Genomic DNA, 72089 nt, shown 5'->3' on the forward strand with positions numbered 1-72089 from the left:
CACGAATCCAGCCCTTCATAGGATAATAAAGGGAAAACACCAACACAAGGAGGGAAATGATGTCCTAAAAAAAAGAAGAAAGTAATCCTGCAATAAACCTAAAAGAAGATAGCCGCAAGAACAGAATCTCAACTCTAACAACAAAAATAACAGGAAGCAACAATTACTTTTCCTTAATATCTCAATATCAATGGACTAAATTCTCCAATAAAAAGACATATACTAACAGACTGGCTACATAAACAGGACCCAACATTTTGCTGCATACCGGAAACCTCTCAGGGACAAAGACAGACACTACCTCAGAGTAAAAGGCTGGAAAACAATTTTCCAAGAAAATGGTCCAAACAAACAAGCTGGAGTATCCATTCTAATATGGAATAAAATTGACTTCCAAGCCAAAGTTATCAAAAAAGACACAGAGGGGCACTTCATAGTCATCAAAGGTAAAATCTTCCAAGAGGAACTCTCAATTCTGAATATCTATGCTCCAAATGCAAGGATATCCACATTCATTAAAGAAACTATAGTAAAGCTCAAAGCACACATTGCAACTCACACAATAATAGTAGGAGACTTCAACACCCCATTCTAATCAATGGATAGATCCTGGAAACAGAAACTAAACAGAGATACATGGACACTAACAGAAGTCATGAAACAAATGGATTTAACAGATATCTACAGAACATTTTATCCTAAAACAAAAGGATATACCTTCTTCTTAGCACCTCATAGTACCTTCTACAAAACTGACCATATAATTGGTCACAAAACAGGCCTCAACAGATACAAAAGTATTGAAATTATACCATGCATCCTAACAGATCACCATGGACTAAGGCTGATCTTTAATAACAACATAAATTATAGAAAGCCAACATTCACGTGGAAACTGAACACTCTACTCAATGATACCTTGGTCAAGGAAGAAATAAAGAAAGAAACTAAAGACATTTTAGTATTTAATGGAAATGAAGCCACAACATACCCAAAATTATGGGACACAATGAAAGCAGTCCTAAATGGAAAACTCATAGCTCAGAGTGCCAGCAAAGAAAAACAAGAGAGAGTATACACTAGGAGCTTGACAGCATACCTAAAAGCTCTAGAACAAAAGGAAGCAAATTCACCCAAGAGGAGTAGACAGCAGGAAATAATCAAATTAAGGGCTGAAATCAACCAACTGTAAAGGAAAGGGCCTATACAAAGAATCAACCAAACCAGGAGCTAGTTTTTTTTTTTTTTTTTTTTGAGAAAATCAACAAGATAGACAAACCCTTAGCTAGACTAACTAGAGGGCACAGGGACAGTATCCTAATTAACAAAATCAGAAATTAAAAGGGAGAAGTAAGAACAGAACCTGAGGAAATCCAAAACATCAGATCTGTCTACAAACGGCTATACTCAACAAAATTGGAAAATGTAGATGAAACTGACAATTTCCTAGACAGATATCAGGTACCAAAGTTAAATCAGGATCAAATTAACAATCTAAAGATTCCCATTTCCCCTAAAGAAATAGAAGTGGTCATTAATAGTCTCAAAAAAAAACAAAAAAACAAAAAAACAAAAAAACTCAGGACCAGATGGGTTTAGTGCAGAGCTCTATCAGACTTCAAAGAAGACCTAATTCCAATTCTTTTTAAATGATTCCACAAAATAGAAACAGAAGGTATTCTACCCAATTCATTCTGTGATGCCACAAGTACTCTAATACCTAAACCACAATAAAGACCCAACAAAGAAAGAGAACTTCAGACCAATTTTCCTTATGAATACCAATGCAAAAATACTCGATAAAATTCTAGCAAACTGAATCCAAGAACAAATCAAAATGATCATCCATCAAGACCAAGTAAACTTCATCCCAGGGATGCAGGGATGGTTTAATATATGGAAATCCATCAATGCAATCCACTATATAAACAAACTTAAAGACAAAAACCACATTTTCATCGCGTTAAATGCTGAGAAAGCATTTGACAAAATCTAACACCCATCTTAATAAAAGTCTTGGAAAGATCAGGAATACAAGGCCCATACCTAAACATAATAAAATCAATATACAGCAAACCAGTAGCCAACATCAAACTAAATGGAAAGAAACTTGAAGCAATCCCACTAAAATCAGGGACTAGACAAGGCTGCCCACTTTCTCCCTACCTATTCAACATTGTACTTGAAGTCCTAGCCAGAGCAATTCGACAACAAAAGGAGATCAAGGGAATACAAATTGACAAGGAAGAAGCCAAAATATCAATTTTTGCAGATGATATGATAGTATATATAAGTGACCCTAAAAATTCCACCAGAGAACTAAACCTGATAAACAGGTTCAATACAATAGCTGAATATAGAATTAATTCAAAAAAATCAGTGGCCTTTCTTTTCACAAAGATAAACAGGCTGAGAAAGAAATTAGGAAACAACACACTTCACAATAGCCACAAATAATATAAAACACCTTGGTATGACTCTAAGGAACTGAAAGATCTCTATGATAAGAACGTCAAATCTCTGAAGAAAGAAACTGAAGAAGATCCTAGAAGATGGAAAGAGTGTCCAAGCTCATGGATTGACAGGATTAATATAGTAAAATGGCTATCTTGCCGAAAGCAATCTACAAATTCTTTGTAATCCCCATCAAAATTCTAATTCAATTCTTCACAGAGTTAGAAAGGGCAATTTGCAAATTCATCTAGAAAAACAAAAAGCCTAGGATAGCAAAAACCATTCTCAACAATAAAAGAACCTCTGGTGGAATCACCATGCCTGACCTCAAGCTGTACTACAGAGCAATTGTGATAAAAACGGCATGGTACTGGTACAGTGACAAGCAGGTAGATAAATGGAATAGAATTCCAAAACACAAAAATGAACCCTCACACATATGGTCACTTGATCTTTCACAAGGGAGCTAAAATCATCCAGTGGAAAAAAAGACAGCATTTTCAACAAATGGTGCTGGCTCAACTGGCAGTTATTATGTAGAATAATGCGAATTGATCTATTCTTATCTCCTTGTACAAAGCTCAAGTCTAAGTGGATCAAGGACCTCCATGTAAAACCAGAGAAAATGAAACTTATAGAGGAGAAAGTGGGGAAAAGCCTCGAAGAGATGGGTACAGGGGAAAAATTTCTGAACAGAACAGCAATGGCATGTACTATAAGATAGAGAATCAACAAATGGGACCTCATAAAATTGCAAGGCTTCTCTCAGGCAAAAGACACTGTCGATAAGACAAAAAGGCCACCAGCAGATTGGAAAGGATCTTTACCAATCCTAAATCTGATAGGGGACTAATATCCAATATATACAAGGAACTCAAGAAGCTGGAGTCCAGAAAATCAAATAACCCTATTAAAAATGGGGTACAGAGCTAAACAAAGAGTTATCAACTGAGGAATACCAAATGGCTGAGAAGCACCTGAAAAAATGTTCATCATCCTTAATTATCAGGGAAATGCAAATCAAAACAACCCTGAGATTCCTCCTCACACCAGTCAGAATGGCTAAGATCAAAAATTCAGGTGACAGCAGATGCTGGCGTGGATGTGGAGAAAGAGGAATACTCCTCCATTGCTGGTGGCATTGTAAGCTTGTACAACCACTCTGGAAATCAGTCTGCTGGTTCCTCAGAAAATTGGACATAGTACTACTGGAAAGTCCAGCAATTCCTCTCCTAGGCATATACTCAGAAGATATTCTAACTTGTACTTAGGACACATGTTCCACTGTGTTCATAGCAGCCAGAATCTGGAAAGAACCCAGAAAATGTGATACATTTATACAATGGAGTACTTCTCAGCTATTAAAAACAATGAATTCATAAAATTCTTAGGCAAATGGTGGATCTGGAGGATATCATCTTGAGTGAGGTAACCCAATCACAAAAGAATACATATGATATGCACTCACTGAGAAGTGGATATTAGCCCAGAAATTTAGAATACCCAAGATACAATTTGCAAAACACATGAAACTCAAGAGGAAGGAAGTCCAAAGTATGGATACTTCGTTCCTTCTTAGAATGGGGAACAAAATACCCATGGAAGTAATTATAGAGACAAAGTTTGGAGCTGAGACAGAAGGAAGAACCTTCCAGAGAATGCCCCAGCCAGGGATCCATCCCATAAACAACCACCAAACCCAGACACTATTGGATATGCCAACAAGATTTTGCTGACAGGACCCTGATATAGCTATCTCTTGTAAGGCTATGCCAGTGCCTGGCAAATACAGAAGTGAATGCTCACAGTCATTTATTGGATGGAACGCAGGGCCCCCAATGAAGAGCTAGAGAAAGTACCCAAAGGAGCTAAAGTAGTCTGCAACCCTATAGGAGGAACAACCATATGAACTAACCAGTACCCCCCTCCCACATAGCTTGTGTCTCTAGTTGCATATGTAGCAGAGGATGGCCTAGTAGGCCATCAATGGGAGGAGAGGCCCTTGGTTTTGTGAAGTGTATATGCCCCAGTACAGAGAAATGCCAGGGCCAGAATGAGGGAATGAATGGCTTGGGGAGCAGGGTAGGGGAAGGGTAAAGAGGACCTTCAGAGAGGAAACTAGGAGAGGGGATAGCATTTGAAATATAAATGAAGAAAATATCTAATAAAAAATAACATTAAAAAAAGAATATTATATAACTGTCATCCATGATCCATCCCTCACTTACCAATTCCTCTCAAATGGAATCCAAAGCCCCATAAATAATAGGTGTAATTCCTGAGAAAGAACTGTCTTTTTAAAAATTAGTGATTATATAGCAGACTCAAACAAATAGATTCATGAATTAAGAAAACATATGTAAGACCCAGAGAAGACAAACTGTTAAGGTAAACATCAAAAAATAGTGGGGAAATCTAGCAGGGAGACTGAAACATTGACAAAACAAACGAAAATAGTTGACATGAAGGAGCTGATGGATGAAATAAAACAATAGCGGACATTACCATTAAAAGACAAAAGCATGCAGAGGAATGGATGTCAGGTATGGAGGATAAAGGCAAGATAATATACACACACAAAAGGAATGTAATTACAGAGCATGAATAGAACTTTGAAGAAGTCTGGGCCTTCTTGAGGCCAAACCTGAGAATTCATATTATATAAGAAGGGGCAGACATAAAATCAAATGCAACAGATCATTTAACAATACTTTACCAGAAAACTTCTCAAAGTTAGAGAAAGTAGACATCCAAACATAAGATGTATGTGGAACCTCAAATAGACATGCTCAGAGAAGAAACTCACCATGACACATCATAGTCAAGATACCAAAACTACAAAGTAAAGGAAAAGTATCACAAGAAAAACATCAGTTCCCCAAAAAGAAAGATCAGAATTCTCATTAGCAACCATAAAATCTGGGGAGCCTGGAGCCAGATCTTTTAATTAGGAAAGAAAATAACTGAGTCAAGAATGTTATGCCCAGAAAAATTATCTTTCAAAATGGAGGAAGCTTCTTAAAATAAATAAAAAATTACTATCTTTATTTTTGTTTTTTTTAACCAAAAGTAGATTTTTATATATTCTGTTATAATTTCCTCTCCCTAACCCCTCCCAGTCATGCTACACCACCCTACCCTTTCAAATTCATACCTCTGCTTTCTGTCTCATATTAGAAAAGGAACTAATATAGCTCAACATAATTTGAACACAAAGAAATATCCACAAAGTGTTCACAGACATGTTTGGTTGCTTTGCATCATACTTGCTGTGTAGGCATCTTGGCAAGTGAAATATAAATATTATGTGGGCAATAAGATATTTGCTCTATCAGACATCAAAAATAATTTCTATATTACAACACAAAAGAAAGTCTCCTATTTGCGTAAAATAGATGGAATGACCAGTGGACTAAAACAGGAATCAAATAAATAAATGCTTGTCAGTACAACAATTAGATACAGCCTATTAGTTTTCTATTACCACTTAAACAAATGCTCACAAACTTAACGGTATAAGTGACACAACCATATCATTCTTATATTTCATTAGGTAGAAATCTCACATACATGCCTTTGGACCACAGTAAATATATTAGTAGGATTTGGCATGGAATCCTGGGAAAAAATCCTATTCCTGGGAATATCACAGACTCCAGAGGAGAATCTACTAGTGATGTATTGCTGAATGGATCTGTATTCAAATGGCCTTCTAAGGGTTTATGTTTATATCCACAGACTAGTGATGCTATCGGCCTTGGTCAGAGAAGCTTCTAGTTGCAGTAGGTGATGGTTAATGTACTTAGCTGTCTAAATACTGATAGTAAGTAGCCGGTGGGTGCTTAGCACTAAACTGTACCTTTATATCATCTTCTCCAAGGCCTGGGACATTGAAGAAGGGAGGTTAGAATGATTATAAGTGCTAGAAGCTGAGGTAGAATATTGAGATGCTATATTTTATGATGTTGCATTCTACATATGACATAAATGTTACAGTAATCAACATACAGTAATGGTGGCTACCTGTTTAAGACCTGCACACACATGAACACACACACACACACACACACACACACACATTCAATTACGAAAATGACTGGTTGGGAAGGAGTTTGGGTCAGGGATGAAAGGATAATTTGGGCAGTGAATGTGAGCACAACACATTGTCTACATGAATGATATTGTCAAAAATAATAAGGAAAACAGTCGTTTTTGAAAGGAGAGAAACTTATTTCATTGGTTTTCCCATGTCTATAGCCAACTAGTCTGATACTGACTATACAAGTGGGAAAATCTCTTCTTGCCCTGTCTTCTCTAAAGTCAGTGAGGTTGCATCTCTAACCATTCCACTGTAATCACATCTCCTTCTGAATGCACCATCTTTCTCTTGTACTTTCAAGGATGTTTTTATGGCAGTGTGCTTGTCTTGTTTACACAGCCTAATATTCCTAACTCAAGGCCACTGACTAATAACCTAACTTCCATCCCCAATATTACTTCCTGTTGCCATGTGCCCTGATACATTCCCATACATTGGGATCTGGGGTGTGGACTCTATTGGGATGTTATTATTCTATCTACCACAGATCACACAGGGGGGAGGAGAGGGGGAGGAGGGGGATGGGGGAAGAGGAGGGGAAGGAAGAGAGGGGAAGGGGAGGGGGAGGGGGGAGGGGAGAGGGGGAGGGAATCAAAAGGCATCAGAAACCCCAGAGTTTGTGAAGCTTTTTAAGTTTTTAAGATTTGGAGCAGTTATTAAGAACAAAAATCTCAACATGCCAGAGCAGAGACAGGTAGATATCTGTGATTTCAAGGTCACCCAGGACAACACAGTAAGACTCTGTCTCAAAAATCACACCAAAAAATGGGTAGATGATGTAAGAAAAAATTATACACATAATTTTTCACATGTATAAAAACAAGTTGCATGAGACATTGCAAAATCGACTTCTAAGAACATGAAAGGATCATTTGTAAGGAAGGGCTCTGTAAGCTCATGTTTCATTTTCTTTCTAATAAAAGTACCTCCAAGCAAAGACAAACCATATAGACTAGCTAGAATCATTTATTAGCTATGTGACCAAGGATTAAAAATAAATTCTAGCATCATTCCTTCCAAAAATTCCCAGTGCATTAACAAAAACCATATAAAATTAAATAATTTTATAACTTTTGGGGAAACAGAAAAATCTTTTAAGAATATACTTATCAGAGAAAAAGGTAGAAAAATAAAATAAAATATTTTTTATTAGAATTTCAGATTCCTCCCTTCACTCTTTTGCAGAAGTGTCTTGTGCTGGCTAGTTTTGTGTCAACTTGACACAGGCTGGAGTTATCACAGAGAAAGGAGCTGCAGTTGAGGAAGTGCCTCCATGAGATCCAGCTGTGGGGCATTTTCTCAATTACTAATCAAGTGGGGGGGGGGTCTCCTTTTGGGTAATGACATCCCTGGGCTGGTAGTCTTTGGTCTATAAGAGAGCAGGGTGAGCAAGCCAGGGGAAGCAAGTCAGTAAGGAACATCCCTCCATGGCCTCTGCATCAGCTCCTGCTTCCTACCCTGCTTGACTTCCAGTCCTGACTTCCTTTGGTGATCAACAGCAAAGTGGAAAGTGTAAGCTAAATAAACCCTTTCCTCCCAACTTGCTTCTTGGTCATGATGTTTTGTCCAGGAATAGGAACCCTGACTAAGACATGTCTCTATCTAGTCCACACTCTAGTCTGACCCTACTTTAGATGCTACAAGAGTGATACAAACTTGTGACATCCCCCTTCCACAGTAAATGACTTAAGGATTGCTCATCAACAACGACAATCCACTGTATAGGATATGGGCACTGTGTACTTTGCAGACAACACTGGCCAGTGTTCTGTGTTGTGGACGAAACTGAGATGCTCACTACCCATTTACTAAGTTTTCAGGACTGTTGGAAAGTGCCTGCTTCAAGTAGAACAAGACCCCCGACCAAAGAGTGTTGTCTAGTATAATTAGACCAGTATAATTTTGTTAAGCATCATGTTTTACTTCCTCAAGGGCTGGGATAAGTAAAAGTACCAAAAAATCAGAAGAAACACTGTGGGAGAAAAGATGCCCACTGTCATTTCTTTTTGCTATCAAGCTGCTCTGGCAGTAATTAAAGAGTTTTAATAATCAGTTTACGAGGGTTAGGGAGATGACTCAGTGAGCAAGAGTGTTTGCTGGGAAAGCAAGAAAACCAAATCCACCATTGCCCATGTAAAAGGCTTGCTATGGCCATTTATATTTCTAACTCCAGTGTTGGGGGCACAGAGATAGGTGGCTTTTGCGGATTTGCTGGTCAGCTTAGGACTAAAATAGCAAACTTCAAATTTAGTAAGACACTCTGTCCTCAGGAAAAAAAAAAGTGTGATAGAAGAACACAGCAATATACTCCTCTGGTCTCTACATGATTGCAATTGACCACATATAACTCACACACCACATAAATAAAAATAATGGAACAAAGACATGATGGTATAAAAACTATAAACAAGTGGGACACAGATAAAAAGAACTAAAGATTCTCACATTTAACAAATTCTATTTTTACTTAGCCCATGCATGTGGTTCTGGGTAATAATGTGTATCCAATCCCATTTCTTCATTGGTGGGACCTCTTCTGCTTAACTCACACTGTGGAATTCACCTTGTTCTCTCTGTGCTACTTTAAACCCCAAGACTGAAAAGGACAAGCAGTGATAAGTGTCCCTCCATACTCCTGCTACTGCCACAAATTCTGAGTGTCAAAGGCAGCCAGGGGCTTTGCTGGCTTTCCTGGATGGATGCTCCTTGAAAGAAACAGCATGTCAAGTGGTTCAATGCCTCCTGCTTTCAGCTACCTCTTCTGTCATCTTGAACAAGTGCTGCTGCCACCTGAGTTCCTGTGACAGAAACAAGGACAGGGCTATGCAGAATTTCCTGAACCATTGTCTTCACATCAATACTGCTCCTCCACTGGCTCTGAGAGATGGTAGGGCAACATCAGCCCACCTTCTCTCCCTCCCACCTCCTCCCTCTCTCTCCTGTTCAAATTGTACTGAGTTAGTTATTCTTTAATGACTGTAACATGGGAAAGAAGTGGGAGGTTAAGTCAGAAAACATGTACATCTGATGGATTTGACTGCATTTTCTTTTTCTCTGAAACTCTATAGGTTCAGAATACCGACAGGATAGCCAACTGTGTCTGTGTATCTGTAGCACTCAGACCTGCCAAGGTTTTTTTCGTATCAATCATTGCATTCCTGGTATAGCTATCTTAGTACTCCCCATTTTTTCATGGTATGTACATGTCCCAAGACACTATGACATTCATCTGATGCATATACTAACCATCTCCTGAACTCTGCTTTAGCTTCTAGAGACACAGTCATAAAAGAAATACAGTCCTTTCCCAGTGGGGACTTTGGATTAATATGTATAACAGAACGGTATAGAAAGATCTATCACAGTGCTAGGCTTATAGTGTCGGGGAGCACAGAGGTGGAGCCCATGAGGAATTGAGAAAGGTTTCCTAGAGCAGTAATCCCTCAGCTGGAAAATGAATGGAGATTGGGGGAAGTAGGGATAGTGCTGATGCTAAGGTCCTGTTCCCCAATTGGCTTTTGATCTATCAGCAAAGATGCCAGGGGTCAATTGCTGGGTGGAAGGAAAGAGGCAGGACTTCTGGATCCCCACAGGATGAAGTGAAGAGATGCAAGGCAGGAAAGAAATTTTCACCATGGTAAAGAGGGAGATCTCAGACAGAGCTGCCATAGGCAGGAGGTTAGAGTGTTGAGAGGGACTAAAGGTAACTGAGCACCTGAAGCTGAGGGCAAATTGAAAGGCGCTGAGCTAAGAGTACTGGGAAGGGCACACTAGCTGCAGGAGATTAGTAGTGCCCAGCAATTGAGCCAGGAAGGTAGGTTGAAAATATACTAATGTGTATATGTCTTTCATTTGTGTATCTGAGGAAAACTAGGCAGGGCTGGTAGCATAGTCCACCTAGAGCTTAAAGTGGGGTAGCAAAAACTACATACTACAGGGGAGTCATCCCAGAGTCTAGAAAATGTCAATAATACACCTTTGTATGATGAGTGTCTCAACCTCAGCACTACTGACATTTTAAACCAGGACATTCTCAGCTGAGAGGAGAAAAGATGTCCTGTGCATTCTTTTTTTTTTTTTTTTTTTTGCTCAACAACATCTATGGCTCTATCCTCTGACAATACCAGCTGTGATTAGCAGAAATCACAAATGTCTCCAGAAGTTGCCATTTTCTTACTAGGAACAAAACTACCCCCAGTTGAGACCACCTGCACTAAGCATAATCAGAAAGACTGGGAGCAGGTTGTTACAGTGAAAGTCTAAATTAGAAGCAGGCAGCTTCTGGGGTTAGAGATGGAGAAGGAAAAAAAATGCATCTCTAAAGGCCCGGGAAAGTTACTTTGCCTAATGGAAGTGTTTCCTATTTTGAAAACTGGAACTTGTGATATTTTCCCAGAGGGCCATGGTGATGTCTACATCAGAGTACATTTTCAAAGAACAGCACAGTGCTGCGGCAGACAAAAGGGGAATTGTGCCTGTCTCTCCTGCTTGGTTCCATTGTCCAGAACAAGAGTCAGGATGATGAATTGAAGGATGCTAGAGGCTGGCAAGAGGGGTGTGCAAGACCTCAGGGGTAGGGACAATGGAGCCACAGGAAGCAGTGACAACTGGAGTGCTAAATAAGGTCCCACGTGGCTAGCAGAAACTTTAAGCCCTCTATCCCTACCACTCCACTAGTACTCATTCTGAGCTTATCTTTCCAGAACACCTGGCCCTCATGTGTGAGTCAGGCAAACTTCTTTGTCTAATATTTATCTCAATCCAGCAAGCAGTTACAGTATCTCTTACATAGACACAGCAGGGCATGGAAAGGAGGGAATAGACAAATACAAGCAGGCAGAACATCTGGGCTGTAGAGCTTATGTATTGAGGGTGGAGGAAATACATCTTGCACCTCTGCCAGAAAAATCTTTCTGACAAGCCAAATTCTCAGTTGAGCCCTGGGTTTCTCTCTAAAGCCTGACCTATCCTGACAGAAACATCAGCTTCTATTCTGTATGGAGCCCACAGTGTTCCTCTGCCTTTCATCACAGACTGGTGTGTTGTATTGCCACTTATTCATGTGTTTAATAGCCAATGACTAACTTGGAGGTAAGCATCCCATAGGCAACTCAAAACTGGTTTCGTTAATATATAGAAACTCAGAGTTTCAGTTGAGCTTCTCCACTGCCGTTGAGTATAAAAACCCAGAGATTTGTTTTTTAAAGTTGGCAGTTAATATCCTTGCCCTCCCCATCTGCCAGTGTTGGCAAGTGATTTACATCCCATGTTGCATATGATATGCTTTCTGTTCATTGTCTCAAAGACTTTCATGTTGGTTTTGCAGAACTGCCTTAATATGTTATTAAAGTGGCAGCAGAACTTACCAGATTTGTTGACATCAACAGCAGAAATTTGTTCTTGCTCAGTTCCAGAGACCCAGCATTTAAAATAGTGTGTCAGCAGCAGCAGCAAGTTGTGGGCAAAAAGGGACCCTCTTGCCTTTTTAGGGGACACTGGCATTCTGGGATTTGTAGTTGCATGACTCTGATCTCAGTGATCACATCTCCTCTTCTTTTCTACACCCCTGTCTGTGGATGGTAGCTGTCTTAGTCAAGGTTTCTATTCCTGCACAAAACATTACCAAGCCACAAGTTGAAGAGGAAAGGGTTTATTCAGCTTACACTCTAACATTGCTGTTCATCACCAAAGGAAGTCAAGAGTGGAGGCAGGAGCTGGTGCAGAGGCCATTAAGGATTCTCCTTGCCGAATTGGTTCTCCTGGCTTGCTTTATTGTAGAACCCAGGACTACCAGCTCAGGGATGGCACCACCCACAATGGGTTGGGCCCTCCCCCCTTGATCACTAATTGAGAAAATGCTTTACAGCTGTATCTCATAGAGGCATTTCCTCAAGGGAGGCTCCTTTATGAGTCACATTGACACACAAAACCAGCCAGTACAGTGGCTATTGGATTACAGCCCACTTGAGTTAAGATACACATTACCTCTCAAGATACTGATCTTGATTACATTTTCAAAGACCCTCTTCCACATAGGGCTACACCCATACATTCTGAGAATCTGGCATGGATATATCTTTTTTGAAGTTAGAGCTTGATGTGCTATGTAGCATCCTCTCGACCTCTGGCACACCATTTAGAAATCTAAATTTCTTTTTAGCTGAGTAGTACTCCACTGTGTAAATGTACCACATTTTCTGTATCCATTCCTCTGTTGAGGGACATCTGGGTTCTTTCCAGCTTCTGGCTATTATAAAGAAGGCCTATAAACATAGTGGGGCATGTGTCCTTATTACCAGTTGGAACATCTTCTGGATATATGCCCAGGAGAGGTATTGCAGGATCCTCCACTAGTACTATGTCCAATTTTCTGAGGACCCACCAGACTGATTTCCAGAGTGGTTGTACAAGCTTGCAATCCCACCAACAATGGAGGAGTTTTCCTCTTTCTCCACATCCTTGCCAGCATCTGCTGTCACCTGAATTTTTGATCTTAGCCATTCTTACTGGTGTGAGGTAGAATCTCAGGGTTGTTTTGATTTGCATTTCCCTGATGATTAAGGATGTTGAACATTTTTTCAGGTGCTTCTCAACCATTCAGTATTCCTCAGGTGAGAATTCTTTGTTTAGCTCTGAGCCCTATTTTTTAATGGGGTTATTTGATTTTCTGGAGTCCACCTTCTTGAGTTCTTTATATATATTGGAATTTATGAAATTCCTAGGCAAATCGATGGACCTGGAGGGTATCATCCTGAGTGAGGTAACCCAATCACAAAAGAACTCACATGATATGTACTCACTGATAAGTGGATATTAGCCCAGAAATGTAGAATACCCAAAATACAAGTTGCAAAACACATGAAAGTCAAGAAGAATGAAGACCAAAGTGTAGATACTTTGCCCCTTCTTAGAATTGGGAACAAAATACCCATGGAAGGAGTTACAGAGACAAAGTTTGGAGCTGAGATGAAAGGATGGACCATCTAGAGACTGCCATACCCGGGAATCCATCCCATAATCAGCCTCCAAACACAGACACCATTGCATACACCAGCAAGATTTTTCTGAAGGACCCTGATATAGCTGTCTCTTGTGAGGCTATGCTGGGGCCTGGCAAACACAGAAGTGGATGCTCACAGTCAGCTATTGGATGGAACACAGGTCCCCCAATGGAGGAACTAGAGAAATTACCCAAGGAGTTAAAGGGATCTGCAACCCTATAGGTGGAACAACAATATGAACTATCCAGTACCCCCAGAGCTTGTGTCTCTAGCAGCATAAGTAGCAGAATATGGCCTAGTCAGCAACCGTTGGGAAGAGAGGCCCCTTGGTCTTGCAAACTTTATATGCCTCAGAACAGGGGAATAACAGGGCCAAGAAGTGGGAGTGGGTGGGTAGGGGAGCGGTGGCGGGAGGGTTCGGAGGACTTTTGGGATAGCATTTGAAATGTAAATGAAGAAAATACCAAATTAATAAAAAATTTATAAAAAAATCTAAATTTCTTTTGTGCATGTATGCATGTTTGTATCTTTGCACATGGGTACATGGGTATGTATACACGTATGCTTGTGTGGGTGGATGCAAGAGGTCAATGCTGGGCACCTAAATCAAGCTCTTGCCACCTTACTTTATGAGGCAGGGTCTCTCACTGAGCCTGGATGTTGCTCATGAAGCTCTCCGGGTTGGCCAGGGAGTTTGTGGATTCTCCTGTATCCATCCTTTTAGCAATGAGATTACAGTTAAGTGCTGCTTCACTCATTTTTCTCATGTGTTCCACGGGATCAAACACAGGTCCTCTCGCTTGCCTGGGAGTGCAGTTATCCAAAGGAGGCAATTCTCCAGTCCCAGCCTGTGTTCTTTACAAGTGTTATTTTTATCTACTAGCAACTTGAGCAGAAATAACAGAGTGGTCAGAATTGATTCTCTGAAAATTCTTGGGTTTTCTGTTTGCAAGCATATCAGCTGTGATTTCCTTACCTTGAATGAATCTGTGAAATTCTTTATTTGTTATCCACGTTGTCTCTAATTTTACTTTAAGAAGCTGTAAGTTAGGAACTATCCTTAATACTGAGTTTTAGAAGCAAGGAATATAATTTATTATTACTAAACATTTGGGTTTTTTTTTTGTAATTTCTAAGCAAACATGTTAAAAAAGGAAAGAAAGAAAAAAGAAGGAATATATGGTCTGCTTTTAAGCCAGTCTTTGCTAGACTCTAAACTCTCTGCTTTCCACTATACCATGCTATACATTTCTTAACAATGTCTCCCTGTTTTATTCTGAACTGCTCTAATATGGCGCCCCATCAGAAGTCCAAATTAAAAAGACTATATAAACACATACAAGCATGTGTAAGTATACTCCCAAAAATCCTTTATTTACAAAGGAGTATGAATAATTAACAATCAATTTTTACCTGCTTGACACTAAGTCTTGCCAGGGCCCTGGATGGAGGAGCCTGCGTCAGCATTCTTCTGAGACTTTTCAGCATTTGATAACTGCTGTCAGCTAACTGAAACTGCTGACAAGAAGGCCAGGTTTAGTAGCAAAGTTCCTGGGGGGGGGGGGGGGAACACCTAAATGCTAGTCCAGCCTCTATAAGACAGTGACCCTATTATGATTCTCTTGGCAGCTCTGGCTTTTATCCTGATTTCATGGTTCAGCAGATAAAGTTGAAGGCCAAAGTGTTGTGAGAAGGCTGGAGAGGAGAAAGTCTTGAGAGATAAAAGAGAAAAGTAATGAAAGCCAGAAAGAGAAAGGGAAACTACTCTTGCCTGAGAATGGGCATTGCTTCCCTTAGAAGCTTCTTTTGAATGGTCCAGCCCTCTGAGTCACCCTCACAAAGTCTTCATTCCTGTTACCATCTGTATTGAAAGCCTCAGGCAAGCGTTGGCCTGAGAGACAGCTCATTTGCATCTTCACTTTGAGTTAATGCAGCCCTATTCAGACATCACTAATTCCTAACAGCAACAGCTAATATTCTCCTAGACCTTCGCAACTCAGAAGAAAGCCAGAGTGCTGGAGGCAGAAAAGGGCTGTGGATATAAGAAAGTAGTAGAAAAGGAAATGTGGGACTCCCCCTAGAAGCTGGAGTGCTGGCCCCTTAGAACTGCTTTTGGGTGAAAAATGGTCAAAGACTAGATGTCACTGAAGTGTACAGCTTTTGTGGCTCCCCTATACAAAGTTACTCTGTAACTAAGAACTATACATTTCGTTTTCTCAAGAGTATGATGAGATCATGGTTATGGGCCCAAAGAGCCTGACCAATACAGATGCAGATGGATGCAGCCAACCATTGGACTAAGCGTAAGGACCCCAATGGAGGAGTTAGGGGAAGGACTGAAGGAGCTGAAGGAGTTTGCAACCCCACAGGAGGAACAATATGAACCAACAGGAACCCCCTCCCCCAAAGATCCTAGGGACTAAACCACCAACCAAAGAGTACACATGGAGGGACCGTGGCTCCAGCTGCATATGTAGCAGAGGATGGCCTTGTTGGGCATCAGTGGGAGGGCCGCACCTTGGTCCTGTGGAGGCTTGATGACTCAGTGTAGGGGAGTGCTAGGGCAGGGAGGCAAGAGTGGGTGGGTGGGTGAAGTAGCAGCACCCTCATAGAAGCAGGGGGCTTGGGGGAGGGGATGAGGGGTTAAAACATAAAATAAAATAAAATAAAATAAAATAAAATAAAATAAAATAAAATAAAATAAGAACTTGTAACTGTGACTTCATAGGTAGAGACACTCCCTCAAGTCTCCTAGACCTGGCACCTAAAATTGCTCAGCTGTCTGGTGCAGGCATCACCATTATACCAACTATGTTCTTAGCACACTGTACTTGGCTGAGCTTTTTTAAATGACCAGCACTAATGGAGGCACATTCAGCATTCCTTACTTTGCTTTTTCTCTCATCTAAAGCAATCACCAGCTCCGGAAGACCCATATAGTTCATTGTTTCTTTTGGCTTTTTCTATCTTGCAAGCGAGAATTTAAAACCCATGATGTCACAGATATGTGTCAGTTTCATTCCTGATTGGATGAAGCACCTAAAGCAGAGTCTGCCATGTTGCGAGCGCTCAAGTAAGGCTTAAATAATGAATATAAATGTCAGCACAAAATGTCAACTGCAGAACACCTTGGCTTGGAGAAATGGTGATGTTATGGCACAAAGAAGCTCAGGAAAAAAATTGTTTGCTCAGATTCAACTATCTCTTTATTTACTTCTCGTCATGGGAACAACATCAGCAGCCCTGTGAAAACAGATTAGAAACAGGGGGTTGTGAATAGTTATCATTGCAAATGAGATTAGATTAAATTTCTAGGGCGAGAGTGATGACAATTTTTGGTGTGTTTCTAGACAGGATTTATTAAGAAGACCCACTGAGGAAGAAGTAAGAACTAACCACTGGACTGGGGTCCTTGACAATAAAAAGGAGTAAGCAAGCATTCATCAATTTCTGTTTCCTGACTATAGGTACAATTTATCTAGCTGCAAGTTCCTATAGCCATGCCTCTCCCATAAGGATAGACCAAGTCCCTTCAAACTGTGGGCCTCCCACATGCCCCAACTTCCCAGAACTTATTTCTACTTAGGTACCTGACCTCAGAAATGAGAACAGTGTTAATATAGCGGCAAAAAACTATTCACCAGCAAGGCCAGGGTATACTTTACTTGGGAAAACTGTTCAGTTTACTTTGATTCCATCCCTGGAGTCAGTTTCCAAAGGTTTAACCTTGTTCGTGTTATTCAAATTTGCCAGTCCTTGGTGGAGTACTTACACATGAGTACAAAGATACCACATTTAAATATACAATACATGGTAGAAAACAGCACTGTGGGAGGCAACCACCATGTTACAGTATTATCATATTCTTAGATTCCATCCCAAAGTGCACTTAATTCATATTGACTTCATAGTTTTCAGTCAATAGAAAATGGTACTGCATATATCAGCAGTTAGAAATAACCTCAAATAGTCATGCATAGGCAAAATATTTTGCCTGGATCTTCCTAAGCTAGAGTAAGGCACTGAGATCTAATCCAACACGATAGCAGTTCTAAATTTAATTCATCACTGTAATTTATTACCTTAGACCTTTTCTTGTTGTTTAATTAAATAAAATCACTGAAACTGGGTATGTTATAAAGAATAAAAGTCTCTTGTATCATGGCTATCTAAGATCAGGCAGCCACATCTGGACAGCAAGGGATTCCTGCTGGACCTAATCATGATGGGGAAATAGAAAGAGGCAAAACATGTACAGAGAAACACCCGTGCAGACCTACAGGCTGACAGACGGGAGACTGCTCTGCTTTATGAGTCTTGTCCCATGGGACCCAAGTTACCTCTGAATGACTCAGTTGGGTTTTAAGAGAACGAAGGCAGTCTCTTGAGATAGACATTAATCAATTTGCAAAAACAGTGACCCACAGCCTAGTCAACTCCAGTAGATCCTACTCCTTAAAGGTTCTGCTGCAGAATAGTATCACATTGGGAGGTAAGCATCTAATGTGAAAATGTGAGAAACAAATATGACCCCAGTGACCATGCTTTGTCATTGCCCTCTCCTTAAGTCCAAGGCGGCTAAAGCAATTTCGTCAAGCTAATGCAACAGATTCTCCCGACTTAGACATGGTTTCACAGGTGAGACACTGGAAACAGCACATCAAAATTGGAGTCTCAAGTCCTTGGGTGCAACCCTAGCCTAACCCACCAACCTAACTGTCCTTGACCAGTGGTCTCAGACATGCTCAAATTTAAGGCTTCAGTGTTGAGCCCAACCCTCATCTTCTTTGATCCTACACCAGAAACTTACTCACATACTTTCACCCAAATGTTTACTGAGCATCGTTTTATGTATTTGTTCACTGACATTAGTGCCAGGATAAAAAATTTACCATACAAAAGACAAACACTGCTGTGTAAATCATCCCAGGGACTTGCAATATATTCAATGACTTGTAATACATTTTCTAGCATAGTCCCTGGAAACCAGGGGCTCCTACCTCCTGCTACCTGTGAATCATAGTAATAAACTATCAAAGCAAAAAGCAGGCATACTAATTCAGATCAATCGCACTTAATACCACTGCAGACTTATGAAATGCTGTCCCACCATTGCCTTTCTCCTGACGGAACAGTTGCCTAAGGAATTCTAATAAATTTCTGAAATGCACAATCTCATATGAGGCCATGCCTGAGACATATATCACTCCTTTTACAATTCAGATTTTCTAATGCATAAATGGGACAATAAATTCTGAGGAAAGCTATTCAGCATTCAATGGCTTCAGTTCTTGCTGCTGGCTTTCTCTGTTAGAAGTGGCATCAGCATGAGAGCAAAGAAGGAAGACTTATTTTGTTTGAGGAAAATCCAATTTTAGAACCACAAAAAAAATTAATTACTCTTTTCTCATTACCAGATACAGATGTGTATCAATGTACTTACCCATGTCTTTGATTTAATACAAATAAATTATAAAACTTTGCTATGAGTTCTGTCCATGTTCCTCTCAGATTAGATTTTATGAAAGAACCCATACTAAGTGATCCATGGGCCATGGCATGAAGATGACATTGAAAGTGGTGCTCTCTTCAGCACTCTCTTGACTTATGTTGCTCATTCAAGCCTGCAGGACCAACCCAAGCATTCTGTGGGCTCTGAGGCAAAGGCATTCAATTGTAATTTTAGTTCAGAGCTTGAGTTTCTTGGGGCACATCCAAGATTTTTGCCCCAGTGTTAGCATCTATAAAATACATAAAGAACAACTCTTCACCCATACACTCATAAGAAAATTATAACCTACATCAATTCCTGTCCTGAAGCCCTGGATCCTGTAAGGCCAATCACATGGGAAAAGGGTATTTCAAATATGGTTTGAGAAGAAACTTGCCATTTGAAAACAATTATTTCATTAGTCACTGAAAGGAAATTGAGCATCTAGAAACTGTGGGAGAATTATGCAGGTTTTCTCACATATACCATTTACAATCTTCATTGCTATCATGTGACACATAATTTGACTGAAACAGTCAGAGGACAGATCATTTGAACATGTTCCCACATATAACAAGTAGCAGTTCCTAGTCTTAAATCCAGCTTCACTTGTAAATAGCCATTAGATGGAGAAGAAATTAGGCAGAAAGGGTGGGAATTCAAATACACTAGTGGTGTTCAGATGCCTCATGGCACCTGTGTGAACAAAGTAGCAAGGGATCAGGGAGTGCCTGGGGAACTCCCACTCTTGCAGAAACTAGCCATTATTGGAAGACAACTCTGCTCACCACTATACTACCACCACTGAGCTGTCTACTCTTAAGAGACCTGACCTACTCTTAACAATACTCATATATTCATGAGTGTGGAACCTTCTGAACTGAATTACCTTCTCCAATATCCTACCTCTTAGATGGTTCATTATCTCAATGCAACTACACAGAGTATCAAACATTCAATACATGAAAATGTGTGTGGAAAATCATGTCTAAACCATATCAAATGACAGAATTCATTAATCTTCTGTGTTTCTATTATTACACAGAATTAATAATAATTATTCTATTAATTATTGTTAATAATTTAAATTTTTTTGAGCACAGTCATACCCCTCCTCATTGTCACTGTTCTCTCTGTACCTAAAATGGATATTGGCCTATCATACCAATTCAGAAAATATATGCTGAGTTGCATTGTCAAAAAGCCCCATATATGGAAATTAGTGGGGAATAGAAGAAATGATCATAAACATCCACAGATACCTGGATAAGCAAATTCTGAATTATCTTTAAACATCAACTTCTACATAAGAATTTTCCACACGTAAAGTTCTGAAGACATTAATGGAAAAAAGATGGAGATATGTAAAGTTAGGACAGTCAAAGCAAAGGTAGAGTCAGCAAGGCAAGACTATGGGAGTTTCATGGATGCAAATGAAGGGTTTTTTTTTTTTTAGATAAAGATTATTTTTCTGGAGCCTCTGATGATAATGATGAATTCATATGCATCATGGCAGGAAGAATACAACATAGTTATTTCAAAATGACCTGGACAGGAGTGGGTTATCCTTTTTAAAAATAAAGATCTCAAGTCTCAGGAAATTTATCAGTGATCATAGAATTAGAAGGTTGAGATGACCCTTATGGCTTTCTTACTTTTACTGCAGTTTTGTCCATACAGCATAGAGTCATGTGTCTATCAACAGCTTTCCATAGGCAGCTGGCCTCAGCTTATCCACCTTCATCATCTCTTTTATTACTTTTCCCAATTCCCTTTTTTCCCTGAAATCCCTGCCTAGACTTTTTCCGATTGACAGTGTAAAGAAAGAGCACGGTGAACAAGGCCAGGTGCTCTGCCTGGCCTTAAATCATTAAGCTGGAGGCTGCAGTGTAAAGTGACTATTGGCAGCAAATTGGTCTTTTCAGATACACCTGTTCACACAGACAAGAGCCTGTCCTGGGAGAATTGTCCTAAAATATTGACTGTTCTACTTTTAGTGTTCTCCAAGGTACTGCCATTTAATTCACTTGAGCGAAAAAGAATCCAACAAAATGTTCTGCTTCCTAACAGTATTTCATGTCTACTACCCTATAACTCTGCAAATTTCAAGTCAATAGAGATAATATTGAAAAACAAATATGAATCCCACCCTTCTCTGAATGCTGAAGAGTCTTCATGTTTCATGAGATATGTTCCTTGACATCACTGCAGCCTAAGAAACAGTTTTAGTACAAAGGAAGGTGATTTATGCATCACAAACCTAGCAGAATGATACCCACACCTATTTATGATTTCCTACAGCATCCTTTGAAAGCTAAGGTTTCCAGTACCACCCTACATCTTCCTAGGCACATTCCTCATAGTATCAGCCACAGCACATGCTTCCACCACTATCCTCAAGTCTTTTTCATTAACCCTTGGTTCTTACTCTCAGCTGAAACTGTCTCTCTTACATCCCATATGTTCAAAACAGCTAGAGCTGGTGGCACAGTCCCATAACATTATCACTCAAGAGGTAGAGGCAGAATGATAGTGAGTTCCTGGATTAGATACTGAGATCTTGTCATAAAAACATTGCCAGTGTTTTTCAGCTCAGTGAGTGAGCACTGCAAGTATATCCACAGTACTGAGGCAGGATGCAGTTCATCTTCTTTACTTTTGACCCTTTGCTTTCCCATCTCAGTGGAAAGCAGTACTTCTCCTACCATTAGTATCCTTCATTCTCATGCACCATTGAGACCTCATGCCATCAAATCTCTGCCATCTCTCCTGCTCTTGCATCATTTTCCAACACCCTTGTGCCTCTGTATTGTCAATCAAACAGGTGTAGTTCTTATCATCCTGGAATTCATCTGTGTTGTCATCTTTAACTGTTTTACTCCCACAACAGGTCAAACTCTCCAGACCTCTTATATTCATATGCCTTCTCAACTCATTGGTATTCACTCAATTCAAAGATTTTTCTAGTAGACACCCCCAATTAATCCTTTTTTTTGGGTGTCATTTCAACTTTTCTCAATTCCAACTGCTACCATGCTTGCAGAGACAATTCTCAACTCTGAAAGTAATCAAGTTTAACCTTGCTGATCATCTATCTATTCATGGCTCCTTCTTGCCTATGGAACAAAATTCGACTTTTTCATATAATGTGTAAGGTTTTTCCGGATCTGCCTCCCACCTATCTGGCTAGCCACTCTTTCTGTCCCACTTGGCATTTCAGCCTTCTTCAAAGTCTTTATTTCCACCCACAGCTCTATCCTCTCTCTTTTTATTCCACGTCTGCATAAAACATGTTGCTCCCAAACATTTTAGCCTACACAGGTCCTGATTGTAAATAGTTTACTAGTATGTCAAGCCATGTGGTCAAACACTCTAAGGGCTACTCAAGCCATGTCACTTGTTTGAAGGAAAGATTTAAAAAGGAAATTAATTTTCCCCATTAAGAATTTTTGCTTAGAAAATGAATCTCAACAGATTTAGTTCATGCATGTTTGGAGCTATGTCTTTTGGAATATCTAATAACAAATTATTATAGCCTCAACTTGCCTTTCTGTTTTGAAACTCCTATTTGCTTAAAACCTATTTTTGAGGGGTCAGGAGGGGCCTGCTAATTCTAGATGCAAAAACACAGCAGATGCCTAGAGCTCTGGGGAGAGAACAGTCAACAACAGTTAATCACGAGATGCTGCTTTTCAGTAAGCAAAGCCAGATGCTACAGTTGTGGGTCAGTGACAGATAAACCATAAGTAAGTCACACAGGCCACATCAGGTTCCAAAACCTGATGGAGGTTAAATCTCTTTCAGCACAAAACATTTATCTGTTTTCCAATCAAGACATAGCTCCTTATCTAGATCATCAAAATCACTCAATCACATATAATCACTCCACTGGTGCCCCTGCACTTGGCTCACACTCTGATGAGCATAATAGTTTTGCTGTGGAATTAAGCATCAGTTTAATGGGCTGAGCCTGGCTCTGCCACTTTCTGACAGGATAACATGTTGTGTATGCTACCTGACCTCATGTTCCTCCCTGCTCATATCTAGGAGAAGGCTATAAAGGTCATGGTAAAGTTGACTTCATAGAGATGGGGCTAGGAAGAGTAAATGACATGCTAAATTCCTCGCACACTTGAAATGTCTAATAAGGAGTATTAACACTTAGCCAATTGCTAAATGATGAAACCTGTAAGAATTTACTAGAGGGAAAGTGCAGTTTACAAATTTTGTTCATGTGTCTCCCTTGTGTAACTTAACTATTGTTCTTATAAGGAAGCACAGTGAAGCTTTAGTGAGGCTCTTAGGTGAAAGGGGTCTTTAATTGATGTACCAATCTTAACAACAAAGTACATTTTAATATCAAGATTTTTTCAAATATTTCAATTTAAAGACAGAGCTTACTTGTTTCTTCCCTGCATATTTTAGAAAATATTCCAACTCAGGGTTGGTTTTTATAACCTTTGCTTTTTAAAATATTTTCTGGAATTCTTTGAGGAAATCATACATTATACTTTGTGAACAAAAACTCTTGAAAAAAAGGTAGTATTTTTAAAAATTGACTAGAATGTAGTACTGTGTAGTGGTTGGAATGTTGCAGGTTCAGAGGCTAGTTACCTTATTTTGGGCTAGTTCTAGCCCTCCAGAACAGCCATTCCTTGCCAATCTCTGTGTCAGAATTAATATCTGACACAGATATTTAATAGATAAAAAATTTTGAATCTATTAACTTTTACTAACTTCCACGAACCCCAAAGGTCAGATAGCATTTTGGGCCTATAACAAAGCTTTCTCTATCTTGCTGTACCTGCCTAGCTGATGTACCTGTCAATATACTTTAAACTTGCCTTGATTTATGACTTTTTTGGTGTTGTTCTGTAAAAACTATAAAATCGTTATGAATTTGGGGTGTCCTACATCTGTGTCCCTGGGTTGCAGTGAATTCAAAGTGGTTCCAGAATAAACTATTTCTTTATTCCATTAGAGATGCGAGCTAGGGTTTTTGCATTAACCATTTTTATCCTATCAAACCCTCCCACCATATCTTCCTAGATCTATCCCCACCCATTCCATAGCCAGTAAATTGTGTGTCCTCATTCACTAGGAAAGAAAGAGAGAGAGGGAGAGAGAGAGAGAGAGAGAGAGAGAGAGAGAGAGAGAGAGAGAGAGAACATTGAGTGCAATCAATGCTGCCTATATATTCTTGTATGTTAGCCCTATCAAGAGCCACACCTTAAAGAACACCCCTTCCCTTCTTGGCAGCTACCAATTAGCAATAGACAACTACGGCAATATGCAAGTCATACAACAAGTCCACAGTCAACATCATCTTAAAGTCAGGAACATGACAAGGATGTACACTCTCCCTCCTAAGGTTCTATACAGTGCTTGAAATCCTAGTTAGAGAAAGAAGACAAGTGAAAGAAATATGCATGATACAAATAGGAAAGGAAGTAGAATCAGCTTCATTAATTGCAGATGGCATGATTCTACACATAAAAATACTAGAAAACTGTTATAGTAGATATCTTAGTGTGTGTCCTATTACTGTGCAAAGACAGCATAGCCACAACATCTTTTATGAAGCAGAACATTTAATTAGGACTTGGTTACAGTTTCAGTGGTTTGGTCTATTGTCATGATGGGGAGCATGGTGAGAAGAAGGCAGATATTTTCTTGAAGAACTAGCTGAGATGATTATATCTGGATCAGCAGGTAGCAGGATGAGAGAGACTGGGACTGATTTGGGCCTCTGAAACCTCAAAGGCCACCACAAGTGACACACCTACTCCAGCATGTGTACTACAACACGACCATACCTCCTTTTCCTTCTCAAGTAGTGCCACTCCCTGATAACTAAGCATTCAAATATATGAGCCTATGGGGGCTATTCCTTTTCACACCACCACAACAGGTAAAACATATTCAGCAAAATAGCAAAACACAAAATTAACAAACAAAAATCTGTACTCTTCCTATTAAAATATAGCAAAAGAAATAAGGGAAATAATACCATCAACAATAGGCTTGAGAGTGCGTCAGAATAAAGCTAACAAAGGAAAAGAAAGGTGTATGCCATGAAAACTTTGAGGCACTAAAAATGAAATTGAAGATGTCAGAAGCCCTCCCATACTCATGGATCAGCAGGGTTGATATGAAAATGGCCAAAAGCAATCTACAGACTCAATGCAACCTCCATCAAAATCCCAACACAATTCTTTGCAGGATCTGAATAAAAAAAAATAATTCTAAATTTTCACCAGAAACACAAAACACCTAGGAATGGATAGCTAGCATTGTTTCCACCAGGAGATGGCCAGTTAGGAATTAGATATGATTCATATAATCATGCCAGGGATGTAAGACATGGAGTAAGTCTTTTACTAAAATGTTGTCCACCTTTCAAACAAAAGCTAGACAGCAATCACCTAGAGATGTAGAGATCAGCAAAGCTTAGCTCTTTAGTATTGCCCTTTGGATCTAAAATTTTAAGTCAGCACAAATTGCAAACATATTGAAAACTATGAAACAAAACAAAACTATTCTCTTATTGATTTGTCAATGTGATTATAAAACCAATAGGTTCAACCTTCCAGCCTTTCATTGCTACTACAAATTTTATTGTTATTTTGTTTCTAAGGGCTCTGTCACTAAAATATACCCACATACCTACACACATACACACTAATACACACACGCACACACACACACACACACACACACACACACACAATATTTATGATGGATCTTACATGTCCTGTGCTCTAGGCATGTCCTCATCTGTGTCCTTTTTGTTATACCATGTATCCCTCCACTCATTTCCTCATTTATCCTCTCCATTCCCTCAAGTGAAAAACATGCTGAAGCTCATGAATCAAACAAACAGGTCAAAAAGTGAGTTATATCATGTATAGGAACCTAGATACTGAGTTTATATTTACAACCCAAATTAGTCAGCATCCAAGGGAAAACTGCAGTCAACCTCTTAATAGATCCAAGACAGACATGAGTTAGCCTATGCGTGTCACAAAGATGCTACATTCTATTACGTCCATTGCTCTCATTTCTTGGGAGTCACCTCTGATAGTTTAATGTCAGTACTTGTTATTCTTTCTCTTACTGGTTTAGCATTATATCATACATAGATGACACATGATACAAGGCATTACAGTCCTCACACTAGACAAAAATCTGAGAGCACTGCAGTCATGAACCCCGTCCTCCAGCATCTTAAAGCCAGAGTTGGTGTTGATACATAAATGTTGATTTCTCTCAAAGATTAATTCCTTTTTAAAATATTCTGTTCCATGAAAGATATAGGAGAGAAGATGTCCAATGCCACTGAACTTGTGTTCTCATGATGGAGATGGATTTAGACCTAGGTAAATGTACAAGTAGAAGTGGAAGTAGAGTTGCATTGTGAGGGGAAGGTTTGTTTAGAGAAGGGTTCAAGCTGCCTGAAGTAAAGAGTGACCTGGACAGATGATTAAAAAACAGAATCCCTTCAGTACAAAACAGAGAACCACCAGTAAAGTTTAGCAAACCCAAACTCAATCACCAATGCCTTCTATATGTTTGTTTGTCCTCCACACCCTGTCCTCTGGTCAGTTCCAACCATGAGCCTGGTTCTTGGGTAGTAAGACTAGCCTGATAATCAGAATGTCATTGGAACAGAAGCTGTGTCATTGTGGAAACTCTTTGTGTAGAGGTGATACAGAGATAAAGCCAAGCCTTCATAAGCCAAAAAAAAAAAAAGTAATAACTAGTTATCCACTAGAAACACTGGAGGATAATTAGATACCTGATGAGAAGCATGCCAGGGTCACGGCCACTAGATCATTACTGTGGTTATAAATTTCTTTAGAAAATAAAATAGCTAATTCTAAAACGCTTTGTCATCACCATTCTAGCTTTGAGATCTCCTAGAGAAGCTGACATTGTTTGCTCAGAAGAGTCCAGATTCCATAATTATCTGGCAAATCCTGAAGATTTCTGGGAGGAAGGTGGAAAGAAAACTAGCAAAGCAGACCCCTGAAAAGGGAGAAACTCACTTATTTCCGGTAGCTTTGTAAATTACTAGAGAACTTGATTCATTTAAGTACAGACCTGGTACTCCCAGCAGCGTTTTACAGATTCTTGTCCCTTTTAGCTCAGAGCTCCTTGTTCGCCAGCAAAGATGTAACTAAGTGAACAGCTCTTTCTAAGATTCACACCGTGGGTTGGGACCTTGCCATTGATTGCGTTCCATGCAGAGCCACATACTTTCCAATAAATTTCAGGTCCTTCCTTCTGAAGCATCCAAATCCTGTTAAGGAATGTGAGACATAAACTGTAACTTCCATTAAAATAATACTGCTCAGCAAAGGCAAGCTCCACTGGAAGTGATGAATCTCTGTCTCAACTTCTGATTACAGATACTGGTATAGTATGGCAGTGTGTTAGTTTCTTATTTGCTGGTTGCTTAAATGTTTCACTATAGACAGTAATGCAGACTGCTTAGTTTCTCATTGCACCTCTGTTTGGGAAGGTTGGAACTAGTTGTCCATCATTATCCATCAGAAATCATTTCTTCACTTTGATTAAGAAGTGTGTATGGACATCTGCATGTAAAGCTGTTTGGGTAAAAGGGTATACTGTGTGACATACTGCAGCTTTCACTGCCACTACCACAAACGAATATGTGATGGAGAGGTGGGAAAGACATAGGAGCCACGTGTGAGCTGAGGAACTGGAGATTCAACAGCTAGCTGCAAGGGTGGGAAAGAAGGCTGTGGTTGATAGAGGAGCAGGTTATTATCCAGTGGGGTCAACAGCATAGTATGCAACAGCCCAGAGCTTGTGCTGTCTCCGTCTGGAACAAGCTGCCCAGCTCCACAATTGCTCTGGCTCTAAATAGCAACTACACTCTGATTGGTTAACCTTCTATTCCTTCTCCTCCCTGTCCCCTGTGGTCCCACAAAAATATTATAAGAGGGGGGGGGAAGGAGGGGAAAATCCATATTATGTTGTCTATATACTCACTGGAGCATGGTCAAACTCTCAGTGTCTGGCTCCACAAGGGATGCTATGTCCTTCTCTGCCTGTACCTCGCCAGAAACCATCAAGTGTGGAAAGCCATCCCTCAGCATCCCCAACACATTTTTTTGTAGTTCTACTTGAGGGCTTTCTCTCTAGGTTGCCAGTTTTACTGGAGGAATGGGGAATTGGGGAGAGTTTGGGGTTGTCACATGGCCTTTTATGTTCAGTCTTCTTTCTCAACCGTGCATAAGCATTCATTAATACCACTGCAAGAGTAGCTTCCTTGCCCTCCACACTCAGTGGGAGCATGGATGATAACCTTCCACATGGTTACTGGCAGTAGCATAGAACATGAACATCCACTTGGTCTTCAGCATCAGCCCTAGCCAAGGACCACAGATATCAACATGATCCTCTGCCAAAGCACAAGCCACTACTTTCATGGCCTCTGGGAGAAGCACAGACCATAGAAGTTTTTCATGGCAGCTACCCAGCTCATTGAACACACAGAAGTCAAACTGATGTCAATCTAGGCCTTCTACTGTACTAGTTAGTGATCTACCTACTAGAAGGTGCTCTATACAACACCAAAGAAAAAAGGTTAACACCAACCCAGCTACAAACTCTTCAGTCTACAGTGTTGTCTTGCCTGCAAACCTGTCAGTGCAATGGAAGCCCAAATCTTGTGGAAGTAACCAAGCAATATCTGGTTTGACTTAAGACCCTCTACACGACATGGAAATTGTGCCTGACACTGCTTAGGTGACCAAGAACCTGAGTCTAGATAGCCCATTGACCCAGGGTAAATCCAAATACTATTGTTCTGCTACAGGAACATAGCAATGAAATGGTTCCCAACTGTATTGTGCTATACGCATAAATTAGTTCCTTGTTCAGCCATCAAGAGAAGTTGTTTCATCCTCCAGGAGATGGGAGTGAATAGAGATCCATAGCTAAGAAAAATGCAGAGTGCAAGAGACCTTGGAATACTCACTTTTAAATGGGATATCTCCATCAAATCCCTCTGCTCATGGATCAGAGAACCCTGCAGAAGAGGGAAGAGGAGGCAGAAAGAGTGTAGGAGCCAGAGGGGATAGGGCACCAAGAACACAAAGCCTTCTAAATACAACAAGACTAGCACTTATATGAACTCTCCAGATTGAGGCAGCATGCATGGAAATTGTATGAGTCTACACCAGATGTGGTCCTAGAACTGACCTAGAGAAGTGGACCTAAGTCCCCATCCCTTTCCAGAAATTATCTCCAACTGATAATCACCTGCAAACAAAATTTTAGTTTTCTCTAAGGAAGTCTCATTGGGGAAACAAACTAGACTTAAGAGTAGGGCTACATGCCCATCAGTAGATGACCAACAGAAAACACAATCATCAGGGCTGTTTTAAAGTTTTTTCCCCCTTTTAACCTACAGGTCCTTTGTATACATGTTTTGGCTTCCAGTTTTATGTTTTTATGGGATTTCTGAGTAGATGAATGGAATGAGTATCTCTATCTCTATCTCTATCTCTATCTCTATAACTTTTCTTGGACTGTTTTCCTTTTGTTTGTTTTATCCTATTCTTATGTGTTTGGTTTTTTAAATCACATTGCATTATATTATTATAATACATTATTTGCTATATACTTAATTATCTTTTAGACAACTACTTTTTGCTTTCTAATGAGAGATCTAAAGGAGGTGGATCTGAATGGAACAGGCAGTCAGGTAGGGAGGAACTGGGAGGAGGAGATGGAGAGGAGACTGTAATCAGGAGATATTGTATATAAAAAAAATCTATTTTTAATAAAAAAAATGTGGAAAAAAACAGAAAAGATATGGTATGTGAAGTAGGTAACTTTTTAGCTAAGAACTGCAGTGGGAGGAGACATCCATGCTTACCCATGAAGAAGAGAGTTTCTCCCAGAGAGCAAGAGAGGGGCACATGCCAGGCACATTAAAGGGTGGCCTGCAACCAGCTACAGTAATATGACTCATGATAACTCATGACTAACAGGGGGCACTGATTCTATAATTTCCAGGCGGTATGAGATAGATCTGAGTAGAAAGAGAACAGATATAGGAGGTAAAGATGATATTTAGCAAATCATAGTGGGCCTTGTTTAAATCATGCAGGTCCTGGGTATAATTTAAATATAAGAGGAAGCACTGAAGGGCACTGAAGGGTTGAATCACATGATTTCTCTGTTTCCAAACCCATATAACCACTGTATGGAGAATGCACTGTTGGGTGGTAGAATGGTGCCAAGCATTGTATAATGCTTCAAAGAAAATTCATCCAGATTTTTAGGGGGAAAAAAAAGGTAACTTATTTATTTGATTATATCCTTCTACCTTGATTTGGTAAATGTTACTCATATTGTAAAATGGATACCACAGACAACAGAAGGTCTGCAATTCAGATGTGTCATAATTAAAGTGAATCTCCATTTATATGTAAAACAGATTGAATTTTACATAGAAAGAAGCCAAAGTAGTTGCTGATGAACAGGGAATCTTCAAAGTCCCTCCAAGATTTAGGTTGGTTCTTCTGGACTTAAATTTCAACATATATTTATTTAATGAGTGGAATGGAACATAACAGACTATTTTTACCTAAAAGCCTTCAATGGCTCCTACAAATTATGTATGAGCAAAGTACTTTAGAATAAAGTATTTAAGATATTGGAAGGAATTATATTTAATATTCTAGTAGAAAGAACCATTGATATTTAAAGGCTCTAGTAAATAATCAAAGAGTACGTTTCACAGGAATTGATCACTTGAGATTAAATTTTCAGAGGCCTTATAGCACTGGCTATTTCTGCCTGGCATTTCTGCCCTACAACTCACTGTTTTTGTTGTTGCTGCTTCAGGGTGTCTGATACTTATAGGAAAATGAAATGTTTAAGGTATAACATCCCAGGTGGCTCTTCAGACCGTATAAAAAGGCAATATGACACAGAATAAAACATTAAGTCGGCTTTTGATTAACGTCAAGAGAAGCTTTGATGTCGCACACAGCCTTGATTGTTCCTTCCTTTGCTAAGCCGCAGCTTCTTATAAACCCTCCACCCACACACCACCAAAAAGTACAGGGAGGAAGAATTCTCTGATTGCAGGAGAAAACACACTGGAAAAAGAACACTCTGATTCTTTCAGTCTTAGTGCTGCAAATAGCAGGTGGAGACAGAAACTGTAGAAATCAGGGTGCTAAGGTAGGGAAAGGTGGCTGGGAAAACTCACTGGCTTATGGTGGGAGATGAGAAAATACAGGCAGACTCCACTCTCAGGATCTGGCTACTGTGATTTAGAGCAAGGCAGAACATAAAAGAAAATTATAATATTATCCATATAAGTTTAGCAAATATATTTTAGTATGCATACACTACCATGAACTTGGTGTTTTAGCGACAACGGCTATAATTATAAGGTAAAACTTAAATATCCTACTTTCAGCTAAAATAACTGAAAACTTAAAATGATTTAAAAACTCACAAAACTGTTTTTTTCTAGTTGGCAGTACAGAACCAAAAGCCAAGTAAGTAAGTAATATTTGGACCCAAGATGTCACCCAGGCTTTAAAAACATTCTAAAGGCATACAACTGGATCCGACCTCATTTAAACACAGCACATACTTCAAGACTCAAATGCACTTGTCCACAGTAAATGTTGACAAAAACCAGGTGGCAACAGAGTCAATTCAGGATAGAAAGAGCTCCCTCACCATATTTGTACAAGATTTAACTAGTTTCTAGAGAGAAGTAACTGGATATAATACAAGGATTCCATGCCAAGAATAACATTTGATAAAATATGCTTTATAGCACATTTGTTTAATATTGTACCGTACAAACTAAGTTCTTCTCAACTAATGTTATTGTCTTCAGATATGACAAATAAATATACAACTGGGATATTTCTGAGAACCATGTCAGAATTGAACCAGGCTGTCTAAATAGGACAGCCAGGGTTTCTATTTCCAGAGGGTCCAACCAAGACACCAAAGCTGGGGAAGGCTCTTTCCTCTTAGAACAATGGTTCTCAACCTGTGACTTACAACTGCTTTCATAATCAAACAAACAAACCTTTCACAGGGATCAGATATCAGGTATCCTGTACAACAAATCTTTACATTGCAATTCATAGCAGTAGCAAAATTATACTTATGAAGTAGCAACAAACATAAATTTACAGTTGAGGGTCACCACATTATGAGGAATTGTATTAAGTGGTCACAGCATCAAGAAGGTTGAAAACCACTGTTTTAGAGGGTATATTGCTACGTGAATATACCAGAGGTTAGCATAGGCTATAATAACCCTTGCTCTTTTCACCCACAAATTAAACTTTAAATATACCCAGGCTTTAGCATCTAAGTAGATTGGTTCCCATCAAAGCAACTTTCAAAAATAGTATTGATAGAAAAGCCACTCTGCTGTCATGGCTCAAAAGTTATCAGTGTTTCAACCTGAATCCTTGTGTCCCTGTTGCTTACTGCCCAGGTCAGCTATGTTGAGGTAACATTTTTAGGTTCTGTTGTGGGTAAGAATCCATTTCAAAATATGAAACTCTGGATAAGGCAATCCAGTAGTTGTAAGCATAGTAGATGGCATTGTTTTATTCCTAATGAAGAATCAGTGTGCTCTGAGAGGCACTCAGGGGCCAGAGTGCTTTTGTGTTTGTTCTCCTAAAAGCTTGAAGGTACCATCATCTTTCTATATGGTCAAAGGACCTGCTGCCAGAGCAAGTACTCTTAACCAGTGGTGGAGGACACATGTTTGTTCCTTTAAACAAACAAACAAACAAACACCAGATGATTTGGGGAATAATTAAAAAAAAAGATGAAACAGAAAATGCCAAGAATTCTTTAATTTAGATCATGTAAGTCACCTGCTCATACCTGTGAGGAACCAAGTAAGCATTTCCTGTGTTTTTTTTTTTCCCAGATTAAATATAAATCAAGGTTTTGTCCCAAAAGAGATGATAATGAACAGTTGGGGGATAACTCGTATTCCTTTACAATAACTGTAGCACATATAAACAATGCTTCTTTTAGTTACTGTTATGTTCAGATACATTAACGCACAACTGTCGCCATATTGTTTACTGCAAAATCCTCATCACCTAGTGAATGTATGTGTGTTGGACACCATTTTAAACTCTGTGGAGTACATAGGCAAAAAGAGTAGAGTAGGTTTTAAACAACCACTACAGAAGACTTGCCTTACTAAAAAGTGTTAGAACGTGGGATTGACGCTGCTACTTGGAAGCCATCACAGAGGCTCCGCAGATGGCCTTTGTTCTTTGTCCAGTCGCTGGTTCTTCAAACTCTTCTGAAAGAATCCTAGTGCCTTGTGCAGTTAGACTTCCAGAGACTAACATTGCTGTATTACATAATGTAACGAGTACTCCATATTCATAACCCCCCTGAATTCCTTCTCTGCATGGTGATTATAACACACTCATAAATCCTATAGTTATAAATCTAATTATGTTGCCATATTTGTAGATTATAGCATTCCAAAATTCCCCTCCTTTGGAAAGAAATATTTCATGCCATGTCTTGGAAAACTGGTATGCATAGGGTACAATATTTGGGAGACACTATGTTAGAAAAAAAAAAAAGGTGTAGTGTGGCTTAGAGCGTTAGACAAAGTTCACTATAAAATGGTGTCTATTAGAAAGTTAAAGGAGTGGTGAGGGAAGCCTGGAGCCTCAGAAGACAGGGAGGGTGAAGAATTGAAAAAGTAGACTAGTCAGTGCTTTCTGATCATGTTTAAACTAGCAGCAGTAATTAAGTGAATTTCCACCTACCAACATGATTAAAGATACAGCAGTATAAATTCCAACCAGCTCATATTCATTGCTTTAGCAATGAATCGTTGTAATTTACTGAATTATGTTAGGACATGTCTTAGTCAGGGTTTCTATTCCTGCACAAACGTCATGACCAAGAAGCAAGTTGGGGAGGAAAGGGTTTATTCAGCTTACACTTCCATACTGCTGTTTATCACCAAAGAAGTCAGGACTGGAACTCAAGCAGGTCAGGAAGCAGGAGCTGATGCAGAGGCCATGGAGGGATGCTCTTTACTGACTTGCTTCCCCTGGCTTGCTCAGCCTGCTCTCTTATAGAACCAAGACTACCAGCCCAGAGATGGTCCCACCCACAAGAGGCCTTTCCCCCTTGACCACTAATTGAGAAAATGCCTTACACTTGTATCTCACGGAGGCATTTCCTCAACTGAAGCTCCTTTCTCTGTGATAACTCCAGCTGTGTCAAGTTGACACAAATCTAGCCAGTACAGGACAAAATGCACAGCCCAAACAATGCCATCTCCTGCGATGGATCAAATTACAAAATAATGTTAGCTGCAAGTTTGCATGGAGCCTCACTAGAAAAGGTTGTTGTTTTTTAGGGTTTATTTTCAGGGTACAATCTGCTACCACTTTGGTTACTTGTGAGAATTTTTTTCAAAGATATTTATTGTTATATGTAAGTACACTGTAGCTGTCTCCAGACATACCAGAAGAGGGTGTCAAATCTCATTACAGATGTTTGTGAGCCACCATGTGGTTGCTGGCATTTGAACTCAGGACCTTTGGAAGAGTAGTCAGTGCCCTTAACCGCTGAACCATCTCACCAGCCTGAGATTTTTTTTTCTTTATGTTCATATGATGCTTTTTAAATCTCACAACTTCAACTAAGTATCTTTTTCATTCACCTCTATCCTGTTGTGCTGCCTTTGCTTTTAATAAAATATTATAATTCAAAAGGTTTTCTTTTTCCCATTGGAGCATCATACATATATTTATTATAAACATATTAGGAACAAAGTCAATATAATAATATAAGTTTATATAGGCTATATTTTCTGATTATGATCCTTTAACTGCAAGTAATTAGTAAAGTGAAACAGCTAACATATTTTAAAAACACAACAAACAAGCTAATGGAGTTCACCTGTATCATACTTAGGCATGCAGACATCTTCTGGCCTACGATAAATTTGTACACATGCACGGCCACAGGATTAACACAGCCATAATTGCTCAGGACTCGGGACTGATATTCCTCTTCTGCTACGTCGCTTTCAATGAACAGAGGGCACAGTGCAGCATTAGGGTGGCAAGCAAAGCATGCCCTCCCAACTCAGACAACTGTTCCAGGGAAGACACAGAAGGGCCATGGTCTTTTAACAAGGCTGGCAGTTTGAAAGTCTTGTCTTGAATGCGTCATGAATGTCTCACTGGTGTCAGGAACTTTAGCTCTATTAAATGTGGAATTTTTATCATGTTGCATCTTTTCATTCTTTGGTATAGAAGATACATTATATCGAATTATGCAACCTGCTTCAGTTTTTGAGTTTGGGGTTGTTAAATCTTTGGTTGGATCTTTCCTTGTGTTGTCTTGATCGTCTTCATAAACCTCAACTTTTCCATGATGTTCATTCTCCTCTTCTGGTTTTCCTGACCCTAGATTAGCTTGCACATTTACTTCTTGGATATGTTCCTTGGTTGCATGAGCCTCCTCAATATTTTCTCCCAAAATGACTTTTTCATGATTCTTTGTTGTTAGAATATCTATTATTATATGTTGAATCTCTTCAATAGGCTGAGCCCCTGCCAGAATGGCCTTCTTGTAGATTTAGATAATATTTTCAATAGGACTTGTGATTGGTTCAATACATACAAGACATATCCAATATTTAACAAGTTTTTTTGGCATCTGGGATATTATGAATTAGGTCATTCAATGTAGCTAAAATTTCTTCTTTTGGGCACCCCTTACTAATGAGGTTCAGGCATTCAGAAATAGTTTTGTTTACTTTTTCAGTAAATAATCTCTGTTCATCTTCTTCTGCCATGGTAGTCCAAAAGGATCCAGCTGGGTTTTCATTTTACCCCTTTGGCTCAGCCTGGGTGACTAGTGACTGAGGAGGTCATTTTAGCCCCTTTCCATTGCCAGTTCTCCACTTGGCCATCTGAGCTTTCCTCTCTGCTGCGGTGTCTTTGAGCTGAGCTGATCTATGAACCATTGCTCCTGCGATCGTGTATCTGCTCTGGTCAGTATCTTTTAAAGACTGACTTTACTATCAGTCTGGTATTAGATGGATCAGTCCTGACTGCATCTTTACACGTTATGCTTCTTGATGGGGCCTTGTCTCTTTTTGTTTCTCGAGAAGAAGTGGTTTTGACAACAGACACAGCTGGTTCTGTTCGGTGTGATTCCTTTTCAAGCGACCCCTTTTTGACTGTAACATCGGCAAGGGGCCTGCTGAGGCCCTTGTTTCACAGTGCTGTGGGTACTACTGTGGAGGCTTCGGTTTGGTGGTCGTACAAGTGTGTTCTTCGAGGTAGTGCTCACAGATTTAGTGTCTGCACACTTGGTAGCAGCAAGTTGTATTTGGCTTTCACGCTGACGTTGTTCGCAGGCTCACACTGCGCCTTCCTGGCTTTAGGTACAGTAGTGAGAAGTTTCTTGGTTGTTGCAAGTCTTTTGCTTTTGACACTGGAAAGCTTACTAAATGAGTTAATCCTAGACTGAACAATCAGGCCAGGATAATAGTCAAGCACTCATTTTTTAGACACGTTAGTGTCTTGTTTCGGTTTCTCTGCAGTCATTTCTATCTTTTTATTATCTTTATGGTGACATGCCTGGTCTAATGTCACAGTCTGACCTGGGAAATCATTTCTCATTAATAATAACTGTACGGCTAGAATATTATCCTTCAAGTTATGTATTTCTGAGCTGGTTACTTCTCCAGCTTTTAATGGAATGCAGTTTTTCTCAACTGTACTTCCAATATTTTCTTTATCAGCCACTTCTGTTTTGAATTTCACAACATTTTTCCCTTCTTGGACCTGACTCTCAGATGTCATCATTTTCTGATCTCTGGAAAGCTAATTTTCTTGTTTGTATGGAAACACTGTTTTTCGTATTAACAGATATCCCTTGAGTTTTTGTTTTCTTTGTTCTCTGAAGGCCAGCCAGTCTCACTTGGTTTGGGGCAGCTGCAGGTCTGGGGGCATCAGCAAGGTATTCCTCACAGCTGGGCCAATGCAGCATTTCCTGGACTCTGCCCAGACTTTCTTTTGATTCATTTCTTTATTCAATACACTGGAATCTCTCCTTTCTTTAGTCTGTATCAATTTACCCCTCACATTATCAATGTAAACATCAAACAGGTCTCATAATTCCCTTTAATTTTCATCACATGCACATGGGGCTGGGAGAAGTATCTTGAAATCAATTAAACCAGTTCTTACCTGAAATCCTATTCACTACCAGGAACAACTCAAAGATCACCCTTAGGCAAGACAGCTCTTCAACTATGAAAATTACTGTTGGCTCATTATGTCATGATCTTCTAAATTCCATGACATGATCAGAGGTACTTCCTTACATTTAATGTACTTCCTCCAAGTCATCTTAGATCAGGTGGAAGACTAGAATATATTCCAAAATATGCCTCCTTTGTATAGGGAAGTTTTGTAGTTGAAGACAAGCCAGAAGCCCATGCAAGAAACTCTTTGCCTCCCTCTGCCAAACATCGGAAAATTAGATTTACAGACAGAAGCATCCTACTGCAACCCTCTTGACAAAAGAGAACAGAAGGTTGCCACAGAACACAACATTAGTCACTTAGGAAAAATAGGTGGCACCAGAAGAGCCAATATCACCTTCATTTACCCTTCATGAATTGCCAGTTAATGACTGGGTCTTTGTCCTACCTTCTCATTTTTCTATACATGTATTGTTTTTAGTTGAAGATGCTTTATGAGCTAATATTTAAGGTTCCCCATGGGAACTATCCATTTCACAGACATCTCTCATGTGCATAAAATAAGTAAGCTTACCTAGTTCTGCTCATTTTTCTCTTGTGACCTGGTCTTCAGGTATAAGGGTCCATTCTACACATAAAGCAAGACATCACTTCTGTATAATTACACATTCCAAATTGCTATCCTATTAAGGGTACATAGCAGCCCTGGGAAGATGAGGCTATGAATCATCTTCCTCATGCTGACTACTCTGCTGGAGCCCAGATACACTGTTTTTAGTCTCGCTCTTCTGTGATGATCCCTTAAGCCCTCTAGCTGACCTGCATAAAAAGAAAGCTTTAGGTTAAAAACCTACATCAATTAAAACCCTAACTTGTCATTTGGGTCATGGGATTGTGTGTGTGTGTGTGTGTGTGTGTGTGTGTGTGTGTGTGTGTGTGTGTAGCACATATTATCAAATGTAGTATCTGTTCATCGACTTTTCAGAAAAGGTTTACTGAAGACTGACTTCGTGGTTGTAAAAGAAGCAATGTCAGTATCTCAAGATCCTGTATCTCTCAGCCTTGGGTGAAATTCTTTCTGCTGGTGCAGACTACAGAGTACTAAGGCACTGCAGAACATCCTGTGGCAAGAGAGAACAAGGACTTAATCAGGTTATTCTTTATCTTCACTGATGTCACATAGTAACCTCACCCTCAAGAACTTCTCTAATCCTAATTATCTCCCAGAGATCCCACATTCAGATACCATTGTAGTGATTTAGGAGGTTAAGCATCTAATACATAAAACTTGGAGGACATGATCAAACCATAGCAGTATAGCAATGGCAGTGTGTGTGTGTGTGTGTGTGTGTGTGTGCGCGTGTGCGTATAACAATGGCTGTGTGTGTATGTGCATGTGCGTGTGTTATGATTTGGAACAGAATATTAACTCCCTTTTAGTAGAATAAGTGACTCATTTCTGTATGTTTTAAATGCACCCTTCAAGCCTCCATTCTTTCCAGAAATGTAGCCAGGTCTCCTTTTTATTATGTAGATGGTAGGTTGTTAGATAAGTAGGTAGATATCTAGACACATAGATGATGGATATGTGTTTACACATACTTGGACCTTGTCTGATCGTCTAAACCTGAGACTGGGTTATCCCAAGTGACTGCCAGGGCTCTTAGAATGTTTCTTCCCTTGACACTTCCTCCCATTGAGGCCCATGACTCCTGATTCTTGCCTGCTTTCTCTCAATTCAAACCAGTGGCCAGAAGTACCTTATTAGAAGTGTTACCCTGTCACTCAGTCCCTGCCTCCATGCGCCTCCCATTCTCCTCTGAGAGGGTAGTGGTTATATGGGAGTTTGAAAGGAGGAAAGGAAAGGGGAAATGTTGTAATTATATTATAATGCCCAAATAAAAAATAGAAAGAAAACAGAAGAAAGTACACTATTACATTAAAAAAAAAGTGTTACCCTGCTGTTTTGTTTGAACTAATTTATTCCATCTTTTGCCCTAGCCACCCTTCATCTCATGTTTTCTGATTCTGTCACAACACTGAAGTCTCAGTGCATTCTTGCAAGTTTTTCTCCCAAAGGATGTACTGGGAACAAGTTTTCCCTCAGAGGGTTTCCAGCATGACCAACTAGGCAGGTAGAAATTCACAAGTACCAACTAACAAATGAGGGTTTCTATCTCACTGTAAGAATGAGCCACCAATCAAGAGCCTGATGTTATCAGACTATAGGCTCAAAAATGATACTAGAGTGTGACCTAAAGGGGAAGAATGACTGAGGTCTCTGATCTAAGACGCAGTATCAAATAAAACTAATGGTTATGAACCTCTCTGTCCTCTCAGGACCTGATGCTGCCTGAGTTAGAGGTCCATTTTTATTAACAAACACTAAAGAGTAAATTAGACTGCATCTTCTAACACAAGGCAGTTCTCATCTTGGGGAAGTCAGGAGGATTATCTAAAAGGGGAGAGATGAAAGCAACTGGAGGATCTGGAGTATTCGAAAAGGAAGTGGATTCAAGGCATAGGAAAGACTAACACAGCTTCGTATTAAAGGGTGTGGGGAAAGAGGAAGAAGAAGCACTTTCACCTTAGTGAGAAGACTTGAAGACTCACTGAGGGCAACAGAAGAAAGGGTGACACATGTCTCTGTCTCCGCAAGGCTTCCTTTCCTTCCTAAATAAAAACTCACCCTCCCTCACTCCATTCAGCCCACCTAGGCTTCCTGCCATTTGCCCTTTGTGTCAAACATGCCACCTGTCCTATTTGTCAGGCTTTTTATACCTTTACTAAAATGTCACTCTCTCATGAGGGTCTAGCTACTCCTCCCCACCCACACTGAAAAATTATCCAACCTTTTAAATTTGCTTTTCTCCTGATAATTTATTGTTAGGTAATATGCATTTTTTCGACGTTGCTGCCTAATTTTTGTGCAGATGGAAACATTTTTCTTAAAAAAAAATAATTTTATTTTTAATTTTTGAGGGTGTATGTGTGTGTGAGGGTAGGTACAAGTGCCAGTAGAGGTCAGAAGTATTAGATTACCCTGGAACTAGGGTTATAGGTGGCCCACAACCAGAGGTGCTGGGAACCAAACTCGGGTCCTCTAAAAGAGCAGCATGCACTGTTAAGTGCTAAGCAATCTGTCCAGTACCCTCTTCTGTATGTTTTTCTGTTTGGCTAACCCCGGACGTTCAGAGCCTAGAGACATACCAGGAACAGAAGAGTCCCTGGAAGGACTTGGCAAACTGATTACTAACAGAAACATGTTCTTTCATTTCTACATTCCTTTGCATATTCTGTTTGTAACCAGAACACATCAGTATTTAGCCAAAGCCCTTCCCCTTCAGACAATGTCTCCAGACAATGTGGCTTGATTTCTTTTCCCTTAAATTCATCAAAAAAAAAAAAGTATATAAAATCTACTTACCACAAGAACAAAAACAGCTCTGTTACTTTCTTGAAAACCTCAAAATTATACACTGTACTCAGTGGATATAAGATTGTCAACAAGTGCTTATTCATCCCAGCATATGAACAGATCCATTCACCAGCCAGGGTAGAGTCTTAATGCTATGGGTACCACTGGGTGCCTTCAAGTCATTTTAGACAACAGAGAATGCCTGCTGCTCCGAATTTATTGACTAATGTCATAGGTTAGCAGTGGAAAGAATAGAAAATACGAACCATCCAAAGCTCTTGGTTTGCAATGCCACTGTGTACCCGTTACCTGTGCAGTCCTGCACCTGAGCCCCACCCACAGGGAGTCTGATTCCTTACTTTGACTCCTTTGGAAATGATTTGATGGACAGGATTGAAAGTCGATTATTTAGGGAACTGATATACCTCTGTTCTTTTCTTTGCCCAAGATGCCTCTCAATAACTCTTTTAAGATTCAGTATAATTTCCTTGTGCGTTGTAGGGGGTTGTGTGTAGGTGTTTCCGACAAGTGAAACATAGCCTGCAACTACTGCAGGAAACCTGCTAGGGATGAATGCCAGACTTTTAGAAGTTTTTGCTTACAGTGGGCCAGATGCCCAGGAAGGAAGACTGGCCTGAAAAACTGCAAACCAGTTATATCTACGCTCTTACTTGAAAAGATTCTCACCTTTCCAAACATTACACTTGCAAAATAATTGTTGAAATAGAATTGGCTTATATTTTGAGAATTGCCTATAAAATTAGAGGTTTAGAAATTGCAAACCTGGGTTGAACCACAGATCAAACTGGCAAAGGTCCTTTCTAATGAGTGGACTATCTGTGAATGGTTTGTCTATGTCTCCCTCCTTAGTAACAGCTTATGCAAGAGTGAATACATTTGCCAGGCGGTGGTGGCGCATGCCTTTAATCCCAGCGCTTGGGAGGCAGAGGCAGGCAGATTTCTGAGTTCAAGGCCAGCCTGGTCTACAAAGTGAGTTCCAGGACAGCCAGGGCTATACAGAGAAACCCTGACTGGAAACAAACAAACAAACAAACAAACAAAAAAGGGTGAATACATTTTACATTTTAAGCCTCTATTTTGATATAGGGTTATGAAGATAGATCAGTTAGTTGGTGAAATGGCTACCTTTTAACTATGCTGACCAGAGTTCAATTCTCAGATCCCAAAATTTTAAAAAGCCAGATATCTTGTAATTACAAATGTATTTGTAATCCCAGACCTAGGCAGAAGGAGGCAGCAGGAAACCTAGGACTCACTGGCAAGCCAGACTGAACAATTATTAGGTGAGCTACAGACCAAAGAAAGACCCAAGTCAATAAAACAGGATCCTTTGTTTTGTATAGTTTCCATCAGTCTCACAAACTGGTTCATTATTACTCTTTACTTAGTCAATAAGTAGACTCTAATCTACGTCCAACATACTTAAAGTCAGGTGATATAGGCATTTGGCCCAGGCCAACACATGCAGCAATTTTCCTTAAATTACATTGTGTCTGAGTGGTAGACTTAGTCAATATCTATAACTAAACATAGATTGAGCAAATGTCACTTATGAGACTATTTCAAATGGGCTAAGAAGTGTGTCGTACTGATGGTTGTAAATAGACAGCACATCATTATGAAGCTGCTCCAAGGTCCACATGAAGAAGGTTTATATGGAATTGAACCGAAGGCAGAAAGAGAATCAAGATATAAAACAGAACTATCCTTGATAACATCAGTGGAATCTTGGATATAGCTGTAAACCAGAAGATGTGCTCCTGATACTTTCAAATACGTCATGGTTGGTCCCCCATTTATGTTGGGCTGAATAGGAGTTTTACTTCTGAGTGATTCAAGTTCTTGCACCTCTATAAGTAGTTAGTTATGCCCAACTTTCTGCCTCATCTATAGGCTTCTAGCATCCACTGAGCACAGCACTGTGTTTTGTTGCAGCTGTGGTCTTGAGCTTCTAGCCTTCAGAACTGTCAGCCAAATGCACTTCTAATTTTTATACATTACTAGATCTCAGATGTTGTGTTAGAGCATCAGAAAGCAGGCTAATACAAACAGGCACCCATGGCCATTTCTGTGCTTCATCATCTTCGCTTCCTCTCAATGTAAGGGTAGGTTATTCAAGGGCAGTTTATTGTAGACCAGGAAGCCAGATTTCCTGGGTCCTAAATCACAGCTCTATCCCTCACCTGCTGAGCGACCCTGAGCAAAGCACTTCACCTTTTGTGTGCATCCGACAGCACTAATGCTTCCCAGAGCAACCAGGCTCCCCATGGCACCCACACAGTAGAAATCATTATAGTAACATCTCCTAGAGCAGCTGTAACAAGCTAACATCTCTAAAATTCCGGAAATCTGGCACATTTTTAAAAATATGTAAGTAAGCCCCATGTAATTGTAAGCTAGTTTTATTACTATTATTATCACAATAGTGATTATTAGAATTATTATATGCAGATCCATTGGATTATAATGGGGGTTATTCTAAACTATTATACAAATGGAATTTAATAGGACTTGCTTGCTGAGTCCTGCAGTTTTAACAGGAACTTAGCTACCAGGGATCACAAGGCATCACAAGGCAGTCCCATGAGCTCTGAATATTGATAAAGTCTAAATGTCCCTGCCTCCTTCCTGTTACTTTTTTCTTCTTTCTTTCCATCCCAGACTTTACTCTGTCCCTCCTTTTAGCTTTATTATTCGTGTTGAATTTATTATTCAATATTTAGTGGGACCTAGATCTTGATAATAGTTTTAAATATCTTCTTAGTTTCATCATGCATGTTGATTTCTTTTGCCCTTCCTTTCCATCCTAAAATCATCTTTCTGAAATACCATGACATGGTAGAAACATTAGTGGGGACAGCTGACATCAGCTGTAATAGCATCCATTACATGGCGAGGGGTTAGAATACATTCTAACCAAGATTCAAAACATAACCTTGTGACTGGGGAGATGGCATAATGAGTAAAGTGTTTCTCCTGCATGCCTGAAGACCTAAGTTCAAGTCCCCAGACTCCGCATAAAGTGGAACATAGTCTATAATTGAAGCACCGCTACAGGACACGAGGGTGGAGACAAAAATAACCTCCAGGTGTTCATGTGACAACTAGCCTAGCATGTGTTGTAGAAACAAAGAACAGATTATATATCAAAGAAAGCTGGCAGCAAGGATCAACATCCCAGGTTGTCCAGACATGCTATGCCACACCACATGAATGCCCACATCACACATATCAACACAAATATACATATATATACGCATACATACACACACACTTCAAAATGTAACCTACAAAAAATATGTAGGATGTAACTAATAGACATATTTCAAAGGGATTATGATGAAAATCTTCTCTTCCAAACTAAATATGCCCCTTCTGTCTGTTTTCCAAACACATTCAGGGAACTCAACCCATCTCCACATGACCAGTTCAGTCTTATAAGGAGGACCCAAAAGCTGAGAAGGCAACATTAATTGCTTATCAAATAAACAAAGTAGCCAGGGTCTAGGGGAGGCCAGTTACTTGCATATTATAAACACTAATGAACTATTTAAAGAATACAGGATTTATTTACATCATGATCATTTGAGGGACTGAAGCAGCAAATACCATCATCCAGAATGTTACCTGAAGCAAAATGGAGGAAAAGGTTTGCACCAAGCCTGGAACTATAAACACAGATATGATTTAAACATGAGATGTTTCCAGTGCGCTAAATTTGGAATGATTTGCTTATCAGCCATCCTGTTGGAGGAAATGAAAATGCTTAGCCTGGGAGATGATGACAGGAAACATATCAATGTTTTGTACCTAATGTTGGGAAAGAGAATTATCTGAACCATGTGGATTCAAATGTACCCACTTTGCAAAAGCACACTCACTAAATTTGGAACACAACTTAAGAATTTCAAATTTCAGCTCCCTGGAAATTTGGTAATGAAACTTTAAAAGCAATTTCTAGCTTCCACAACAAACAATGCACGTTGTGGCTCTGTACAGTAGCTCATTTAATGGAGAGCCTTTGTCTATAGCTCACTACAGAAATCACTGCAGATCAATTCTATAAGGTGTTGTAACAATAGAAGGGATTCTAACATGGCAACTGCATGTAATGTTTTTCCACTTCAAATGAAAAAAGCATGTACTATGATAAATATTAAGTATATTAAGATTTTATTTAAAGGAAAAAAATAGATATACCCCTGCAACTCAGTATGTAGATTTTTCTAGGTCAGTTTTCCTAAAAGCTGACTAGATGCCAGTTCTGAGGCAAGAGGTTTAGGAAGTAAGACTGAATTAAATAGAGAAGTAAATCAGAGAATGACCCAAACCCCAAGACCCAGCCAGCAGAGCTGCAATGAGATCCCATAGGAGACCAGAGAGCCTCTTACATCTCCGACTTCCTAACCTGAATTAACATTCACACACACACACAGCACCTCTGTAAAAGGTCACATGAATACAACACACATTTGCATTTGGTCAAAGTAGGCAGCAGTAGATTCGAGGAAAATAATTTTAAAAGTTGCTGCTGTTATGAATAATGAGAAGACAGGGGCTGTGAATAACTCGGTTGTAGAGCTTGTCTAGTGTGAACAGGACCCTGGGTTTTATGTTCATTGTTTTTATCTTATGCTATTTTTACCACCTTTGCTACATTAATATCTTGATCAATATACTTCACAGTCAAACATGAGGAATGTACCCAGTGACGCTAATTGAATTTGTCTGTATTAATCAACTCAACTGAACAAGACTTCAGTCTTTGATTCATCATTTTTGGTAGATCAATCATGTATAATCAATTTCCCATGTATAGTCATTCATCCATTGACCACTACCCTGAGTCCTCTACCAGAGTTATAAGCATCTTTGGAGGCCTTGTCTTATCTGCACTGGCTAACAGCTGTACTGAAATGATTTAGGGTACTTGTAACTTCTCTTAGTTCGACCCATTAGTAAAATGAGGACGACCATCTTCACAGATTAGAGAGAACACAAGGCACTGAATTTGCACAAGGCCTGGCCCTCTCTGAGACCCCTCCATAAACGTCCCAAAAGACACTGTGAAGGAAAGGGATGATGGCAGTAAGGCTCCAAGCAAAGGCTGTCATTGTGTATGAAGAAGTATATTCTGCCTGCCTTAAAGAGCTTAACTTCTTAAAGGCAAAGTATAAATAAATAGCAGAGAAATAATATATGGAGATGTATACTTGATGTTAGAGAAATACACAAAATATAGAAATAATCATATTTCTCCTTTTAAATCTATCCTCTTCACTAAAATGCTATCTATTCAAACACTGGAATTCACAGTGAAAGTCACAGCTCAATCACTGATGTGTTCTTAGTTTGCTGACCTCTCCACTTACATTTGTGAGAAGAAGTCCAGGCTCAACTTTTACCTATGATATACCAGCCCACATTCCCCACAGTTGTAACCCTCATTTCACCCAAGCACGCAACTTCACAAAGCTGTCCAGGAAATGTGATATTTTCTACTTTTGGGTCACACACTGCTCAAATAATTCCATCTACGTGCAATATTTTATCTCTAGTACTTATGATAGATGCTTTTCTATCCTGTTAGAGCCTGTTCAACACTTCCTAATTTCCTCTTTTTAAAGAACTTTGTGCCCAATGCTCCGACAGCTCACTGCTCTACTCCTTGCTTAGTAAGTAATGAGAAGATGAAGCCGAGGAGGGAAGGCGTTGGGGGAATATGACTCTACCTAGTATTAGCTGTTAAGCGCTGGCAGTCAGCATTTGATGTCTGAATTTTTAGGCTATAAGATTTGGAGGCCAGGGATGGTATCTAAGACATCAGAAAGAGCATGAATGTAGAAGGAAGTTGACCTATTATGGGGTTATGAAAATTAAGAACATTCTGAGGAAGTACTTCAGGAAATTGGTGTCATAAAGTAATGAGAAGGCAGGGAAAAATGAAGGAGGGATTTGTATAGGTAGGCTGATGGGAGGGTTTGAAATTGCAACTTTCTACAAATACTCCATGTGGTGAATAAGAAGCCCCATGGGCACATGCCACTTTCCAGTTGGTGGTGCTGTGAGGAAGGTTATGGGTCCTTTAGGTGGAGTCTACCTGAAGGAAGGATTCCACTGGGGTGTGCTTGAAAGGTTTATAACCTTGTCCCAGTACTCAGTCTATCTTCCCCTCCCTTCTCCTCCCTCCCTTTCTCTCCCCCTTCCCTCCTCTCTCTTTCTTTCCCTTTCACCTCTGCCTTTCTTTCCTCTTCCTTCTCCCTCTCTTCTCCCCTACTGCACCATCCCATCTTCTTTATGTTAATGAAAATATGACCAGCTAGATTTCTGCTCCTACTACCTACCTCTCCTGACATGATGGTCCCCAGTCCTTTGGAATTATACTTCCTTAATTACTGTTGTTAGGACATGGCATCACAGAGATAGAAAAGTAGCTAGTGCACTATTCTTAAAGAATATATACTTCATACCTGTATCTGGTAATACAGCGAAAATATCAAGGTGCCAATGGTTTTTTTCATCATTAATAGTCTACACAGAATTTGTAAGCCCTGGCAATTTCATGGATTAAAGAGGCATTATAACATTAGACAGCAATTTTAAAATATTTTTTAAAGTCCAACTTTTGTCAAATGATTCGTTTAAGGAGTAGATTATAAAAGCTGGAGAGAATTGACTGAGAAGGAACTGCTTTTAAAAGAAATACCCTCAAAAGTGAGTAGAATCGATTTCTTACATAATCCCTCTAATACTATAATATGGAAATTAGAACCAGACACCAACTTGAACTTTGGGCAATGCAGAATTTCTCCATTATGTAAGTAGATCCACTCATTTGAAATGCGACAGCAATTGCTTGTTCACTACTCCGCAGTAGGAATCTCCTACCTAATTGCACATATCCACTCTCAAGGTCCAGGGTCTTCCTCAAAGCTCTCATATACATGCTAGGTGGCATGATCCCACCCTTTACCAGGAGAAGTTCCCCAGCGTTGGGGCCTATAGACCAGGTTGCCCACCTCTGGGGTGGAAGGGGAAAAACAAAAACAAACAAACAAACAAAAAACCAGGCCTTTGTGCACACAGATAAACACTAGAGAAGCCAGGAAAAGTTAAACTCACAGTTGATCTCTTCAATGGAAGGAGATGTGTGTGGTTCCTCCTGGAACTGGGAATGAATATAGTTTACAACCTGGGGATTGCTTGCTGTCTGCTGAGCCAGACTTTGCCCATATTTCCCAGAATTTATGTTTTACTTATCCCAGAATCTTTCCTCCTATACCTTGGCCATTGCTTCCAGGCCATAAAATCAATTCTTATGAGTGATGTCATGTATGCTTTACAAATGCTTAAATGACTGCTATGTTATCTTATAGCCAGGACAATCTTGATATACCCACAGGCACTATGTGACCTCAGCCATTCCGCCTAGAGCCTAAATCTTAGGTACTACCTCTGAGTCAATATTACCCAACTTTGTGAAAGGAGCCAGACATATTTTGTAAAGAATTTCAACATAACCATTTATTTTATTTTTTTTAATTAGGTACTTTCTTCATTTACATTTCCAATGCTATCCCAAAAGTCCCTCATACCCTTCCCCCGCCCCCACTCTCCTACCCACCCACTCCCACTTCTTGGCCCTGGCTTTCCCCTGTACTGAGGCATATAAAGTTTGCAAGGCCTCTCTTTCCAATGATGGCTGACTAGGCCATCTTCTGATACATATGCAGCTAGAGACACGTGCATTCATTCTTTTTAATAGCTGAGTAGTACTCCATTGTGTAAATGTACCACATTTTCTGTATCCATTCCTCTGTTGAGGGGCATCTGGGTTCTTTCCAGCTTCTGGCTATTATAAATAAGGCTGCTATGAACATAGTGGAGCATGTGTCCTTCTTTACCGGTTGGAACATCTTCTGGATATATGCCCAGGAGAGGTATTGCAGGATCCTCCAGTAGTACTATGTCCAATTTTCTGAGGACCTGCCAGACTGATTTCCAGAGTGGTTGTACAAGCTTGCAATCCCACAAAAAATGGAGGAGTGTTCCTCTTTCTCCACATCCTTGCCAGCATCTGCTGTCACCTGAATTTTTGATCTTAGCCATTCTGACTGGTGTGAGGTGGAATCTCAGGGTTGTTTTGACTTGCATTTCCCTGATGATTAAGGATGTTGAACATTTTTCAGGTGAGTCTCAGCCATTCGGTATTCCTCAGGTGAGAATTCTTTGTTTAGCTCTGAGCCCCATTTTTTAATGGGGTTATTTGATTTTTTTGGAGTCCATCTTCTGTATACTCGAGACTGAGTTAATTTTTATCAGAAAACCTTTTTCCCCCAAAATTGTGCTGTGGTTAAATATTTCTGAAATAAATCAGTTGGTGTGAGACTTTCAAAGCTTTGGTCCAGCACTAGTACCTAAATTGAACGAACTGAGTTTCATTTTTTGTTCTTTGTGTATGATATTTCCTTGCCTGCAGTGATGTACCACACTAGGCGATGAATTGATAGCTCCTTCCTTGGAGGGAGTTTTATCAGAGGTCATTTCCCATAATGCACCCTGTTTCCTCTTCCATGTCAAGCATGCCTATTGTCTTGCTCTACTTCTTCCCTGCCTAGTACCATTACTCTACATTTTCCCTTGTCTTCACCTAGCTTCAACTTCAAGCCCTCATTGATTTCGTTTAGCAACCATATGGGCTAAGAAAGAGGAAAATAAATGAACCTTGGGATCCAAATGAAAGTGAGATAGAGAGAGGTAGGAGAGTACAAGGAAAGCAAACAGGTTAATGACCTCAGATGTACCTCCTGTCATGTTATGGAGTACTTCAGTAATGAAAACAGCAGTGGCTAACTTTGTGGAATGCTTACAATGTAGCAGACACCGGTCTCAGGCATTAAGCCCATCACATTTATAAACTCATTGCAACACACCAACAAGACAGGTGAAAATATTCTTTTCATTTTACAGATGATAGTACTGAAACATACAGAAGGTAAATGCTTTGCCCAAGGTCACACAGCTAAGGAGTAGCAGAAGTGGAATTTAGAGGCTAATATGTCCCACATCAGAAGATTTGTTCTATCAATAGTCCTTAATATAGTTATGCTGTAAACTTTTGCTGAATTACTGTTTATCATAATTATAAAAACAACACTTTGCAGAAGCACATGAAATACACATAGTATTATATATTAGCAACTTATAAAGATTATTTGTAAGTAAAAATTAAAAATAAATATTTTTGGCTTCTATACGGATCCAGCTAGGAAAGGATATTTGATATCTAGCGAAAAGAATCATATGGAGAACAGCTTCCATTAGGCTCTGATGGGTGTGGTAACTAGCTATGTACATTACCCCTATTTATACTAATGACTTACAATTACCTACCTCCCTGTGAGTATATGTACCCAGTTCTTAAATATATGGAGAAATGAGAATTGAAAAAATAGGTTTGGCTCCATTGAGTGATAGCAATTCATTTTTAAATAGGCACTTTGTACCTCGCTTGAATAATTCAAAGTCATCTGCAGCCACACAGCCTGGTTATGTTATAGACATTTCCAGACAGGTACTTAGCTACCTATATAAACTCACTATAAACCTTCTCAGCAGGTAGATGGAATCCATCTGAAAGAATCATCTATGGATACTATGGAAAACTACCAATTTACCTCATGGCTGCCCACAATATTTCTATGTAGAATTCCCCCATCCCACCAGCTCTCTAAGACAGGGTCTTAAAGTATAGCTCTGGTTGTTCAGGAACTTGGCCTAGAGTTCACAGAGATCTATTTGCCTCTGCCTCCCAAGCGCTGCAATTAAAGGAGTGTGCCACTTTCTGTGTGTGGAGTGTGGCTTCCTTTCTCTTTAATACTGGCTGCCTCTAAAATTGTAGCTCCCAGTCTCTACCTTAATCATTCTAAGTAGCTAGTTGTATTTTAAATTGTAGGTTCCTGGGTATCCCTGGAGATTCTGTCTCATTAGTTCTGGGAAAAGTGCCAAAATCTACAATTTGAGGAAGCCCTTGTGGGAATTCCTGCAGATGGTCAGCCCATCTTTAAACAACATGGATTAAAGACAAACTAAGTCAGTGTGGCGTGTGGTACATGTGTCTGATCTGACTTCTGTGCTGATATAGTATTTGCATCAATGGTCATTTACTAGTGTTGCCCACTTTAGAAATCTGCTGATGGCCGCATGGTCAGTGTGTGATTACAGTCAATGAATCTCTTTCACTTCTGCTGATGGATTCTATTTCTTGAGAGTTCAAAACAACCCAACAATAGTCCCATTGGACTAAACCTGGAGTATTTTTTAAATATACAAAAATGAACTGTGTAACATGTATAAAATAATTAAAACAAACAAATAAATATTCATACAATGAGCTTAACACCTTCTTCATTTCCAATCCCTTTTCACTGAAGAATTGAGAGGGCTGAAGGGTAACACAGTGGGCAAAGTACTTGCTTTGTAAGCATGAAGATGTGGTGTGACAGGTACTTGTAATCTCAAGTCTGGAAAGAGAGAGACAGGTAGATCCCTGGGGATTGCTGGATATTCAGTGAGAGCTATTTAGTGTATCTCAGGACAGTGAGATACCCTGTCCCAAAACAGAAGCAAAGCAAAGCAAAACAAAACAAACAAAAGCAAAACAAGTGACTTCTAAACAAACACACAGACACACAGACACACACAGACACACACAGACACACACACACACACACACACACACACACACACACACACACACACACACATACACACCTCCCTTACTTTTCCCCAGGTGAATGTAGGACTCCTGTTTTTGTTCTGTTGCTGCATGAATTATGTCTGTTCCTTGACTTGGTTTACTAAGGTCTACACATTCCCATCTTTCTCATGGCTGTTAACATCAATTCCAACATCTGGGAAAATGTGCTAACCTCTTTTACACTTTAGACTGTCTGGAATTGCTCCTGAAGGTTTGGTTTTTTTTTTTTAATCAACTATATTCATCTATGAGTTTCATTGTTCATACTCCAATTAGTCTTATGCAGAATGACATCGACTTAAAATACATTTTCCTCTCATATGGCAAGCATGTTGCTAGATCCAGTGTTGACAAACTGGAGACAGACACCATCTTTGTCATGGCATAGTGAGGTGAAGAGAGATGGCTGTCTATCACAGAAAAGGAAGGGTTGATGAGCACAGTGACAGCTAGCAGCTTCCTCCAATGGGAAGAAAGTTGACTTGTTTTTAGAACATGCCATTTAAGTCGATGCCCAAATGGATGCTGCTACTTTCCTGGTTCATGAGCTTCATAGCTTAGTCCATGTTGCTATGGTACCCATGCTCCAACATGGATACAAGTATATAAAAATTTACTTGTTGGGATTGTGCTCTGAGATAGAAAATATTTTTTTAGTGTTTCGGGTAAGTCTGCAATTTTAAAGTTTAGAATCTTTCAGGCAGCAGCAGGATGGCATGAAGATTGCTTTTCAGTGGCCTGGCATCCGTGGAATGGAGGGTAACTAGTTTTTTTCAGTTACATTTTGAATAGATCATCTAAATGCCTAGGTCAAAAAAAATCACATAACTAATTTTTTATGCTTCACTATAGAGGATTTCATTCTAGAAATTCTTTTTAAATACACATGCATTTTAAAGACTACATATTTAGAGGCAACAATATAACAGAGACACACTGTGCACATACATATGTGCATATACACACACATATATATACATACATATATATGTATGTATGTGTATATATACATACATACACACATGTATATTATACACTATATATTATACACTATATAATATACACTATATATTATATACTATATATATATATACATATATATATATATATAATGATCTAATCAAGGAGACTGATTTATCACCTCAAACATTGACTATTTCTTTGTGTTGGAAATATAGCTAGGCAAGAGAAATAGCTCCTACTGTTGAACATCACAGTAAGATAACTATTTTTAACAAATAATTGAATATTTCATAATTTTAACAAGTCTTAGTGCATAAAAAAGCATTCAACTGAAAGAGCCTTTTACAGTGAATGTTAAAATCAATAGTAGTAAGACTGATGTAGCTCAGTCTTATACATGTGAGGCCCTGGCTTTGCTCCATAGCCTCAGCCCTCAGGCTTCTACAGCAAGTATCATATGTCCAAGGTACTTCAGGTAACTGATGCAAAGACAAGAACGGAAGTAGTCTACAGTCTAAGGAACCACAGTCCATCAGAGGACCCACACGCATTCCATATAGGTCATTTGCAACCCAAGTGTATCTGGCAACATTCAGTCTCATCCAAAGCATGTCAACATTTCATCTATGGCAAACGTATAGACAGAAATTTGTCGTAAATATAAAAAACACAAAACTAAGTCTTGGATTTTGCCTTTGAGGTTATGCTTAAAGAGAGAGGAGAGAAAGAGCAACACAGAAAATCTCTGCATTCTGCTTTGGCATGAATTCCTTCCAGCTATTCTCTGGTAATGGCTTCAGGATCAGTGTCACAGTTTTGTCTTCTTATGGGGACACATGGTGTGTCTTTAAAGACTCTAAGCAATCCCCAATGGAGGCCTCTGCTATTTGACAAGCTTACAAATCTTTTTTGTTTGTTTGTTTGTTTGTTTGTTTGTTTCACCCACAAACTTCAAACTTCTTTTTTAATTAGATATTTTCTTTGTTTTTATCTCTTTTCTTGGTTTCTCCTCTGAAAACCCTGTATCCCCTCCCTCTCCCCCTGCTTACCAACCCACTCACTCACGTTTCCTGGCCCTGGTATTCCCCTACCCTGGGGCATCGGGCCTTCACAGGACCAAGGGCCTCTCCTCACCTTGATGACTACAAGACTTTGCTACATATGCTGCTGGAGCCATGGGTCCTTCCATGTGTACTCTTTGGTTGGTGGTTTATTCCCTGGGAGCTCTGGGGGTACTGGTTGTTGTCCCTCCTATGGGGCTGCAACCCCCTTCAGCTCCTTGAGTCCTTTCTCTAGATCCTCCATTAGGGACCCTGTGCTCAGTCCAATCGTTGGATGACAGCATCCACCTCTGTATTTGTCAGGTACTGGCAAAGCCTCTCAGAAGACAGCTATATCAGGCTCCTGTCAGCAAGCACTTGTTGGTAACATACGCTTTGTTCATTTCGAACTCTCAGATAAGCATTTATATTGTTAGGGGTTACTTTTAAAGCAATAGAACATGCTAGTGTGATTAAATTGAAAATTTAATTGCATTTTCCCATAAAAGCTTCAAAAATTCAATGGGATATTCACTTATTAGGTATGAAAAACAAATCTGTCTCTGGCTTTTGTGTATTGCTATCAAAGAATGTTAGATTCTGGTTGATTTATTAAAAAGAAGTTTATTGGAGTCACAGTGCTACAGAGTTAAGAGCATGACAATGCATCTGCTCAGCTTCTGGTGAGGGTCTTTCATTATGGCTGCAGATAGCAGTCCAGCAGAAGGAAAGAGGGGATATGAGGAAGAACACAAGAGCTAGACGAAGACGGGAGGTTGGCCTCTTACACAACAGCTCACTCTTGAGGAACAAGATCCAGTCATGACAGTTTACTCATTCCAATGTGGAGAACAGCAATCCCTAATGATGGCTTGTCTATATATGAACAGATTCATCTCCCAATACGACCACTCTCAAAGATACACTTCAACTGGACTACTTGGAAAAGAACCACAGGTCAATCATAATCACACCATAGCAATATGAGCTGTTTTATATATCTATATCTATATATCTATATATCTATATCTCTATATCTCTATATCCCTATATCTCTATATCGCTATATCTCTATATCTCTATATCTCTATATACCTATATATCTATATATCTATATATCTATATATCTATATATCTATATATCATCTATATATCTATATATCTATATATATCTATTTATATATCTATATATATAAATCTGATGTGAGTATGTAGGAACCTTGTGACTTTCCTTGCAAGGTCTCCATGAATCAAACACTAATTGTGTATGGGTTCAAGAATAAAGATATGAGATGAAATTTTAATGATGATGTAGTCCAACCCACTGTTGAGAGTCACAATCTTTTTGGCAAAATCACCCTAGATTAATTCAGGAAAATTATATTTTACTGAGAAAATTTCATAGCCAAGGAAGCTCTGGGTGTATATTTTGGGGAGGTGTTGTAGTGTACCTTCTGATTTTTACTGAGTTTCCATCTGCCTCTCTGGGAATCCCATTTGGAAGACTATTGCTCATTGTTCTAGAGAAGCACAAAAGCAGGGCTCACCTACATTTCTGCCCCAGTCTATATCAGTGATATTTTCTATTACAGTAATGAAAAACCCTGACCAAGAAACTATTGGAGGGAGAAATAATTTATTTTGGCTCATAGGATGTAGTCCATCATAGTGGAAATGAATTAGATCATAGTAAACACAGTAAGTATGTTTTAGAATTATGAAGTATTTACTTAATTTTTATCATCCATAATTATCCTATAGTTCTAAGGAAGTTTAAAAGTTATTCTTCCTCCTGATAAACAACTCCTTTCCCTCGAGGCATCTTTTCATTCATTTATTCAGATACTTACCAAGGACTGACTAGCAAAGATATGAAAACACTAAATACAGGGCTAACACTTACCTACAAATGAGCCGTTTGAGCCTCACAGTGGTCTTATGGAAGAGTATTCTACAATTTTGTCTCCATTTTACAGATTGCTAAATTATATCTAAAAGCATTAAGTAAATGCTGGTTACCATAAAATTATCAGACATGACCACTTCAAAGGTTCTAAGAGTTCACAGTCTAGTTATCTCTGAGCCTATGAAGCGAAGTCACTGGTTTTGACAGTATGAACTGGTAGAAACTTTTTATAAATTCAAGGGTAACAATAAGGACACCAGATGCTAGCAAGAACAGGTACAAGGAGATGGAGAAAAGCACCCACCAATGAGGGGAATCATCTTTTTCTACCTCTTGAATTTTGCCATTCAAAAACATAAGTCAGAGTCCACACCCATTGTGCCTGTGAAAAACACAGCATTTAGAAATGTAACCAGTTCTTGGAAGATGCAAGTGAGATTTACTTCATCTTGGACCTCGAAGATCATAATTACTTACTGCTGTAAGTCAGGCACTCGAGGCAGGGACAAAAACCATGGAAAAATGCTGTTTATTGTTTTCTTCTTCAGGGTTTTGTCAGCCTGTTTTCTCATACCACCTAGATTACCTGCTCAATAGTTGCGCCACCCCCAGTGATCTAAGCACTCCCCCATCAAACAGTAGTCAAAAAAATGACCTACAGACTTGCACATAAGCCAGTCTGATAGAGGCATTTTTCTTCTCAATTGAGCTTCTTCTACCCATGTGACTCTATCTTGTGCCACGCTGACAAAAAGCTACCCAGGAGATCCAGTATTGCTGGCATCTTATAAAAAGAGATTAGAGACAGGGAGGAGAAGCATGTGAGAATGACAGTACACACCCACTAAGAAGTCGAAAGATAGAGTCAAAACTTTGTATACTCACATGAAACTCAACATAGTAGAAATACATTGATAGTTCTTCTTTTACAGGAGGGTCCCACTAATACGAACATGGTTCTGTCAAGAATGATTATTCAATTTTCATAATTTTCTTTTTAAAATGTATAGTTTTATATTAGAAATGAGAGGATCTGGGAGATTAGTTGAGAAGAGGAAGAGAATCTACAGGAGTGGGAAGGAGAAATAAAGATGATGGGGAATAAAGATGATTAAAATATTACATATATGCAAATGTCTTAAAGAGACCCATTATTTATAATCAAAAAACATTTAAAATGTAAATGTGGTTGTCAGCTCATTGTTTTATATATCAGCTCTGGATGACAAAGGCTTAGTAATAATGATGCATAAGTTTGGTCAGGAAAGCCACCATTGATACAAGGTCCACTCTCTATTAATCACTACATACTTCAAAAATAATTCACACCTCACGACGCAGTGCTTTGACTTCAAAGTCCAATTTGCATTCCTCCCTGTGTCAACTGAACACTTGCTTAAAAGTGTTCTCACTGTGATCCTTTTGAAACAATTTTATGCCTGCTCAAACCATGTAGAAATGACTTCTGCATTAGTTTTTATTTGCTTCATGAAGCATTGCTCATTTCCACTGCAAAATAAAATTACTTATTCTCTAAACTCCTCACTGAAATTACCATTTGGATGAATTATAATCATGGACTCCTTTCTCCTTCATTAAAATTTTCACTCCTCAAGGAAAATAACTATATTTAATAATACTTTTTCAGGCACATAGGACTTATGGGGGTATAATTTAGGTACTCAATTCATATTAATTGAATATAGAATAATTTGGGTTACTTATATTACAGCTGTGATATGTATAAAACAAAATATTGCAATAATATTAACATTGACACCCTGTATGAATTATAAAAAGTTAGGATCTTCATCTCAGAAAAAGTAGAGGATCTGGGAATAGTTGGGAAAGTGGTAAGAATGTAATAAAAATATGTTGTATACAAGTTTTAAAATTAGGATAACGCATAAATTTCCTGTGAAATAAAAAAAGAAAAAAAAAACACATGAATTTTCACTGAACATTACATCATTAATTGCCCTTCATACCCATCCAAACAGGTTAATAAATTACACATGTACTATAATTTCCTAATATATTTTACCAAAACATGGGGATAAAGACAATAAAGATTGCGAGCTGAAGAAGAAAAATTTCCCCAGATGACCTGGACTTGTCACTCTTAGCACGGTTTTAAGTAAAGGCTGAGTGGCCATATCAGAAGATCCGAAATCCATGGCTCAAATGAGACAGAAGCTTTCCATTCTGTCAACAGTCCAGGTTTGATATATGGTTCAGGATTGGTACGAAGGTGCACTCTCAAGGATAATGGAAGATTCCAGGTCCTTGGACCTTGGTATTTCCTGAGCCCCTTGCAAGCATCTCCAAACTTTCAAAGTTGTGAACTTAGTTTATAACTACAAAGTTCACATTGGAGTACTGTATAATCGAGTTACAAAACACATTACAACAAATATTCATAATGTTTTCAGAAAATTCACAATATTTTGTTGAGCTTCATTCACAGCCATTCTCAGGCTGTATGTGGCCACAGTATATATGTATAAATTCCCTGAGTCTAGGGTTTTTTTTTTTTTTTTTTTTCGAGACAGGGTTTCTATGGATTTTCAAGACAGGATTTCTCTGTGTAGCCCTGGCTGTCATGGAACTCACTCTGTAGACCAGGCTGGCCTCGAACTCAGAAATCCACCTGCCTCTGCCTCCCTAGTACTGGGATTAAAGACATATGCCACCACTGCCTGGCTGAGTCTAGTATTTCATGACAGATTTTTTTAAATAGTCAAGATGATATCAAGTTAATTTACTACTAATGGTTTAGAAAGGGGTCTTTAAGTTTCATAGTTCATAATTATTAATTCTTATTTTAATGATACTCTGAATGATACTCTGGAGTGTATAGAAAAGGCAACCTAAACCACAATTACATTACTTGCAGTACTGATAGTTGCCACCACCCAACCCAGTACACAGAATAACTAAGTTCCTGTCTGTGTAATTGTCATCAATAGAATCATGTGCCATGTTTTACTATGCCCTTGGCATTGTTATCCTAGCTAGAAGATAACTTTCATTTTGATGAGAAATCAATAATATCTAAGAAGTAATGAATGTTCTGATTACTCAAAAGAACATTCCATGGTCTAGCTTCTGGTCCAGTCTACTTGAAAGCTTTTTCTCCTCTGTTTCTGCACACTTTCAGTGCCAGGCATATTCTTGGTCTAATGCTTCCATCATGATTCTAGAAAACAGTAACAATTTGCCCACTCTTTCTGTAGAGGAGGTTTACAGATTTTGAGATGCCTTGTTTCTAGAGCAGTCTCCTGAGCATCTAAGAGGGGGAAAAAAGGCCCAGATATCAAACAACTGCTGATATCTTCCCACTGTTTCTTGGATAACCTTCTTCCACACTTATTGTAACTCAAAGTTCCTTGCACTAAATGACTTCCTCAGCATAGCAGATGACCCTAAGACTGCATAGCTTCTTTTCATTCACACTTCTCTAGATTTGATGGGAGAGGTGTGCTGGCTAGTTTTATGCCAACTTGATACAAGTTAGAATTACCTGAAAGGAGAGACCCTAAATTGAGAAAATGCTTCCATAAGATCTGGTTACAGGGGGGTTTCTTAAGTAGTGACTAACTGGGTAGGGCCCAGCCCATTGTGGATAGTTCCATCTTTGGTAGTGGTCCTAGAGTTTATAAGAAAGCAGGCTGAGCAAGTCATGTTGAACAAGCCAGTAAGCAGCACCTCTCAATAGCCTCTACATCAGCTCCTGTTTCCATGTTCATGCCCTGTTTGACTTCCTGTCCTGACTTCCTTCAATGATGGACTACAAGGTAGAAAAATCAAACAAAACAAACAAAAGGCCCCCAAAATCCTTCCCCTCCTCAACTTGCTTTTGGTCATGATGTTTCACTGCAGCAATAGAAACCCTAAGATAAGAGGTTACCTACTATCTTTTGCCAGCCTTAGTGGGGTTATATACATAATCTACATGTTCTCATACATATATCTCTAGGAGCTGGCAAACTCTCTTATCCTTCATATGCGATTCCATCCTCCTCCCCATGGTGGTCCAGAGCTCTGAAAAAAAAAAAAAAAAAGCAAGAATAGGCAGACAGCAATGACAAGTTACTCAAATTCCTGTTGTATCACTTCTTCTGATGTCTTATTGTGGTTAAGCTTAAATTCAGGAGGTGAAAGAATTGACCCAAGGTTTGATAAAAGTAGTGTTAAAACATTTTGACTATGTAATCTATGGCTGTGTACTTTATTTATCACTTTAAATCTTCTCCAACAGAAAATATGCAAGCCTGAATCTCAGCATCCCAACAGCCTCATCTAGTGGTGGGACCAGCTCAAAGTCTATACTATCCTGTGAAATTTATCAGGTCCAGGTTCAGATGAAACCTTTAGGATAGATGAACAGGAGTAGCTCTTCTTGATCCACAGGCCAGAAGAACTGAGTTGAGGTGCTACCTTCCTTGAAGGAACAAATAGATCAATTACAAAGGGTAATGCCATTACAAATAGAAAATGGGGAAGGAAATAGTACTACTGGTCTACCCATGCTGAACGATAATTAACCAAGTGCCATTTGGGAACAAAAATTGTGTCTTCATTGGGGCCCAAAACTCTTCCTGGGGGTGTCCTCTTCCATTCCTGAACTGCTCATTTAATTCTTTTACAGTTAAACAAAAGGTTCTATCTACAGCTTTGATTGTTACCTTTCCTCCCATGGAAAATGGGAATTTGTGATTCGAGGGTCCATTCTCCCACTTCCCTTCAATTGACTGATCTTCCCAATCCAAACTGACAGTGCTTATATTACAATATATATATTTTTAAATCATGTAGTCCTTACTTTAAAAATTATTTTTTTTTCCTCAGACAACCTTCTCTGACTTGGGCCCCATGTCAGGTAAGTGCTTGTCCAACTCCCCAGTGAATTACTATGGTCCATCATGGAGAGAAGCCGTTGTCCTGACTCCTCTTGGTGATGAGTGTGTGATCACTGCTGCAGCAGTGTTTAGGGAGAGTCTCAATGTGCTCTGTTCATCAAAAACTTCTATGTTTGACGTGCCAAAAGCAGCATAAGACTGCAGCACCGGGGTTCCTGGCCCGGAGAGTCTCTGGACACCCTCAAGGACCCACACAGGATCCCCCACAGGATACTAAGACCTCTGGTGAGTGGAACACAGCGCCTGCTCCAATCCAAATGCGAGGGACCTAAGACTGCATTAATTAAGGAAGCAGAAAACCTGGCCTGATCAGGGGCACAAGTCCCTTCCGGTCCACTGCAGCACCGGGGTTCCTGGCCCACTGAGTCACCAGACACCCGCAAGGACGGGGATCCTAAGACCTCTGGTGAGTGGAATACAGCATCTGCTCCAATCCAATCGCACGGGACCTGAGACTGCATTAATTAAGGAAGCAGATAACCCGACCTGATCAGGGGCACAAGTCCCTTCCAGTCCACTTCAGCACCGGGATTCCTGGTGCGCTGAGTCTCTGGACACCCCCAAAGTACTCACAGGACCCTCAGGGGATCTTAAGACCTCTGGTGAGTGGAACACAACTTCTGCCAGGAGGCAGGTTCGAACACCAGATATCTGGGCACCTTCCCTGCAAGAGGAGAGCTTGCCTGCAGAGAGTTCTGACCACTGAAACTAAGGATAGATCTAGTCTCCCAGGTCTGCTGATAGAGGCTAACATAATCACCCGAGGAACAAGCTCTAACCAGAGACAACTATAACAGCTAGCTCCAGAGATTACCAGATGGCGAAAGGCAAACTTAAGAATCCTACTAACAGAAATCAAGACCACTCACCATCATCAGAACGCAGCACTCCCACCCCACCTAGTCCTGGGCACCCCAACACAACCGAAAAGCTAGACCCAGATTTAAAAGCATATCTCATGATGATGGTAGAGGACATCAAGAAGGACTTTAATAACTCACTTAAAAAAATACAGGAGAACACTGCTAAGAGTTACAAGCCCTTAAAGAAAAACAGGAAAACACAACCAAACAGGTAGAAGTCCTTAAATAAAAACAGGAAAACACAGCAAAACAGGTGATGGAAATGAACAAAACCATACTAGACCTAAAAAGGGAAGTAGACACAATAAAGAAAACCCAAAGTGAGGCAACACTGGAGATAGAAACCCTAGGAAAGAAATCTGGAACCATACATGCAAGCATCAGCAACAGAATACAAGAGATGGAAGAGAGAATCTCAGGTGCAGAAGATTCCATTGAGAACATCAGCACAAAATCAAAGAAAATACAAAACGCAAAAAGATCCTAACTCAAAACATCCAGGAAATACAGGACACAATGAGAAGAACAAACCTACGGGTAATAGGAGTTGATGAGAATGAAGATTTTCAACTTAAAGGGCCAGAAAATATCTTCAACAAAATTATAGAAGAAAACTTCCCAAAGCTAAAGAAACGCATGCCCATGATCATAAAAGAAGTCTACAGAACTCCAAATAGACTGGACCAGAAAATAAATTCCTCTCGACACATAATAATCAGAACAACAAATGTACTAAATAAAGATAGAATATTAAAAGCAGTAAGGGATGGAACAATAATATTAACTAACCAGTACCCCAGAGCTCTTGTCTCTAGCTGCATATGTATGAAAAGATGGCCTAGTCGGCCATCACTGGAAAGAGAGGCCCATTGGAATTGCAAACTTTATATGCCCCAGTACAGGGGAATGCCAGGGACAAAAAGGGGAAGTGGGTGGGTAGGGGAGTGGAAGGTGGGGATGGGGGAATTTTGGGATAGCACTGGAAATGTAAATGAGGAAAATACCGAATTTAAAAAAAATTGAAGATAAAAAAGAAAAAAAAAAGCAGTAAGGGAGAAAGGTCAAGTAATATATAAAGGCAAGCCTATCAGAATTACACCAGACTTTTCACCAGAGACTATCAAAGCCAGAAGAGCCTGGACAGATATTATACAGACACTAAGAGAACACAAATGCCAGCCCAGGCTACTATACCCGGGCAAACTCTCAATTATCATAGATGGAGAAACCAAAGTATTCCATGACAAAACCAAATTCACACACTATCTTTCTAAGAATCCAGCCCTTCAAATGATAATAATAGAAAAAAAACAATACAAGGATGGAAATCATGCCCTAGGAAAAGCAAGAAAGTAATCCCTCAACAAACCAAAAAGAAGACAGTCACAAAGACAGAATGCCAACTCTAACAACAACAAAAAAGGAAGCAACAATTATTTTTCCTTAATATCTCTTAATATCAATGGACTCAATTCCCCAATAAAAAGTAATAGACTAAGAGACTGGCTACACAAACAGGACCCAACATTCTGCTGCTTACAGGAAACCCATCGCAGGGAAAAAGACAGACACTACCTGAAAGTGAAAGGCTGGAAAACAATTTTCCAAGCAAGTGGTCTGAAGAAACAGGCTGGAGTAGCCATTCTAATATCAAATAAATAGACTTCCAACCCAAAGTTATCAAAAAAGACAAGGAGGGACACTTGATACTCATCAAAGGTAAAATCCTCCAAGAGGAACTCTCAATTCTGAATATCTATGCTACAAATGCAAGGTCATTAAAGACACTTTAGTAAAACTCAAAGCACTCATTGCACCTCACACAATAATAGTGGGAGACTTTAACACACCACTTTCATCAATGGACAGATCGTGGAAACAGAAACTAAACAGGGACACAGTGAAACTAACAGAAGTTATGAAACGAATGGACTTAACAGATATTTACAGAACATTTTATCCTAAAACAAAAGGATATACTTTCTTCTCAGCACCTCACGGGGCCTTCTCCAAAACTGACCATATAATTGGTCACAAAACAGACCTCAACAGATACAAAAATATTGAAATTGTCCCATGCATCCTATCAGACCACCATGGACTAAGACTGATCTTCAATAACAACATAAATAATGGAAAGCTAACATTCACATGGAAACTGAACAACACTTTTCGCAATGATACCTTGGTCAAGGAAGGAATAAAGAAAGAAATTAAAGACTTTTTAGAGTTTAATGAAAATAAAGCCACAACATAACCAAACCTATGGGACACAGAGAAAGCATTTCTAAGAGGGAAACTCATAGCTCTGAGTGCCTCCAAAAAGAAACTAGAGAGAGCACACACTAGCAGCTTGACAACACATCTAAAGTCTCTTATAAAAAAAAAAAAAGGAAGCAAATTCACCCAAGAGGAGTAGACAGCAGGTAATAATCAAACTCAGGGGTGAAATCAACCAAGTGGAAACAAGAAGAACTATTCAAAAAATTAACCAAACGAGAAGTTGGTTCTTTGAGAAAATCAACAAGATAGATAAACCCTTAGCTAGACTCACTAGAGGGCACAGGGACAACATCCTAATTAACAAAATCAGAAATGAAAAGGGAGACATAACAACAGATCCCGAAGAAATCCAAAACACCATCAGATCCTTCTACAAAAGGCTATACTCAACAAAACTGGAAAACCTGGACGAAATGGACACATTTCTAGACAGATACCAGATACCAAAGTTAAATCAGGACCAAGTTAATGATCTAAACAATCCCATATCCCCTGAAGAAATAGAAGCAGTCATTAATAGTCTCCCAGGCAAAAAAAAAAAAAAAAAAAAAAGCCCAGGACCAGATGGGTCTAGTGCAGAGTTATACCAGACCTTCAAAGAAGATCTAATTCCAGTTCTGCACAAACTATTCCACAAAATAGAAGTAGAGGGAACTCTACCCAACTCTACTGATTCTATGAAGCCATAATTACTCTGATACCTAAACCACAGAAAGATCCAACAAAGATATAGAACTTCAGACCAATTTCCCTTATGACTATAGATGCAAAAATACTCAATAAATTCTCGCTAACCAAATCCAAGAACACATTAAAGCAATCATTCATCCTGACCAAATAGGTTTTATTCCAGGGATGCAGGGATGGTTTAATATACGGAAATCCATCAACGTAATCCATTATATAAAGAAACTAAAAGACAAAAACCATATGATCATCTCCTTAGATTCGGAAAAGCATTCAACAAGATCCAACACTCATTCATGATAAAAGTCTTGGAAAGATCAGGAATTCAAGGCCCATACCTAAACATGATAAAAGCAATCTACAGCAAACCAGTAGCCAACATCAAAGTAAATGGTGAGAAGCTTGAAGCAATCCCACTAAAATCAGGGACTAGACAAGGCTGCCCACTTTCTCCCTACCTATTCAACATAGTACTTGAAGTCCTAGCCAGAGCAATTCGACAACAAAGGAGATCAAGGGGATACAAATTGGAAAAGATGAAGTCAAAATATCACTTTTTGCAGATGATATGATAAGTGACCCGAAAAATTGCACCAAAGAACTCCTAAACCTGATAAACAGCTTCGGTGAAGTAGCTGGATATAAAATAAACTCAAACAAGTCAATGGCCTTTCTCTACACAAAGAATAAACAGGCTGAGAAAGAAATCAGGGAAACAACAACCTTCTCAATAGTCACAAATAATATAAAATATCTTGGCATGATTCTAACTAAGGAAGTGAAAGATCTGTGTGATAATATCTTCAAGTCTCTGAAGAAAGAAATTAAAGAAGATCCCAGAAGATGGAAAGATCTCCCATGCTCTTGGATTGGCAGGATCAGTATTGTAAAAATGGCTATCTTGCCAAAAGCAATCTACAGATTCAATGCAATCCCCATCAAAATTCCAACTCAATTCTTCAACGAATTAGAAGGAGCAATCTGCAAATTCATCTGGAATAACAAAAAACCTAGGATAGCAAAAACTCTTCTCAAGGACAAAAGTACCTCTGGTGGAATCACCATGCCTGACCTAAAGCTGTACTACAGAGCAACTGTGATAAAAACTGCATGGTACTGGTATAGTGACAGACAAGTAGACCAATGGAATAGAACTGAAGACCCAGAAATAAACCCACACACCTATGGTCAATTGATCTTAGACAAGGGAGCTAAAACCATCCAGTGGAAGAAAGACAGCGTTTTCAACAAATGGTGCCAGCACAACTGGTTGTTATCATGTAGAAGAATGTGAATCAATCCATTCCTATCTCCTTGTACTAAGGTCAAATCTAAGTGGATCAAGGAACTTTACATAAAACCAGAGACTCTGAAACTTATAGAGGAGAAAGTGCGGAAAGCCTCGAAGATATGGGCACAGGGGGAAAATTCCTGAATAGAACATCAATGGCTTGTGCTGTAAGATCGAGGATTGACAAATGGGACCTCATGAAACTGCAAAGCTTCTGCAAGGCAAAAGACACCGTCAATAAGACAAAAAGGCCACCAACAGATTGGGAAAGGATCTTTACCTATGTTAAATCAGATAGGGGACTAATATCCAATATATATAAAGAACTCAAGAGGGTGAACACCAGAAAATCAAATAACCCCATTAAAAAATGGGGCTCAGAGCTAAACAAAGAATTCTCACCTGAGGAATACCAAATGGCTGAGAAGCACCTGAAAAAATGCTCAACATCCTTAATCATCAGGGAAATGCAAATCAAAACAACCCTGAGATTCCATCTCACACCAGTCAGAATGGCTAAGATCAAAAATTCAGGTGACAGCAGATGCTGTCGAGGATGTGGAGAGAGAGGAACACCCCTCCATTGTTGGTGGGATTGCAAGTTTGTACAACCACTCTGAAAGTCAGTCTGGTGGTTCCTCAGAAAATTGGACATAGTACTACCGGAGGATCCCGCAATACCTCTCCTGGGCATATATCCAGAAGATGTCCCAACCGGTAAGAAGGACACATGCTCCATTATGTTCATAGCAGCCTTATTTATAATAGCCAGAAGTTGGAAAGAACCCAGATGCCCCTCAACAGAGGAATGGATACAGAAAATGTGGTACATTTACACAATGGAGTACAACTCAGCTATTAAAACAAATAAATTTATGAAATTCCTAGGCAAATGGTTGGACATGGAGGGCATCATTCTGAGTGAGGTAACACAATCACAAAAGAACTGAAATGATATGTACTCACTGATAAGTGGATATTAGCCAAGAAACTTAGTATACCCGAGATATAAGATATAATTTGCAAAACACATGAAACTGAAGAAGAACGAAGACCAAAGTGTGGACACTTTGCCCCTTCTTAGTATTGGAAACAATCACCCATAGAAGGAGTTACAGAGACAAAGTTTGGAGCTGAGACAAAAGGATGGACCATCTAGAGACTGCCATATCCAGGGATCCATCCCATAATTAGCCTCCAAATGATTGCACCATTGCATACATTAGAAAGCGTTTGCTGAAAGGACCCTGATATAGCTGTCTCTTGGGAGACTAGGCCGGGCCCTAGCAAACACATAAGTGGATGCTCACAATCAGGTACTGGATGGATCACAGGGCCCCCAATGGAGGAGCTAGAGAAAGTATCCAAGGAGCTAAAGAGATCTGCAACCCTGTAGGTGCAACATTATGAACTAACCAGTACCCTGGAGCTCTTGACTCTAGCTGCATATGTATCAAAAGATGGCCTAGTCAGCCATCAATGGAAAGAGAGGCCCATTGGTCAGGTAAACTTTATATGCCCCAGTACAGGGGAATGCCATGGCCAAAAATTGGGAATGGGTGGGTAGGGAAGTTGGGGGGATGGTATGGGGGACTTTTGGGATAGCATTGGAAATGTAACTGAGGAAAATATGTAATAAAAAACAAAGGCGTCATAAGAGGAGACACGGAATCTCAAACAATATCTAGCCTCTTTCTTTGTGTCTTTTACCAATATGACATCTTCTTGAAATTCTTCTTTCTGCATATCCAAACTATGCTGCTTTGGATAGTTACTGAAAAGGGGTTCCAAATGTAGAAAAGTTTGTGAAAATGGAATTTCTATAATAAAAGGAAGAAAACCAAGTTTCTAGTAAGGTACCTTTGGTTTCTCTAAAATAAATAATTCTAAATTAATGTTTCCTCTGGGCTCTAAATCACGCTGAAATAAAAAGAGAGAAATTCATCTCACTTCAATCAGACAAAGTGGTCCAGAAAAATAAGTTTCTAAAATTTATATAAACCATGAATTGATGGTTCATCAAACTCTCATTCTTTAGAAAAAGACACAATGACACTGTCATAAAGTAAATGTACAATAAAATGTTCTGCCAAATTTGTAGAGAATGACAGAATTATACAGACCCTCAACAAAAATGCTTCCTAGACCAATTTAACGGTATTTAACTATATTGATTTTATTGTCATTGCTGCTAGCCCATAACATTCTTAAGATCTACTAAGGCTGTAATTTCTGTCTTAACAGGTGTAAAATTTTCACCATCAACTCCCTAATTTCTGAGAGTGATAAAATGCACATTTAAGATACATGCTTTGAGAATAGTTTTATATACCTTAGTTACATGTGTAAGTAATAAGTCATGTTATAAGTTGTCTCAAAATTTATGAGAGTGAGGGACTTTACTTCCATCTATGGCAGAGTAAGTGTGATCAAATTTGTTTACCCTTCATTAACAATTGAAAAAAACAACAACAAAGAAACACTGGATCCTGCTCAAGAAGAGACAACACCCCTGAAGAAAACTGATTTAAAATAGCTTTTATAAGAAAAGAGGGAAGAAAGGAGAAAGGGAGAGTTAGGAACAGGCTGACATAGATGAACAATGCAGCATGCACTTGTTGAGTTTAGGCTGTGGCTAAAGGTTATATTCAAGCTGTGTTTCAAAATGTCATAGCTTGGTGGCTTAAAAAGCAGAAATTCACCTTCTCACTGTTCTGGCAGCTGCAAGCAGGGGTCTAAGATTCTGGTGAGGACCGGAGTTCCTTGACTAGAAACGGATCATCTGCTTACCACAGTTTCCCTGGCCTTTCCTCTGAACGTGATGGCAGGACCAAAAGCTTTTTCCTGTTCTTCTTTTAAGGCCATTATCTCTGCTGCATATCAGAATCCACACTAATAAGCTAATCTAATTTTGCTTCTTAAAATCCTTTTCTAAATTCAGTCACATGGAAGGCTGTAAATTTTTAGAGACAAAATTCATACTATAAGTGGCTATATGCTATTACATCTATATTTTTACGTTTTGGAAAACATTTATAAAATAAAAAATGTTTAAATGGCATCTGTCATCTCTATGTATACTTCATTTAGGAAGGGAAGAGACAACAATCTTTCTAGAGGAAATTTCTGGAAGGTTATGTGGACCTTTGTACCATAGAAAGTTCTTAGTTTTATATGAGAAAGAGTAGGCACACAATTGTGCCTTCACAATTTTTTGGCTTCACTATATATATATATTTTAAATTTTCTTTTAGGCTGTTGTAAATACAGCATTTTGAAGTGTACAACAGAAGTTGAGGCAACCAGGCCCACTTCTGACTTCTTGTATAAAGATAATTTTAGCTTCTCTTAGGACTCATCAACGTGGCACAGGGACCAAAAGTTTCATCTGAACTGTAACAGTCAGAAACTGCCTTGACCTTCCTGGGCCATCCTCTTTTTTTTTTTTTTTTTTTTTTTTTTTTTTTAATTAGGTATTTTCCTCGTTTACATTTTCAATGCTATCCCAAAGGTCCCCCATACCCACCCCCCCAATCTCCTACCCACCCACTCCCCCTTTTTGGCCCTGGCGTTCCCCTGTACTGGGGCATATAAAGTTTGCAAGTCCAATGGGCCTCTCTTTGCAGTGATGGCCGACTAGGCCATCTTTTGATACATATGCAGCTAAAGACAAGAGCTCCTGGGTACTGGTTAGTTCATATTGTTGTTCCACCTATAGGGTTGCCGATCCCTTTAGCTCCTTGGGTAATTTCTCTAGCTCCTCCATTAGGGGCCGTATGACCCATCCAATAGCTGACTGTGATCATCCACTTCTGTGTTTGCTAGGCCCCGGCATAGTCTCACAAGAGAGAGCTATATCTGGGTCCTTTCAGCGAAATCTTGCTAGTGTATGCAATGGTGTCAGCGTTTGGGAGCTGATTATGGGATGGATCCCTGCATATGGCAATCACTAGATGGTCCATCCTTTCGTCACAGCTCCAAACTTTGTCTCTGTAACTCCTTCTATGGGTGTTGTTGTTCCCATTTCTAAGAAAGGGTAAAGTGTCCACACCTTTGGTCTTCGTTCTTCTTGAATTTCATGCGTTTGGCAAGTTGTATCTTATATGCTTGGGTATCCTAAGTTTCTGGGGGAATATCCACATATCAGTGAGTACATATTGTGCGAGTTCCGTTTGTGATTGGGTTACTTCACTCAGGATGATGCCCTCCAGGTCCATCCATTTGCCTAGGAATTTCATAAATTCATTTTTTTAATAGCTGAGTAGTACTCCATTGTGTAAATGTACCACATTTTCTGTATCCATTCCTCTGTTGAGGGGCATCACCCTCTTATGCCTTGTCTTTTCCTGGACATCAGAGTCATTTGAAATTTGTTCCTTAATAGGAAGTCAGTGACATGGTTCCAGCCTCTTTCTGCTGAGGGCCTTCTGTTACCATGGAGGGCACTCTTGGATCAGCCCTTTGCAAGTACCTCTGGCCCATGGGAAATCCTCACCTGCCTTTCTTTCCTCCATCCATACTTGTTGGCCTGCCTCATGGCTGCAGCCCCTGAGCTCACCCATCAATATGTCTTCCAATCTCACACTTGCAAATCTCTGTTTCTAGAGATGAGGTCTTTGTCCTCAGTTCAATTATAGAGGCCAGCTTCATTTCCCTGTTCCCAAGCACTTTGCTTGAGTGTTTTGCCTCTTCTTCACAGCCAGGAAATTGCTGAATTGTCCCCTCAGTGGACACAGAAGGAGGGACCAATCCTTTTTAGCACCCTTAATGTAGCTCTAACTGAAGTAGAAATACCGACCTACACATGGATCTTCATGAATTGCTAAATTATTCTTAAGATGAATCTTCTGTTGTAACAGAATATATCTGATGAGTTGAGAAAAATTTTAATAGTCAAAGGTGAATAGCAAATGGAGGGCCTTCACTGGGACATAAATTTATTGTGAAGGTAGTCTTTCTGCTTCTGTATGGCTTTTCAATCTTCATTTATACTGTTCCTTCTTGTATTAAGACTATCAGCCAGTCAATCTCCTGTTCACATGAAAAAGAATAATTTTAGCTGGAGAGGAAACCTTTGCTACAAGATATTAAATGCAGGTCCAAGATTGACATACTCTATTTTGCCCCCCCCCAGAAACATAGTTATCTCTTCTTAAATTCTTCTCTAGAAAAGTAATTGTTAATGCATTTTTAATCCACAAACTTTCATGTAATTATATCCATACTACTTGGTAGTTTCAGTCAAATGAGAATTAAACAGAATTTATCCCAAAATGGATTTCAGTACTAGAGGATCAGGTATGAAACATTACTCCCTCAATAATAAAAGCCAGTCTTTAAGAACTTGGCAAAATCCGAGATGGAATTTGCACTACTATGTTGGTTTGGATTCTTTTTTTTTTTTTTTTTTTTTTGGATCAAGTATTGAAAATTATCCCCTACTTTAAAAAAAAATAGACTGGGGGACTTAAAGCAGAACATCTGTCAGGATCCACAGGCAGAGAATGCAGCCAGGCTTTGGGAACTGCCAGGCCTGAGTTTTCTGTGCCCCATGTAGCTTTCCACAGCAATGTGCAACAAGGCAGGACGACACAACCATGTACTTTAAATTTAATAATTAAATCATTAAAAATTACTTGTCGATACCTCTGGGGCAAGCACAGCAGTGATGAGCTGTGCCCTGTACCCTGTGTGCCCCATTTTCCAGCCCAGAGTTCTGCCTGTATTCCCAGAGGCCAGCTGGCACCAGGGACAACCAGTTGAGAACCCCACTGCCCCTGCCACAACCCCAGCAGTGGTGAGCTCTGCCCTGGCCCCCGAGGTTCATCTTCTAGCCCAGGTCTGTGCATACAGTCCTGGGAGCCTGCAGGCACTAGGGACAAATAAGTGAGACTTCCCTCCCATTACCTCATCCCCTACCTGCCTCCTGGGTCCACCTGGGACACACCCAGCATCCATGAGCTGTGCCTTGTTCCCTGGGCTTCATTTACTGGGCCACAGCTCTACCTGCATTCCCAAAGGCCTGCCACCACCTGGGACAACCAGGTGATACTCCAGCCCCAGGCACCTTGCCTGCCAGGTCTTCTTAGGGGCACAGCCAGCATCAGAGAATTTCACCTAGTTCCCAGCACTCCATTTTCCAGTCCACAACTCTGCTTACACTCCTGGGTTCCTGCTAGCACCAGAGACAACCATGTGGCTAAAATCCAGGGTAAGAACATAATCAACAAATGCCAGGGTAGTATAGCACCACCAGAAGCCAGATATCCTACTATGGCAACCCCTAGATATCCTAAATCAGTTAAAGCATAAGAAAACGACTTTGAATCTAGTCTTATGAAGATGATAGACATCTTAAAGAGGAAATGACTAAATCCCTCAAAGAAATATAGGAAAATACAATCAAACAGATTACGGAAATTAATAAAATTATTCAAGAACAGAAAACAAAAATAGAAGCAATAAAGAAAACAGAATCCAGGAGATGGAAAGCCTAGGGTAGAGAACAGGAACTACAGACGTAAGCATCACCAACAGAATATAAGAAATGGAAGACAGAATCTCAGGTGTAGAAGTATGGTAGAAGAAATCGA

The 72089-nt window shown here is 39.5% G+C and overlaps 1 pseudogene; it reads right to left on the reverse strand.

Annotated features, from left to right (window-relative positions):
* Gm7988 (predicted gene 7988) lies at positions 34847 to 37141 on the reverse strand (annotated as a pseudogene).

Source organism: Mus musculus, chromosome 5 (genome assembly GCF_000001635.26).
Source record: "Mus musculus strain C57BL/6J chromosome 5, GRCm38.p6 C57BL/6J".
Lineage (NCBI taxonomy): Eukaryota > Metazoa > Chordata > Mammalia > Rodentia > Muridae > Mus > Mus musculus.